This window comes from Phalangium opilio, unplaced genomic scaffold, assembly GCF_054372755.1.
Source record: "Phalangium opilio isolate 3A_F unplaced genomic scaffold, DU_Popi_V2 ptg000042l_1, whole genome shotgun sequence".
In the NCBI taxonomy this organism is placed as follows: Eukaryota; Metazoa; Arthropoda; class Arachnida; order Opiliones; family Phalangiidae; genus Phalangium; species Phalangium opilio.
Window position 1 is genome coordinate 9906756 of NW_028324166.1, and position 72089 is coordinate 9978844.

A 72089-nucleotide genomic window follows, 5' to 3' on the forward strand; every position below is an offset into this window, starting at 1 on the left:
GGGTTTGCAATTGGAGCCGTCCTTTGGGGGAAACTTTTGGAGAAGCACGATCAAGTGGTAACATTTCTAAACGCCGCTAAGCGCGTGTCCTCGGAGGTCGACGAGATTGTTAAACAACAACTGACCAAGTACATAAAGGATGCCTGCAACGGTTGTATCATATCCCACGGATCTCAGCTACAACACGAGTGCATGACTATGGACTGGATTGAACGCGTGAATTTACATTACGAAAATGCTGTTAATAATTTAGATATCAATGTAATTATCCAATTGTTTAATAATTCAACATTTTTAAGTATGGAATTTTGTAAAAGAATTGCTTCAAATGTAATATGTTATTCAAAACTTGCTTTATGAATAAAACTTGAAAAATATTGAAGTCTTATCATTTATAATGAATAATTAAATAGGTTAGTTTAAATTAGGCCTAATTTTTTGGTGAATTAGAAGGTTCGCATCCTCGAAATGACTAAAAATCTAAATTTCGCACATTTTATTAATGTTTTACGGGGTCCATCTCCACATGCTATAATTATATCGCGGACTTTCTATAACTACGTCTGACCTCCATTGTCTAAACGTGCAAGATTTATATCAATATAATATGGTTGAAAATGTATTTAAGACGAGTTGTATCTTTAAAACCATTCCGGAGGAGAATTAAAATGCTAAGACTGGTTTACACGTGGTGGTGGTTTGAAATATCTAGATACGTGAATAGACACGTTGCCGGCGATAAACAAGAACCGATAAGAAATATGGAATCTTCTATCGATAAGATATGTTTCCACGTGGTAGGAAAATTTCCAGATAGTAAACCAGAACCTAAACTAGAACCATTTATCGATAAGATATCTTTCCACGTCGCGGGGGTAAACTAGAACTGTTTATCAATATATTTCCACATGGCGGGGGTAAACGAGAACCGATAACCGATATCACTCACGCTATTTCCAAACTTATCGGGCTTATCGATGTCTTCATCGAAACTAGAAATCTTATCGGGTTTATCGATGTTTTCATTGAGACTAGAAATCTTATCGGGCTTATCAAAGGTCTCCGGTTTATCATTTATAAAAACTCCTGCACGTGGCGATAAGATCATTTTACGGCTAACCCAGCTCTCTCCAGCAACTAAAGTACCACAGCAGCGGATTTCAGCAACTATAGTCCCGCAGGAAACTCTACGTTATAATGTAAGTACACTCTCTGGAATCTAAATTTCTTAGTTTGTAATTATATACATATAGTGCATGACCATAGTAATTTAAATTACTTAAATTAATATATATTAAATTATATATAACTAAATTTGTTCCTAAATCATCTTTAATGTAAGTATGATTTTTTTTTTATGTTAAACCTGATATTTACGTATAACCTCTATTTTTTTCGATATTATATTTTGTTCTCTGAGTATACTATATACTAGATCTTTCTCTCTCAATATTTTATTTTGTTCTCTGGGTATTTTATATACGATATCTTTCTCTCGATTTCAACAGGGATGCACTCAAGGAAGAGTTGGAGAAATTGGGATTCGGCACTGTACCCGTTAGTGGAGAATTGGAGTGCCCCTATTGCGAGGGCGAGTTAAAGGAGTCCCCCGATTGCGGAAAACTTAACCACTATTGTATTTCACCGGAATGTGAAAGATTTCGGAGGGTCGTCCTTGTCCAGAGGAAAACCATCCTGAGGATTCCAACCACCGCCGAGTCTCGGCACTTATTGGACGCCCGGAACCATTGCGCTGAATGCGGGCAGTATAAGCGCGTCATTAAAAGTATTTGTCCATGTCGGGAGTGGGTAAAGGAAAACGAATGATGTATTTCAATTGTTTTGATTAAAAAAGAATATTTTGCACCGTCCTTAATGTGTATGCATACATTTTTTTTTAAACTATTTTAAATCTGATGTTTTCATTGTTATTTACAAACATTCCATATCTACAGCTTAACACAGCACAGCCGCATTTATCACGATGTCAGAGATTAGGCGTATTTAAAAAACATTTACTCTTGACTTCTATTTCAAAGCCCAATAACCTAAATTTCTATAAGATGTTATGGTGCAATCCCTAAGGCTTGACAATGAATTCCTAGAAGAGACGCCTTACTCTTAACCGAGATACATTAAAAACCTGTAAATTTCTGATTTTACAATGTTTTTGTTTGGTGCGATGTAGACTATAGATAAATCCATCAACCCACTTTAAAGGTTTAGGAAAAACGAATGTTCAAGGTGGCAGGTGCAGGGTGTAAAACGGATGATTTGAATGCTCAAGCTAAATAACACAAAATCGTTGAAACACCATACGTTTAACATTAATTTCCAGTTTTATATTATCGCAGTTTGGTTTCCAATTAATTTATGGGGATTTGTGTAAGAGACCACGTTGTCAATTGACTGAAATGCGATTGATTTAGTTCTTAAGAAACTTAAAAGCGATTGAAACTGACATGAAATGACTACAGCTCAATTAAGAGTATCAGCAAAACTCTTAAAAACTACGTTCAAGCTTCTTTAAATGTATTTATGTTTAATGACTAGTGGTACAGTAAAAAAGTGTTGCTATCCTACTTAAATGTTGTTAAAACGATGTCAAATAAACAAATTTCAATAAAACGTGGAATGACTAACAATGCAGATGAAATTTTCGCTATTCATTCTACTTAAAATTTACCAATGTTTCACATATTCTTCTAAACAAAATGGAATATCAAACCATTAATGACTGATATGCCATAACCCTGGCACGCTTGGGAGATACAGAACCTTATTCACAGTGTATTTGGAATAGAACAGGTTAGGTTTGGTTTTCAATGGGGTTAATTTTCCGAAAACCCAAGAAATGCCACTGCTCATGGATAAAAAGGTCAAGTCTCTAAACCTCAAGGCTAGGGGGGCCGCCTAATAAAACACGCACCGGCGAATAACAAAAACACGCGTGCGGCGGCCCTCCCAGCCTTGAGGTTTAGAGACTTGACCTTTTTATCCATGAGCAGTGGCATTTCTTGGGTTTTCGGAAAATTAACCCCATTGAAAACCAAACCTAACCTGTTCTATTCCAAATACACTGTGAATAAGGTTCTGTATCTCCCAAGCGTGCCAGGGTTATGGCATATCAGTCATTAATGGTTTGATATTCCATTTTGTTTAGAAGAATATGTGAAACATTGGTAAATTTTAAGTAGAATGAATAGCGAAAATTTCATCTGCATTGTTAGTCATTCCACGTTTTATTGAAATTTGTTTATTTGACATCGTTTTAACAACATTTAAGTAGGATAGCAACACTTTTTTACTGTACCACTAGTCATTAAACATAAATACATTTAAAGAAGCTTGAACGTAGTTTTTAAGAGTTTTGCTGATACTCTTAATTGAGCTGTAGTCATTTCATGTCAGTTTCAATCGCTTTTAAGTTTCTTAAGAACTAAATCAATCGCATTTCAGTCAATTGACAACGTGGTCTCTTACACAAATCCCCATAAATTAATTGGAAACCAAACTGCGATAATATAAAACTGGAAATTAATGTTAAACGTATGGTGTTTCAACGATTTTGTGTTATTTAGCTTGAGCATTCAAATCATCCGTTTTACACCCTGCACCTGCCACCTTGAACATTCGTTTTTCCTAAACCTTTAAAGTGGGTTGATGGATTTATCTATAGTCTACATCGCACCAAACAAAAACATTGTAAAATCAGAAATTTACAGGTTTTTAATGTATCTCGGTTAAGAGTAAGGCGTCTCTTCTAGGAATTCATTGTCAAGCCTTAGGGATTGCACCATAACATCTTATAGAAATTTAGGTTATTGGGCTTTGAAATAGAAGTCAAGAGTAAATGTTTTTTAAATACGCCTAATCTCTGACATCGTGATAAATGCGGCTGTGCTGTGTTAAGCTGTAGATATGGAATGTTTGTAAATAACAATGAAAACATCAGATTTAAAATAGTTTAAAAAAAAATGTATGCATACACATTAAGGACGGTGCAAAATATTCTTTTTTAATCAAAACAATTGAAATACATCATTCGTTTTCCTTTACCCACTCCCGACATGGACAAATACTTTTAATGACGCGCTTATACTGCCCGCATTCAGCGCAATGGTTCCGGGCGTCCAATAAGTGCCGAGACTCGGCGGTGGTTGGAATCCTCAGGATGGTTTTCCTCTGGACAAGGACGACCCTCCGAAATCTTTCACATTCCGGTGAAATACAATAGTGGTTAAGTTTTCCGCAATCGGGGGACTCCTTTAACTCGCCCTCGCAATAGGGGCACTCCAATTCTCCACTAACGGGTACAGTGCCGAATCCCAATTTCTCCAACTCTTCCTTGAGTGCATCCCTGTTGAAATCGAGAGAAAGATATCGTATATAAAATACCCAGAGAACAAAATAAAATATTGAGAGAGAAAGATCTAGTATATAGTATACTCAGAGAACAAAATATAATATCGAAAAAAATAGAGGTTATACGTAAATATCAGGTTTAACATAAAAAAAAATCATACTTACATTAAAGATGATTTAGGAACAAATTTAGTTATATATAATTTAATATATATTAATTTAAGTAATTTAAATTACTATGGTCATGCACTATATGTATATAATTACAAACTAAGAAATTTAGATTCCAAATTAATTTAAGTAATTTAAATTACTATGGTCATGCACTATATGTATATAATTACAAACTAAGAAATTTAGATTCCAGAGAGTGTACTTACATTATAACGTAGAGTTTCCTGCGGGACTATAGTTGCTGAAATCCGCTGCTGTGGTACTTTAGTTGCTGGAGAGAGCTGGGTTAGCCGTAAAATGATCTTATCGCCACGTGCAGGAGTTTTTATAAATGATAAACCGGAGACCTTTGATAAGCCCGATAAGATTTCTAGTCTCAATGAAAACATCGATAAACCCGATAAGATTTCTAGTTTCGATGAAGACATCGATAAGCCCGATAAGTTTGGAAATAGCGTGAGTGATATCGGTTATCGGTTCTCGTTTACCCCCGCCATGTGGAAATATATTGATAAACAGTTCTAGTTTACCCCCGCGACGTGGAAAGATATCTTATCGATAAATGGTTCTAGTTTAGGTTCTGGTTTACTATCTGGAAATTTTCCTACCACGTGGAAACATATCTTATCGATAGAAGATTCCATATTTCTTATCGGTTCTTGTTTATCGCCGGCAACGTGTCTATTCACGTATCTAGATATTTCAAACCACCACCACGTGTAAACCAGTCTTAGCATTTTAATTCTCCTCCGGAATGGTTTTAAAGATACAACTCGTCTTAAATACATTTTCAACCATATTATATTGATATAAATCTTGCACGTTTAGACAATGGAGGTCAGACGTAGTTATAGAAAGTCCGCGATATAATTATAGCATGTGGAGATGGACCCCGTAAAACATTAATAAAATGTGCGAAATTTAGATTTTTAGTCATTTCGAGGATGCGAACCTTCTAATTCACCAAAAAAATTAGGCCTAATTTAAACTAACCTATTTAATTATTCATTATAAATGATAAGACTTCAATATTTTTCAAGTTTTATTCATAAAGCAAGTTTTGAATAACATATTACATTTGAAGCAATTCTTTTACAAAATTCCATACTTAAAAATGTTGAATTATTAAACAATTGGATAATTACATTGATATCTAAATTATTAACAGCATTTTCGTAATGTAAATTCACGCGTTCAATCCAGTCCATAGTCATGCACTCGTGTTGTAGCTGAGATCCGTGGGATATGATACAACCGTTGCAGGCATCCTTTATGTACTTGGTCAGTTGTTGTTTAACAATCTCGTCGACCTCCGAGGACACGCGCTTAGCGGCGTTTAGAAATGTTACCACTTGATCGTGCTTCTCCAAAAGTTTCCCCCAAAGGACGGCTCCAATTGCAAACCCAATCCTGGTCGGGTAGAGTGTTCCGTAGTTTACACCACTTCCCGCCCTCATCTCACGAATGTTGAGTACTTTCCAATCCTGGTACATATTCAGTTCGATACGTTTCAGGTTCGACCCATCAAAGAACGAAGACGACGGTGTAGCACCGTCATTCAGGAAATAGTTGGTTACTTGTTCCCGCATTCCGTAGAGTTGATAATATTCAGCCTCCGTCAACGTGATGCCGGTTGAACCGTCCGTTAAGCCTAGTCTAACTTTACAGTCAGGAGTAACCGAGACGGACTTCGTGGATGATATTTCGAAGATATTGGTGGTGTCCCTAATTAGAGAAAAACAAATTAATTAAAATCCACACACACATAATTTAAACCTATCTCTAGAAATATTCTAAATGTCTAAGTCATGTTCTATATATATTTAATTAAGGATAGAATTTTAGACTCCGGAGAGTGTACTTACATTAGCGTAGAGTTTCCTGCGGTGAGAGAGAGAGTCCTGCTGGTACTTTAGTTGCTGGAGAGAGTTGGGTTAGCCGTAGAATGATCTTATCATCGTGTACCTGAGTTTTTATGCCCCATAAACTCAAAGACCTTTGATAAGTCTGATAACACTCGATGAAGACATCAAAAAGCTTGGAAATAGCACGATATCGGTTCTGGTTTTTCCCCACCACGTGGAAAGATATCGATAAACAGTTCTTGTTTCCGTTATCGGTTCTGGTTTACCCCCACCACGTGGAAATATATCTTATCGATAAATAGTTCTAGTTTCGGTTCTGGTTTACTATACTATCTGGAAATTTTCCTACCACGTAGAAACATATCTTATCGCCACGTGCAGGAGTTTTTATACTTGAGAAACCTTTGATAAGCCCGATAAGATCTCCAAGACATCGATAAGTTTGGAAATAGCACGATATCGGTTCTGGTTTACCCATGCCATGTGGAAATATATCGATAAACAGTTCTTGTTTCAGTTATCGGTTCTGGTTTACCCCCCACCACGTGGAAAGATATCGATAAACAGTTCTAGTTTCGGTTCTGGTTTCCGTCGCCACGTGGAAAGATATCTTATCGATAAATAGTTCTAGTTTCGGTTCTAGTTTACTATCTGGAAATTTTCCTACCACGTGGAAACATATCTTATCGATAGAAGATTCCATACTTCTTATCGGTTCTTTTTTATCGCCGGCAACGTGTCCATTCACATATCTAGATATTTCAAACCACCACCACATGTAAACCAGTCTAAACATTTTAATTCTCCTCCGGAATGGTTTTAAATGGTGAGTTGAATTTATTTTATAGGTGAAATATTGCATATCTACTACCATATACTGTAAACAGAGATGCGAGGCTTAATATTCAGCTTATAACTTATATTTACAAACAGTTCTTACCAAGTTTTCTTATTATTTGTATGTTTTGTTTCGGAGACAAGCAACACCCACTTAAATAAATAGTCATTTAACGAAGTTTCCATTAATGTATTAGTAATTTAACGACACTTTCAACCACATTTTAGTCATTTATCAACAAGTTCAACCATCTTTTTCTCAACCCTTTCAACGACTTTTTATTCATTTAACAGCACTTTCACGCACGATTTAGTCATTTAACAACACTTTCAACCAAATTTTACCCATTTAACAACACCTCCAACCGCTTTTTAGTAATTTAACGACATTTTCTATCATGTATTAGTCATTTAACGACTCTTTCAACCACATTTTAGTCATTTAACGACACTTTCAACCACATTTCAGTCATTTAACGACACTTTCAACCACATTTTAGTCATTTAACGACACTTTCAACCACATTTTAGTCATTTAACGACACTTTCAACCACATTTCAGTCATTTAACGACACTTTCAACCACATTTTAGTCATTTATCAGCAAGTTCAACCATCTTTTTCTCAACCCTTTCAACAACTTTTTATTCATTTAACAGCACTTTCACGTACGATTTAGTCATTTAACAACACTTTCAACCAAATTCTACCCATTTAACAACACCTCCAACCGCTTTTCAGTAATTTAACGACATTTTCTATCATGTATTAGTCATTTAACGGCACTTTCAACCACTTTTTAGTCATTTATAAGCGAATTCAACCATCTTTTTCTCAACCATTTCAACGACTTTTTATTAATTTAACAACACTTTCAACGACTTTTCATTCATTTAACAACACTTTCAAGCACAATAGAATAGGTTAGGTTTGGTTTGGTTTTATACCCGAGATTAAAATTACCCACGCAAAGGCTTAGCAATTTCAAATTTCGTGTCAAAGTTTTGAAGTGTTTTGAATTTCCAGTTTTTCTTAAATATTTAAATAAATGTAATTAATGTTAATTATTTTCTTCGACAATTATTTAAGTTAGCGTGCGTTGCACCCTGTTAAGTCAATAAAATTATTATTAATGGTATACATTAATTAATATTAAGGTTTGAATCAGAATGTATGCCGTCTGTCACCATTCCCAAAATATCTTAGTATATAAGACGTTCAGCTTATAATAACTTATATTTACAAACAGTTCTTACCAAGTTTTCTTATTATTCGTATGTTTTGTTTCGGAGACAAGCAACACCCACTTAAATAAATGCTTAATTTAGAATATGGGGCTTATTTAAACAAAATATATATATAAATATATTAGTTAATTGGCTTCATCCCGAGTTCGACTAGAGTCTCTTAAACAAACATTTTGGACAGACAGCAGGAATTCCGATCCCATTTCCGCTTTGGCGCGAGATTTGAAAATATCAACTTAGGGATCAAGTGTAGAGATTTCAATAGAGTATTCGCAGTGCTATAGGCTTAGAATAGGTTAGGTTTGGTTTGGTTTTATACCCGAGATTTAAATTACCCACGCAAAGGCTTAACACTTTCAAATTTCGTGTCAAAGTTTTGAAGTGTTTTGAATTTCCAGTTTTTCTTAAATATTTAAATAAATGTAATTAATATTAATTATTTTCTTCGACAATTATTTAAGTTAGCGTGCGTTGCACCCTGTTAAGTCATGAAATTATTATTAATGGTATACATTAATTAATATTAAGGTTTGAATCAGAATGTATGCCGTCTGTCACCATTCCCAAAATATCTTAGTATATAAGACGTTCAGTTCCTAATATATTATAACTGTAGTATGACATCCTAATCTTTGCTTGCCTTATCAGCATACTCAGGATTTTGAAAATCACAATGAACTTTGGTCTTGATTGAAGTCCGATAAGGCTTAACATTTTCAAATTTCCCGCCCAAATAAAAACAAAATGGCGCCGAGAAGAAACGATGACGTCAGAGCCCAAATAAAAACAAAATGGCGCCGAGAAGAAAATACCACCGAGAAGAAAAAAATGGCGCCGAGAATGACGTCAGAGAAAAACAAGATGGCGCCGAGAAAAAAAATACCACAGAGAAAAAAATGGCGTCGATACCATCGTGATACCGTTGATACCATCGATACCATTGAATACCATCGATACCATTGAATACCAAGTGAATTTGAACTCTCATTTTCTACCTACTTGGTTCTCTCCGAAATGTATGGCGCACCATAGAAATGCGCCACATCAACCAAACTTTCGTGCAGACTTAAGTTGAAACTGACACCACGAATCACTCACTAATCTAGATTGAATTCTCTCTTCACTTCCTGGCATTTGTGAACCATAGTGGAACAGAATGCCGCACCCGTAGCCATATCTTCACCCTAGGAATATTTGAAGTATCTTTCCACAATTGTTGACTTATACATTTGTGCAATATTAAAGGGTATAAGAATATGGCTCAATACATTGATTCTGTGGTGGACGTGCACTCAGAACATTACAATTAACATCACTGCCCCTTTACTGGAATGCCATTCGGTTATTTGGACGAGCTATGTTCAACTGTTCACCTTCTCTTTAAAATCATCCTAATGATTCAAAAACCCCCTATTTGGCAGTTGGAAATGGGAAGTGGCGAGTGTAAAAACAAGAGGGCCCAAGGGCTCGTAATAGTAGCCACATCGTACGAGTGAATCGCCCCTATATACCCTACCCTAATGAGTGTATAAATTTACTTATGCTGTAATTCTAATATTCCGGCGAATCGAAGAACAGATAGTTTTAGTGATAATCCCCTACAACATAGACTTATGCCGATGCGCACTTATCGCATCTTATCGATCTTATAAATTTCTAACAAGGACTTATGCCCAGAAACTTTTGAAAGAGAAAGTTTAGTTATAGTGATTACCCATTTTAGTGATTATCCCCTCGAATTACCTTTAGCAATGCTAAAATGATCAAACGCATAACGCTCATTTAACAATATGTTAGCTCTATCAAAACCCACATTTGAATTGACCGCAAACGTTCCAGTCAAACATAACATAGATGGCGATAGCTACCGAACGAGAACGAAACACATGAGAAGCGCGGTAGGAAACGAGGAAAATCGTTATCTATTTAATTAGCACATAAATTAAAAGGAAATAAATATAATAACCCCAAACATACAAATTCATATGTATCCGACCCCACAGATAAAAATTCAAAAGTATCCGACCCCACAGATTAAGAGGTACCCCACCCCACGTCACTCCGACATTTTAGAGATAAAAATAAATGATATAAAACTCGGGGTTTCTATCAAGTCTCTATGGCTACTACGATGTGGCTAAAAACGCTTAGTAAAAACTATATTGAAGCAACAATATAAGATGTTGAAACAAGACGTCGCAAGAGAGAAAGTTTTTAATTGCGGCGACTGTACAACAGTTCGCCTAATGCGCTTTACCGAGGCAAACATTATCTTTTACTACCGATGTAGTTTCTGCGAATGGTTTCTTTAATCATATCGTTTATTAGATTGAGCTGATGAAGTTGAAGGACAACAGAATGAAAATGATGAGCGAAATCTTGAACGGAATCCGCGTCTTGAAGTTCTACGCTTGGGAGAGATCATTCCAGAGAATCGTTCTTGAAATCAGGAAAAAAGAATTGGCGCTAATGAAGAAACAAGCTCTATTCCAAGGAATAAATAGTTTTATAACTCCTCTCATCCCGGTTTTGGTACGAACCTAAAACTTTTACAAGAAGTGGATTATTATTATCGATAATATGGAAACATAGAGATTCAGCTCCGTGTAAGTTTCTTCTCCTAGCGTACTCACTGGGCTCAAAAAGGGAGACGGCCCTGAAATCTCTATGCTTTCTCCAGACTCAACACAGGCCATAACGCCACATTGCAACGATGTTAGCACATTTAGAACGCAGGTTGAAGCTGGTTTTACTGTTGTTCTCTGTTAAACTATTCATTTTCAGGCCTTGCATACTCTTTTACCTCCATATTGATTTTAGGCTTTTTTAGATATAGTTTCTTAATATTCAGATTACTTCACCGTGTTTCGCCATGTACGTATTAATTGACGACGACAACGTTCTCACATCGAGGAAAGCTTTCGTCTCCTGGCAGTTGGTTCGATTATTAGCGATGTCAATGCAGACGTTCGCGGATGTAATAAATACCCTAGTTTTGGTAAGAACGGTGGCAGGGAAGGTTAAAGATAAATCTGGAATTTTCTTCTTCTACTAAATTTGTGGGTTGTTTCCCGAGGATCAAAGATTTGAAAGTCTGTTTACTTTTGGGAAATTTAAACTAATTGACCTTTTTTTGATACACATTATTGAATATTATCAAAAGAATATATGACATAGCGATACGTTTAGGTTTCCCACAATTGTGTGTGGTTGCCAGATTATTACCATAGAAAACTACACTGTTAAAAAATATTGTCCAAAATTGGATGTAAATGGATCCAAACGGCTGACTCTGAGACACTCAGTAGAGAGCTGCAGAGAACAAAATATCAGTGTCCGATCCGTTTCAATTCCGTAGCCATAAGATATTTTTTTCCTTTTTCCGTTCCATTTCCGAAACTCCTTCATTAGCTATTCCGTTTCCGTTCCGTTTCCACAAAATCGTTCATTAGCTTTTCCGTTTCCGTTCCGTTTCCATAAAAATCTTTCATTAGCTTTTCCGTTTCCGTTCCGTTTCCATAAAATCGTTCATTAGCTTTTCCGTTTCCGTTCCGTTTCCATAAAATCGTTCATTAGCTTTTCCGTTTCCGTTCCGTTTCCACAACTTCTTCATTAGCTCTTCCGTTTCCGTTCTGTTTCCGTTTTAATCCGGCGGAACGGAACGGACTCCGCGGAAAACGGAAAAAATTCCTTTCGGTGCAGCTCACTAGAGAACTACAGAGAACAAAAGATCTGTGTCCGATCCTATTCAATTCCTTAACCGTGTATAAAAAATGTGCGTGAGGAAATTTCTTTTCACGCTATAGGATAGGCAACTCCCTATCTCGAAGGACAGCTAATTCTGTGCAAATGCTGTTACAAGATCGGTTATCAGCACGCGCATTGCTAGGTCTCTATGTAACCTAGCTTTTTGCGTGCAGACAAGAGACGAAAAACCTCAGGCCTTAGATTCAAATACGTGCAGTAGGCTGTAGGCAATTTCACACGCATCGGAAACTAAGGCCTTGAGGTCCTTACACTCGCGCTAAAAAAACTCGCGGATACATTAAATCCTAAAGTTTTTCGTCTCGTGACATCACATACAAAGTTAGGTTACATAGAGACCTAGCTTTGCGCTTGCTGAAAACCGATGCTGTAATTGAGTATATACAGAATAAGCTGTCGTTCGAGATAGGGAGTTGCCTATCCTATAGAGTAAAAACTCCTCACGGGTATTCTTTATCCATGCCTTAACCATAACACATTTTTTTTTCTGTTTCGGTTCCGTTTTCATAAAATCGTTCATTAGCTCTTCCGTTTCCGTTCCGTTTCCACAAATCCTTCATTAGCTCTTCCGTTTCTGATCCGTTTCCACAAAATCGTTCATTAGCTTTTCCGCTTCCGTTCCGTTTCCATAAAATCGTTCATTAGCTTTTCCGTTTCCTTTCCGTTTCCACAACTCCTTCATAAGCTCTTCCGTTTCCGATCCGTTTCCGTTATATAGATCTTTCTTTCTGCCGATTCCGTTTTAAGCCGGCGGAACGGAACGGACTCCGCGGAAAACGGAAAAAATTCCGTTCTGTGCAGCTCTCTATGAGACAGCACAGTTTTTCGTCTATTTTTGGATAACGTAATTTGTGTCCAAAAAGGGACGGTCTAATGATAAGCCAGAATTGGAGTCTCATCCAAAATTGGATCCTAAATCATCTATTAAGGGATCAATTACAACCCAGAAATGGTCAGGATGTTATCCAATTTTTACGCAAGTGGGCAAAAATGGACTAGTATCAAGCCACTATTGGACTAATATCAAGCCAATATTGGACTAGTATCAAGCCACTATTGGACTAATATCAAGCCAATATTGGACTAATATCAAGCCATTATTGGACTTATATCGAGCCAATATTGGACTAATATCGAGCTCATATTGGACTAATATCGAGCCCATATTGGACTAATATCGAGCCCATATTGGACTAAAATCGAGCTCATATTGGACTAATATCGAGCCCATATTGGACTAATATCGAGCCCATATTGGACTAATATCGAGCCCATATTGGACTAATATCGAGCCCATATTGGACTAATATCGAGCCCATATTGGACTAATATCGAGCTCATATTGGACTTATATCGAGCCCATATTGGACTAATATCGAGCTCATATTGGACTTATATCGAGCTCATATTGGACTAATATCGAGCCCATATTGGACTAATATCGAGCCCATATTGGACTAATATCGAGCCCATATTGGACTAATATCGAGCCCATATTGGTGTAATACCTAACCTACATTGGACAAATGTCGAACAATATTGGGCTCATATGAAGCCGATATGGATGTTAGATTCTTTACTATGCTATGGAGAGGTTCTGTTCTCGACATATCCATCTTTCTGAATGTGTGTGTTTGTGCCTGTCTGTCTGTTGTTACACCCCACGGGATTGCTTTCGTAGTTTCCTAATCTGAACAAAAGTGTTCTCAATTTCCGGACCGTATTCACAGTTAACGGAATTGTGGAATATTGGATAACTGTACAACCGCAGATACACTGACCACTATTCTCTTTTCTGTCATACCCAATCTAACTACACCATTTTCTGATCTTTTAGACACTCGCGAAAGAGGCATATTCTAGGAGTCAAACGTCAATAATAGCTAGGTTCTAATGATAATAGGGAAAACCTCTCTTAAAACGATACAACTAAAAGTATGATAAGTAACTCTCGATAAAAATAAATAATATCAAATAGTTTTAATAAAATATTTGTGAAAAACCTATCTTAACCAAAACAGCTATAGTCTACGTTTATATAGGACGAGTAAGGAAGATTGGGTCACTGGATAAATTTCAAATTTTATATAAAGCGAGTAATTAAGACATGAAGTTCTTTCCAAAGTTAATGTATGACGAGTAATGATATCGTTAGTAAAAAAAAACAGAATAAAGAAGTCGTTTTGAGGTAAATGACCAAAAGATGTTTCTAGCGTGACTAACTGAAATATTGTAGGGGGAGTTAATTTTTACCTCTCTGGGGAGAGGCTTTGAATCTACGTGTCTGTGTTTTGTTTTAACTTCTGCAATTGCTTATCAATAAAGAGAATTGATTGATGAGAAATAGGTAAATATTTATGTAGGTGATCCTCAAATATCATTTCGCTCCCCATTTTTACCTTAACCTTTTTATATACCTTAACCCCTCTTTGTTCGAGTCTAGGGTGTTTATGTTGAGATATGGATGGGTTTCGCACCAAGAATTGGAGGCATGCATTTTTGGATTAAAGCTACCATTTTTGGACCCTTACATCACTTCCCATCCAAATTTGGATAGTTTTAGCACCAAGAATCGAAAGCATCCATTTTTGGACCCTTTCATCACTTGCCATCCAAATTTGGATTACTTTGTGCAAATTTTGACAGTCATTGGATTCATTTTTCTAACAGTGTATGCAAATACGCCCAAAATACAAAAAAAGTACTTACAGTAAATAGGCCTAGGCGTAGCTCTCAAGATTGAATACAATTTTCTCGACTCAAAGTATGAAGCTTGAAAAGGGAGTAGGAACTTGGGGACGCGGGTACGACCTATCACAATGAACTAGCACCCTTTCGTCTGCTGGATCGAGACTTACTATATACTTTTGATATTGCGCATCATTCGATTGTCATCGCGCTACTGTAAAAGAAAGTTTCGAATTTTTAGTTGGGCTTCAATAAATAACGGCAAATAATTTCATGTTTTAATACAAATCATTTTCCCACCAAAGAAATATTGTTTTTTTGACAGGATTGTCCCGTTGACCTTCCCTTTAGTTAAAACGTCTCAAATTCACACAAATTCCACAAAAAAGTTCTTTACAGACACACGTCTCGGTAAAAAGAATTGCTAACCTGTTGAGTCGTGGGGAAACAAAACATTGCGTGGAGAAGATGTCCATCGACCCCAAATACGGTATGTCAATTAATTATGGAATTTAAAAAACGAGATGGATCGCTTATTGTTTTCGGCAGCTTGTCCTACACAAGCAGACAAATATAAGTTCAAGATAATTGTGGTTAAAAGGTAGGAACTTGAGCGAGTAGAAAGATACCTATTGAAGGACCATTGGTATAGAAACAACATATCCTACTATAATCATCAGGTTAAATGCCATAGTAGGTTTATTTCGCTGATCAAAAGGAATTCTGGCTTAAGACAATAATCAAATATAGAAGGAAACCCCACTGATACTCCTTCTTCTTTGTAAAACAAGCCAATCAACATGTCGTTCTTAAAAGGGAAAGCCTGAAGTCGCTTTAAGATTGTTTGAAGATATTTTTGAACTCACAATTGGTCAATTTTTGCCAATGTAAACATCAGTTTATTTCTGTAAAAATTTCAGATATTGAGATTGAGATGGGAACGTTTCATTGGAATCTGGAAGATCCGTCAGCGGCGTCTCTTCAGGACATAAATTTGAAGGTGTCCCGCGGTTCGTTGGTGGCCGTGGTGGGTCCTGTGGGTTGTGGCAAGTCTTCCCTCTTGTCCGCTCTGGTATCCGAGATGCAGAAAGTGAAGGGGGAGGTGAGAGTAGCTGGGAGAGTGGGATACGTCACTCAACATCCCTGGATCCAGAACGCATCACTCCGACAGAATATACTCTTTGTCGACGACATGGACCAGGAAAGATACGACAGTGTCATACGCGCATGCGCCCTACAACCGGACCTTGAACAACTACCCGCTGACGACGAAACGGAGATCGGAGAAAGAGTATGTATTATTGATACCATCAAGATGACCCAAGGTCTACGCCATTACAGTACCCACATCGTTCTCTACTTAATTAGATTATCTAACGAGAAATGAAAATTCCACAAGTATATACTTTCCCCGTTCAAAATTAGCTTTTCCTCATTTAGTTTGGCCATATTCCGCTTGAATTCTTCGGAAAGGAATTGGATTTCCATAAAATTTCTAGTTCTCATCCTACTTCTGTTTTAATTCATAGTTCCATAGGTGGCTGCTTTCGTTAGTAATGTGGTCGTTTACTAATTTTCTATGATAGGGTATCAACTTGAGTGGTGGTCAGAAACAAAGGGTCAACGTGACCAGAGCAATTTATCGCGATGACGACGTTTATCTCTTCGATGACCCGTTGGGGGCGGTTGATTCGCACGTAGCCAAACATCTTTTCAACGAAGTCATCGGACCAAAGGGATTACTTCGAATGAAAGTAAATAACGATACACTTATATTTTCTATGAAAACGCTAAGCGATCATCAATGAAAGGTAGACATGTCGTTTCGTTTAAATTTCGGTAGTACTTGAATATATGGGCCCGGAAAGTGATCAGTTTCTCACTGTGAAATAAATTTCAGGTGTCATACAATGTCTGACAATTGTAACAAGCAAATTTAAGTATAAGCCTACTTTACTTTTTACATCAAAATATCCCTATGGCTGGTTTTCCCCCTAATCTACCTGGCTGGTTGAAACCCTCGCGCGCAAACCGCGATACTCGGGGATTTTAAGAAAAACCCCGAGTGAACTCGTTCAGTGGTCCTTTGGGACACACGTGACCTCAGGCGTGAAACAATTTTCGACACATGACGAGAAGAAAAAAATTATAAAGAACAGAGTTGGAAAGGAGAGCAAAGGAGAAGGTGGTCAAGCACTCTTACTCTGGAGGAACCGCGGAAATCTAAATTTAAATGTGCGGTCAAAAACTATTCCCCGCGTCTCCAACAAACTTGAGGACTTCCAAACTAATCTTCCTCGAAAGAAGGACATATGTGAAGCAACGAACTTAATCATCCTCAAAAGAATCTCAAAGGAAAGAAGAACAATGCTAGCACGCGTGTCGCGTAAACCGTGAGTCCCAAAAGTTAAATTTTTATAAGGGTTAACCAGCCAGAAACTATTATGTTATTATTATTTTAAACTCATCTTTCTAAAATCCATTTTAAATAAACAACACTAATTTATCTATTAACAAGGGTCGAACCTGGTCTCATTAGTTTTTAATTTTAATTTAATCAATAGCTTTTTAAGCACAATGCGAACATACTAACTTCATTAATTAATATAACCTTACCCTAGACAACTTAATTATCATCTTTAATTAAAACCCTTTAGTTTTAATTTCAGTATCAAGTAGTTAACTAAGAAGTAAAGAAAATATGTTCCATTTTGGGGGTCCTTGTCCGGTATCACAAAAAAGACTCTCCCAGAGATAAAATTAGTGTTAATTTTAATTATGGCCCATTTTTGATCAACTATGATCGGTTAAAATTTTTATTGTTCATTGTGGAAAATTTCCATGAAACTGAAATCTCAAGGTTACCATTGTAACCAAAATTTTAATATGAAATTAGTTTAAGTTAGAAATTTAAATTTCTCTCTCGATTAGCTACTGTAACACCTTGAATTTATGTGGTTACGTATTTCCTTTGGGTAAGGGTACGGCGGTGATTTTTCTAGCTTAATCGATGAGTTCTTTTGTTTTTCATGCCCAGAGGTCCTGGTTTCAAGAGTATAAATTTTGAGGGTCAAAGTTTAGCTTTTTGTTTGTCACTTATTTTTCACGTAAAAAGTTTTTTTTTCCTTTCTTTAAAAATCTTTTATTTGCGTGACAAATTTTATTTTTGAGGGAAATTCCATTCTGCGAGTTTTATTTTTAATCCCCTTTGTAAGGCCTATGCCTTTTCGTCCAGAACACGATATTTGCCAACCCCAGTATAGTAGGGAAACGAGTTGTAGCACGTGCTATAGATCGTGGAAAAATTTTGAGAGGGAAGAAAGAGTAAAGCGTCGTCACGGGAAAAATTATCTTGTCCCTGTTGTTAAGAGAAGCTTTAAGCTGAAATCTAAAATCCCAAAACTTCACGCCTTACAATGGCGTCAAATAATTTAACCCCTTCGAATAGTGTTATCAACCCCTTATCCCAAGCTAACCCTGTCTTACCTAGCTCTACCAGTTCTAGCCTTCAAGCAGGTTCGCAAACTCCCCCCACTTCAGGTGGTACTGCATGCAGTACCTCTTTGTTACATTTGGGAGTAAACACCCCTTTGCCCATTTCGACAATGCTGAATACTAGTAGCTTGCCCTTTAGTTCAAGCCAAAGTAGTTTGATAAATACGAGTGCGACCTTAACCGCTCCCACTACTATGGTATCTATGGTCAATAACCCCTTGTCAAGTAATCAGGTCACGCCACCTATGGCGAATTCCTCGAACACAACTTCGGTTAATGACCCAATGCTAGCAATTCAAGCCCAAATGCAAGCTTTAATGCAACATGTAGCTTTATTAACTAATCAAGTGGTTGCGATGCATCAATCTAATCAGTTGATATTACAAGCTCAAAATAATTTGCCCACACCACCTGTTATGACCTCAAACACACCTGTCTCAAGTACACCTGCAATCGCTATCTTACCGCCCACTCAAGGAATAGCAACTCCCGTAGTCTCTACAATTAGTACAGCTCCCTCGGTTAATGTTAATCCACTTTCACAATCAGTATTAGCGCCAATTAATCCTAATGTTGCAAATCCACTTATTCCTTTGTTACTAAGTAGTGCAAGTAGTGTTTTGGCGGGAAATCAAAATTTTGGTTTTAATCCGCAACTGAATTTAAACCCAACTCTCCCTGGCTCCATTGTTAGTGCAGCCCATTTAATACCACCGATTCCTTCATTGGGTAGTACAACCCCATCACATAATCAAACGGGGCTTCCAAATTCTTGGGTTCCCGCAGTCCAGTTACCAAATTTTTCAGGGTCCACTACAGGGTTAGGTGTTAAAGATTTCCTAACAAAAGCCCGCCAAATTTTCGTTAGTAGGGATTGCCCCGAGGATATTTTTATTAAAAGGTGGATTCCTAATATGCTCACGGGGTCTGCGTTTGAATGGTTTGAAAGTCAGGGTGCGTTTAGTAATTTCGCCGATTTTTCTAACGCTGTTATAGCTGAATTTCAGCAAGAAACTGACGATGACCATATTTATGATCAAATTGATAGTCGTTATCAAAGATCTGGCGAAAATCCAGCAGTTTATGGTGAAGAAATTTTAGCCCTAATTAGAAAATTGTCTGAAGCCCCGTCCAATAAGGAACAAGTGCGCTTAGTACGCAGAGGCTTAGAACCAGAAACCAAAAAACTCTTATCCACGAACTCATATAACCGTGTTAGGGAATTAATTAGCGATGCGGTAAAGGTTTCCAACGCATCTCAGGAACTACGTCCCAGTTCATCCCAAGTTAAAAATTCTGCAAGTTCAAAGAGGGCTGACGTAATTTGCATGAACTGTGGTCAAACTGGACATTACCAGTTTCATTGTAAAGTCCCAGTTCAAAGTACGGTTCCCTCACAGAACCAACCAGCTTCTACCCTTAATGCAGAAGCAGCCCCCTTTGTTCCTACCTGTTATAAGTGTGGTAAAGAGGGGCACGTTAAACCAAAATGCCCTGAATGGAAGAAAAACAGGGAGCACGGAAACGTACAACCGGGAGGGCGAAACACGGGCGCCCCTACCGGACACAACCAATAGGTCCCGTAGTTAACTACGTATTGGGAGAAGACTTTGATCTTCCCCAATTAGCTTGGATTGCTCTTTGTTTCGGGGATAGAGTATGTGACGCTTTAGTTGACCCAGGCTCTTCTGTTATGATAGTTTTCGACTTAAATGTAAGTTTCAAACACTTGAGAACGTCATCGCCTGGGGATTAAATTGGCCATTAAGGCTCGATTAACGTCTACTGTATCCGCAGTAACAATCTTTTTAACACCGACCAGGGAGCAATCTAACAAAATTTACTTCATTGAAATTTAATTTTTTCCGTAATTTAAAATCTTACTCAGAGCGAGATGCCGATAAGATTCAGGTACCACAGTCTGTCGAGAGTTATTCCGAGACTAATGTAATAGGTGAGGTGATATCACCAACCCCTGTCGTGCGTGATGCCGACTTCAAACCCGATAGTGCGTTAGCGTAGTTAGTAATGAGGTCCTCATTACTAACTACGCTAACGCACTATCGGGTTTGAGGAGCAATCAGATTAGTGATATTAACCACAATGAACAATTGCCCCCTAATGTACGTTGCCTTCGGCCACGTGACCCGATTACCGTTAGGGTTAAATGTTAAAAATTTTGTTTTGAAAGAATATCTTTCTCTGGGAGAGGGTCTCTCACGGACCTTTAGTGGTCGATATCTGACCATCGTGTCATGATACTTTAATTGCGCAATGTAAATATATGTTAGGATAAAATTTTCTTAAATCACTAGTTTTTGTAAATATGTGTTAATTTTAAAATTTTCTTAAATCACTAGTTTTTTTTTGTTGTAATTGTTAGTTAAATTTAATTGCTCTTGCATGCTTAGTTTTAGTGTTAGCCTAGAATTATTGTTTTAAAACTTTTCATTACGATTCACCACTAAAGTAATTTTTTTTTCATGGTGATCTCCTATAATTCAATTTTTTTGTTTGTTTATTTTTAACCACAAACGTAATTGTCTCTATTTGTGGTCATTATGTATCTTACCTTGTTAATCCCCTTAACGTAATGATTTTATTTTTTATTTGTTATTTGTTCTGATTTGAATTAGTTCTAACGTGTTTTCCAATGAGCCAGAGGCCTAGCTAACCTTAGTGTTTTATTGTATAACTCTTGTTAACGTAGTTCGAATGTCGATATGAAATCGTATCACTTTACATTTTTTTTTGTATCATTTTTTTTTTCTCAAAGTGTTGTTAATTGTTTTCAGTTTCACTCAAATGTTGTTTACCAATAGTGTTGTTGAGCGGGGACGCTCAAACTTAAGTCGGGAGGAGTGTAATTAGCAAATTCAAGTATAAGCCTACTTTACTTTTTACATCAAAATATCCCTATGGCTGGTTTTCCCCCTAATCTACCTGGCTGGTTGAAACCCTCGCGCGCAAACCGCGATACTCGGGGATTTTAAGAAAAACCCCGAGTGAACTCGTTCAGTGGTCCTTTGGGACACACGTGACCTCAGGCGTGAAACAATTTTCGACACATGACGAGAAGAAAAAAATTATAAAGAACAGAGTTGGAAAGGAGAGCAAAGGAGAAGGTGGTCAAGCACTCTTACTCTGGAGGAACCGCGGAAATCTAAATTTAAATGTGCGGTCAAAAACTATTCCACGCGTCTCCAACTAAATCTACACTTAAATGTGCGGTCAAAAACTATTCCCCGCGTCTCCAACAAACTTGAGGACTTCCAAACTAATCTTCCTCGAAAGAAGGACATATGTGAAGCAACGAACTTAATCATCCTCAAAAGAATCTCAAAGGAAAGAAGAACAATGCTAGCACGCGTGTCGCGTAAACCGTGAGTCCCAAAAGTTAAATTCTGAGAGAGCGGTAGCTCTCTTAGATAAGACTTCATACTGCTCTTAATGTATAAGGAGGGTTTTTGTTTGGATGTAGTTTTTTTTGTATTGCATGAACTGTTTTGAAAAAATTCCACAGAACTACAATTCCGGCCCTCAATATGTGGTTAAAATTTCAAAAAGATCCATTAATTAGTTAATTTTATAAAAAATAAAGTTGCTAAGGGTGGTTTTCATTTCCATAAAATTAATCACACCTTTTGATGCAAAACAGAAATTTTTCCCATAGAAATAACATGGGAAATTTTTCGAAAAATACAAATCGGTTATTCGTGATTTAGAAAAACTATACGTTGGTTAGTTTTGGGAACGGTCTTAAATGAAACTTTACACTATAATCTAGGATCATTTTTCTTGTTATTAAGAAAAATTAATTTTAAGTATGTTTAACTTAAATTTTAAAAACTACCCCAATCAGCGATATTTTAGCATTTATACACTGTTTTATTAGGAAATATCAGCGAGACCAATGTTGGCCTTTTTTAACGTATAGTTGCCTCATAATAATCCGATTGTTTCTTCTTAATGCCTTTTGGTTGGAATGGCCTATCGATAGTGAGATAAGACGGCTTTAATATTGCTGCAGTGACGTTGACGCGGCCGCTACAGCGACGCCTTCAAAACACACGGGTCTAAATTGTCGCTTTTCCCTGCTAATTATTCTGGATTACCAATAAAAGATAATTAAACTAGACTCCCAATTAAAGATAAATAAACTAGATTACGAATTTAATTAGTTAAAGTAGTTTACCAATTAAACGTTCTTAAAATAAATTATCAATTAGAGGTAATTAAACTAGACTACCAATTAGAGGTTATTAAACTAGATTACGAATTAAGGGTAAAAATTAAATTACCAATTAAGGGTAATTAATCTAGATTACCAATTAAGGGTAATTAATCTAGATTACCAAATAAGTGTAATTAATCTAGATTACCAAATAAGTGCAATTAATCTAGATTACCAATTAAGGGTAATTAAACCAGATTACCGACGATTGGTAATTAAGCTAGATTACCGACGGCTGGTAATTAAGCTAGATTACCGACGGCTGGTAATTAAGCTACATTACCGACGACTGGTAATTAAGCTACATTACCGACGACTGGTAATTAAGCTACATTACCGACGACTGGTAATTAAGCTACATTACCGACGACTGGTAATTAAGCTACATCACCGACGACTGGTAATTAAGCTACATTACCGACGATTGGTAATTAAGCTAGATTACCGACGACTGGTAATTAAGCTACATTACCGACGATTGGTAATTAAGCTAGATTACCGACGACTGGTAATTAAGCTAGATTACCGACGACTGGTAATTAAGCTAGATTACCGACGACTGGTAATTAAGCTAGATTACCGACGACTGGTAATTAAGCTAGATTACCGACGACTGGCAATTAAGCTAGATTACCGACGACTGGTAATTAAGCTAGATTACCGACGACTGGTAATTAAGCTAGATTACCGACGACTGGTAATTAAGCTAGATTACCGACGACTGGTAATTAAGCTAGATCACCGACGACTGGTAATTAAGCTAGATTACCGACGACTGGTAATTAAGCTAGATTACCGACGACTGGTAATTAAGCTAGATTACCGACGACTGGTAATTAAGCTAGATTACCGACGACTGGTAATTAAGCTAGATTACCGACGACTGGTAATTAAGCTAGATTACCGACGACTGGTAATTAAGCTAGATTACCGACGACTGGTAATTAAGCTAGATTACCGACGACTGGTAATTAAGCTACATTACCGACGACTGGTAATTAAGCTAGATTACCGACGACTGGTAATTAAGCTACATTACCGACGACCGGTAATTAAGCTAGATTACCGACGACCGGTAATTATGCTAGATTACTGACGACCGGTTATTAAGCTAGATTACCGACGACCGGTAATTAAGCTAGATTACCGACGACCGGTAATTAAGCTAGATTACCGACGACCGGTAATTAAGCTAGATTACCGACGACCGGTAATTAAGCTAGATTACCGACGACCGGTAGTTAAGCTAGATTACCGACGACCGGTAATTAAGCTAGACTACCGACGACCGGTAATTAAACTAGACTACCGACGACCGGTAATTAAACTAGATTACCGACGACCGGTAATTAAGCTAGATTACCGACGACTGGTAATTAAGCCGCATTACCGACGACTGGTAATTAAGCCGCATTACCGACGACTGCTAATTAAGCCGCATTACCGACGACTGGTAATTTAGCCGCATTACCGACGACTGATAATTTTGTCGCATTACCGACGACTGGTAATTTAGTCGCATTACCGACGACTAGTAATTTAGCCGTATTACCGACGGCTGGTAATTAAGCTAGATTACCGATGGACGCGCAACGCCCTAAGACTTTTTCTCCCATATTTTGTAAACAATTTTAATTAATATGAAGACTGAAGTGACAGATATTAATAAAAACTGTCATTGTAGACAAAGGCTGGAAAGTGTAAAAGATAAGGTTTGAAAATGAACTGCCTGAAGTAACAGATATTAAAATTTTCACTTTTGAAGACATCATTATAAAACATCAATTATTTTAAAAAATTCTTATCTTACTTTTTTTCACCAAAATATTTTTCAGCAATATTTACCCAAGTATTTTGTCCTCAATAGTAGTTGTCTTCTAGAAGGGTTTAAGGGATACTAGCTTGGTACTGGTTTTACTTTCAACTAACATTTGATTCTAGGAGATTCAAATGCTTGGATATCTTAAAAGATTTCTCTTGAAGAGTTTAAATTTTTATATTTTAAAATTGAAAATATTGCAAAGCGGAAAATAATATAGGACTTTTTATTGTGATTTAGTTATTAGTGACGAAAAGATCTGTAGATTGATCGTGATCTTTCACAGCAACACAGCACGTTAATATTTAATAATACTTTGAAAGCTTTACAATTTAAGAATAAGTTTTGTAAAGCTTTAATTTTATAAGCTCTCAACGATTTTCTCTCGTTATAGGGTCGAATTTTGTACCTAATTTTAAATTTTTGATAAAAAATAAAATGTAAAGCCGTAGTATTTTTAAAATAACGCGCATGTTCCTTTTTAAAATACTTTCCCGAAGTAATTTTGGTGAAAAAAAGTAGGATAAGAATTTTTTAAAATAATTGATGTTTTATAATGATGTCTTCAAAAGTGAAAATTTTAATATCTGTTACTTCAGGCAGTTCATTTTCAAACCTTATCTTTTACACTTTCCAGTCTTTGTCTACAATGACAGTTTTTATTAATTTTTATAAGGGTTAACCAGCCAGAAACTATTATGTTATTATTATTTTAAACTCATCTTTCTAAAATCCATTTTAAATAAACAACACTAATTTATCTATTAACAAGGGTCGAACCTGGTCTCATTAGTTTTTAATTTTAATTTAATCAATAGCTTTTTAAGCACAATGCGAACATACTAACTTCATTAATTAATATAACCTTACCCTAGACAACTTAATTATCATCTTTAATTAAAACCCTTTAGTTTTAATTTCAGTATCAAGTAGTTAACTAAGAAGTAAAGAAAATATGTTCCACAATATTTAATTAAGCTACTCAAATTTTGGTATAATTACGTCCATTTTCAATAATAGCAGCTCGAAAAGCATTATGAGATCCCAACTAGGCCAAAAAGCTGGTCACCAAATAGCTTTGGTCCCATTGAACCGAATTCCCATTCGACAGAAGGAAGTTTTTTTTTGGGGTCCCATTCGACCGAACGTAGCCAAAGGTGCGATTTTATTATAGTCCCATTGGACCGAAATTCTATTGAACTGGAAGAAGACATACTGTGTGGTTTTGCATTAAATATATTTTTAATTTCCCAACTTATTATTGTTAAAATAAATGTGAGTTGAAAATGTATTACTGCACTTATTTTAACTACGTTTTAATTACGGCGAACCTCACCTACCCTAACCTAACCTAACCTAAACAAACGTAACCTAACCTAACCCAACCCAACCTTGTTTGGAGGTAAAAAGATTATTTATATGAGTATTAAAAGCCCGCCTCTTACCACGAAAAGTTTATTAGCAATAATAGAAATATTTTGGAAAAGGTGGCAGCTAATTAATAGGAGAATATTTTGGAAAAGGTGGCAGCTAATTAATAGGAAAATCTTTTGGAAAAGGTGGCAGCTAATTAATAGGGGAATATTTTAGAAAAGGTGGTAGCTAATTAAAAGGAGAATATTTTGGAAAATGTGGCAGCTAATTAGTAGGAGAATGTTTTGGAAAAGGTTGCAGCTAATTAATAGAGAATATTTTGGAAAAGGTGGCAGCTAATTAATAGGAGAATGTTTTGGAAAAGGTGGTAGCTAATTAAAAGGAGAGTATTTTGGAAAAGGTGGTAGCTAATTAAAAGGAGAATATTTTGGAAAAGGTGGTAGCTAGTTAAAAGGAGAATATTTTGGAAAATGTGGTAGCTAATTAGTAGGAGAATGTTTTGGAAAAGGTTGCAGCTCATTAATAGGAGAATATTTTGGAAAAGGTGGCAGCTAATTAATAGGAAAATCTTTTGGAAAAGGTGGCAGCTAATTAATAGGAGAATGTTTTGGAAAAGGTGGTAGCTATTTAAAGGGAAAATATTTTGGAAAAGGTGGTAGCTAATTAAAAGGAGCATATTTTGGAAAAGGTGTCAACGAATTATTGAAACCGAACCAAACCAAACCTAACCTAACCTAACCTAACCTGACCTGACCTGACCTGACCTAACCTAACCTAACCTAACCTAACCTAACCTGACCTGACCTGACCTAACCTAACCTAACCTAACCTAACCTAACCCACCCGAAACCAAAATATTAAAATTTTAATTTAAAATTTAAAGACATTGATGGAACTACCATTAAGACTGTACTTCATTTTAAGCACAATTTGTTTATTAATTCTATATATCCCTTGCCTTGAAAGGAATGAAAGTGAGCGTTTTAATAAGTATCACGAAAGATTTACTTTTAATATTATTAACTTACCTTTCGGAGATTCGAACCAACAACCTTTCGGAGATTCGAACCAACAACCTATCGCTTCGCAGTCCAACATCGTATCCACTACACCACCGAATCGCTGACGGCTACTGTGTTTCAAGTTATATTCATGTATTTTTTAGGGGCATATTCGGACGATTGGGATTTCGGTCCATCGGGAATATAGCCATTGGGCTGGAAATCTAAAATCATTGCGGGATATTCGGTCGAATGGGATTTCGGTCCATTGGGAATTCGGTTGAAAGGAACGATACCACCAAATAAGCCTTCAAATTGATTCCGAAGTAGTTATGTCAAAAATAAATAGGGAAAGTGTCGGACTCTCTCCTTCGTCTGTGACATGCATTTGGAGGGGTGAATGCATACTGTTTCATCCCCCTCGCCTATTCACCATGTACCTAAGATAATTTGTGATATTGCGCGTGAAGAAATAGTGCGGTTTTATTTTACATTAGTTGCTTTTGACTGAGGCTAACCGTGGCCACAATTTAATTTGATGATGTACATGATTGTATTAATTTAGTTTGCTAATATTGATGTTATTTACTAATATTAAAACCATTTAGCTTAATGACAACCCAGGGCCTAAGTTTGAACGAAATTCTGAAGGATTTTACCCATGAGTGTTTTGAAATAAATGATGATTTGCGGCATTTTTAATTTATTTTCGGCGTGCTAACGTTTTAAACAAATTTTAACCTCGTTCAAACGCGAAAATAACACTAAAGAAAATAGAACAGAGCGCTGAGGTCCGAGGTTGTCGAGCGCGGAGGTTGTGACTCTTCCTTGAGATACGCCTATGCCAAATTCTCCCGTTTGGTGGCGTACGAGCGTTATTTTCGGGAAGAATGACATCATCAACTTCAAATTTGATTGGCTAAACACCTCTCGCGCGCTTGAGCGTCTCGAAATGCATGTCAAGCTAAGGCAAAGGCAGGAAAATATGGCAGTCCGACACTTTCCCCTATTTATTTTTGGTTATGTCACGTGGCGAAAAGGAACTATATCTCTTCCGAGAATCCTGAGTGGTGCGTTTGAAATTTAACTTATGCGCAGATACGAATTTCCCTATACGTTGGAGGGGGGGAGGGGTTACAAGTAATTTTTCTTTCTCGTCAACGTGCGACTAAGCCAAATGCCTTGTTTTTCGTGAAAGTTGGGAATTCACAATGCTGTAAGTGACTAGCAAATAAACCGTTTGGAGTCTTTCGCTTTGAAAGCTGCTTCTGTTTGGAACTTCTTTGCTCGCTCGGCAAATAGAACTTTAATCCCTTACAGACGAGAGTTTTGGTGACACACAACTTGAGCTTTATCCGAGAAGTGGACGAAATTTTCTTCATGAATAACGGACGAATCATCGAGAGGGGAACCTATGACGAAATCATGAGTCGTCAGGGAATTGCTAGAGATTATTTCAGTCAACACATGAGTGTCATGAGCGACCAGAATAAAAAAGAGCCGTCGTGAGTAATTTTGTGTCTACATCCAGTACGTAGGTGAAAAGAGAAAAAGGTTTAAGTTATAACAATTAACTGTACAAAATAACATCAAGAACGGATCCGTTCTTGATAGCATCAATTTGCCTGCACTATTTTTTGAGATAGCCTTTAAAGTTATTGAATTGTTTCATTCAAGTTGAACACGCCTCGCTAATTTATGAATTATGGTAACGCAATTTTTGTAGCACTTTAAATATCGAAGCTGAGAGATTTCATCTTGCATCCCAAGGAAAAGTCTCACATGAAGATGACGCAAAACTAATGACTAAAGAGATGCTCAAAGAAGGAAATGTATGTGCTCTTAAATATACTAGAAGAGTTTGGACGTTTCTTGGCTTCTTGAGAACACATTTTTCCTCGTGATAACGTTATTGCGCATTTGCAGATATCCGTATCACAATACATGCAATATTTTAAAGCCTACGGTACAACATGGTATGTTATTTTGGAAGCAATGATCACCAGTGCTGTAGCCCTTAATCTCGCGTCAGTGTACTGGCTGTCTCTGTGGTGCGCGGACTTCAAGGAAGATTTTCAAGCGAACCCAAACTTAAAGGCAACCCGTATAGCAGTCATTGTCGCTCTTGGTCTAAGCCAAGCCATTCAAACATTTTTGAACGTTATCATCAACGTCTTTCGCAGTCTACGAGCGGCAAACTGTTTGCATGAGAAAATGCTCGATAGCGTATTTCGCTCTCCCATGTCCTTCTTCGACACTACCCCCGTTGGAAGGATACTCAATCGTTTCTCCCAAGATATCGACGCACTCGACCAACAATTACCTGGAATGTTAAGAATAGCCAATGTCGGATTGATATTTTTTGTTGTTTACACCTTAGCAATTGCAATATATTTACCGTTATTTGTAATTCCCTGCATTGTTGTTGTCGTTGGATACCTTTTACTTCAGGTAGGAATTTGATTTCAGTTTCCTGCCATAAGTAATTATTCAGCATCACTCTCAACAGTTAATTTTCGTGGTTAGGCACGGAATTCGTATCGAGTGAGAGATAGCCACTTTTGATCCTTATATCTGGGTGTTGGTTGTATTGGAGCTCTTCAATTGAGGCTATGGAAAAATAGGAAAACATACCATTAAACATTAAAAATAGGAAATTATTGTTTTCGACATTTCCTAATGTTAGCAGGCATTTTGTAAAAAAATTTTGAAAATTATATTAAGCATAAAAATGTCCTACATGCGACGAGGAAGTGGGCTTAAAACAAATATAATTCCTTGAATAATTGAATCTCTTGAAGTGGTTTGGCACTGATGTATTTTATTGCAACATGTTGTTAACCGCGGAGTGCTCGCGCCCACTTCTGCAATGAATTACTTCAGAAAAAAAACGTATTTAAACTGAAGATTTTTCAATATCTTTGGCAGCGTTTCTTGATGTCGAGCAGTCGTCAGTTCAAGCGGATAACAAGCTTGAGAAATTCCTTCTTGTTTTCGCACGTGGGCGGGTCAGTGGCTGGCAGCACTGTCATCAGGGCGTGTGACGCCGGACCGAAATTCGAAGGACACTTCTTGAAACTGATCGACGAATGCACCGCCGCTAACTACATGATGAACATGGCGCAAAGGTAATATTGTATAATTGCGTCAATAAAGCCTGGTTTCAGTTGAGTCTTTTTCGCTTTGGGGCGTCAGCCATTTCTGCAACTAAACTACATTTTTCTTTTGGGTTGAAACCTTTATGTGGATTGTGGATGCAAAGCAATTCGGACATTCAGTAATATGCAATTTCTTTCCAGATGGCTGGCAGTACGAAACAATATCTTGAGCAATTTCTTGATGTTTTGCACCGCAATTTTTATAATTTTGAGTAAAGGGACTCTATCATCTGATTTTGTAGGATTGGTCATGGCTAATGCCGATAGGGTAAGCGCTACCAACGAAGACGAATCTATAGTAAATCAAAATCTCCGCTGATTATTCTTTTAACTCTTGGTACTTAATTAACAAAAAGTATCTCGAGATTAATATAGCGAGGCAAAGCAAAATGTCACAGTAATCTAGTTTTAGCTATAGTTTGACTTACATTAGGTTACGCTTTCAAGAAAGCGTTTAATTGTCATTGAATTACATGGTATTGACTAGCTTTTTCACCTCTGTGAGTGACGATGACGTCACGGAGAGGTATTACACTGCATGTGTAATGCCTCCTGGAAAGGGTGTAGAATATTTGGGAAACGGGCATGACCTACCTTGTTTCAATTTATGAACTTTTGGTGATAATCATTATCCTACTTTAAAGTCGTTGTCAGATCCTAGCTATGAAAGATATTATATTTTTTAATTTGTCTAATGATAATTTCCTTTGAATTAAAAAAATATTCAGGCTTTTCTGTCCCGTGGATCAATTATTCATTTTCTACAATTTAAGTACTAATTTAATACTATGATCTAACAGCTTGTGCAATACCTGAAAATGTTCATCTCTGGCTCTACGGGTTTGGAATCAAATGTCGTCTCCATAGAAAGAGTTGACGAATACTGTCGTTTGGAGTCCGAGGCCGAGTGGGAGAAAACAGAATGTCAACCACCAGCTGACTGGCCTCAACGAGGACAAATCATTTTCCAGGACTACAGCACCAGATACCGAGCAGGATTGGATTTGGTTTTGAAGGACATAGATGTCAGGATCGAAGCCGGAGAGAAGGTGGGCGTGGTTGGACGGACAGGCGCGGGAAAATCGTCGCTGACGCTTGCGCTTTTCCGTCTCATCGAGAGGGTGCGCGGTCAGATCGTCATAGACGGAGTGGAAGTCGAGGGATTGGGCTTGTCCGATTTGAGATCGCGGCTGACCATCATCCCCCAAGAGCCTGTTCTCTTTTCGGGCACGCTCAGACTCAACCTGGATCCCTTCGGTCAACAGGACGACCAGCGACTGTGGTCCGCCCTCGAACAATCGCACCTGAAGTCCTTCGTTGCTTCACTCGAGCAGGGACTGGATCACCCCGTGGCCGAAGGAGGGCAGAATCTTAGCGTCGGGCAGCGTCAGTTGGTCTGCTTGACTCGCGCCTTGTTGAGGAACACCAAGATCCTTATCTTGGACGAAGCGACGGCCTCGGTCGACATGGACACCGACGATCTCATTCAAGAGACCATCAAGAAGGAATTCGACAACTCTACCATGATCACCATCGCGCACAGAATAAACACCATCTTGGACTACGACAAGTCAGTTTACCTACCTATTAAACCGGCTTAAAATGACTGGCTAATTAGATATGACTTAACTCTTCATAGGGTGATGATTCTCGATCAAGGCCGAGTTATAGAATTCGACTCTCCAGATGCCCTCTTGAAGAATGAGCAGTCAATGTTCTACTATTTGGCCAAAGATTCCAAAATAAACTAGATGACTGTCTATGCCTTACGTTTACTATTGTCTACAGTTCATTACGATTCTAACGAACTACCTTCAGCATTTACTTTATTGCAAATTGACTAATGTTTATTAATTATTAATAAAATTATATAATTTTAGATTTGTTTCATACTCCCTTTAACGTAATGAAACTGCCCAAGAACGACTGACTTACTTAATACTCTCTTTAAGGTTATGAAGCCTTGGCCTTAAAAATTACTTCAATTTGCTTAATATATTAACCTTTCCAACATAATTCAATCGTAATTAAATTCCCAAAAGTCCCTGCTAATGCTGTGAAATTGAAATTCTCTAACCATTTCTTCAATCAACCTTAGCAGAGGTAAACGAAAATGTAAAGTAAAGTACAACAAAGCAGAGGTGTAAAGCGTTTGTCCCTTTCGCTTCTATGCGCGAACCCCTGGTGGATAGTACTTTATAATATCCACAATTTTAAGAAACTATTCCATTTTCCCTTTATCAAAAGTTTTATCTTCTACATTTGATATCATTGAATCTTATCGCCATATAATTAATCTTAAATATTAACACTTGCAAAAATATTGACGATTTGTCAAGAATTAACGCTTGGCGCGCTACAGTTGTAAAATAGTTTGATGACGTGCAGTATCTAAACCCTCCTCATTCCCGATTGGCTGCCAAAGAAAGGGGATGACATTTTTCTGCACAGATTACACGGCGTGTACAGCTAAAGCTAAGGAAGGCCCCAGCTTGTAGACTTCTTATTGTTATCTATGTGCTTCTGGTATCATCAATCATTTGAATTTCTTATACAATTTTGAAAAACTCCAAGATTTTGTACCAAGTTTTGTTGATAAAGAATACAAGCTAGAAGCTGAAACCATTCTTAAAACCACTTTACCGAATGACTTTAAAATGGAATTTAACCATTTTCTAGATGTTAATTTTTTCTTTTAAGACTAAAAACAAGAATAACAAAAAACCAGCCTGTCAATAACAGTGTCAAGTTTTTTTACGCTTTTATGAGCCTATATGTTTATTAAGTATACTTTACATTGTTGTTTTGTTTTACATGTTGTTAGCCTAGTTTTATTTGATATTAAAAACAGTATGATGTTGACCGAATTTCATATGCACTTTGGCTCTTGGATTAATTGCAATCCATTTCACGATCGTTAAACGTGTTACAAAGATATGAATTTAACCAGACTGTTGCTAACCTAAATGTACTCGCAAAGATTTAACACGTTGTCCAATAAAATTGCGAGGAGTTTGGGAAATTTGGAGTTGACAAGGACTGTGTAGGTTAGTGATTTCATAGTAAAAGCAGTTTTTTTCTTGGTGATTTTTTAATAGCTTCGAAATTTGTTAAATCAAAAACGTTAACTCTTTTATACTATAAGTAGACTACTACCCACAAACACGAAAACAGTAGAGCCCCTAATAGTTGCTTAAATAATATCAGCTAAAATTAAAAAGGCTTCGAAAAACCATGCACTTTCAACAACGTCATCGCTCAGAAACAAACTATGATTAAGAAATATGGGAAATTTATACAAGCATGAGAAGCTCAAATACTTATGCTAAATTATGTGTTAACTGATGACTAAAATTACAGGCAATCGAAGGCAATCAATGCAGAATATTCATTGGAATTCTGATTACAAATTATTATCTGAAGATGAAGTTTCACATTGAAGCGGAGCCTCCGGGATGAACTAGGCCCATGCATGTCAAATTTTATGTGGGGAAATATCCAGTTTGTTAGGAAAAATATTTTCACCATAGATGGAGCTTATTTTTCCGTTGTGACAGGGGTCTTCCTTAAATTATCGTTGATATTTTAGGGGTCAGTTATAAAATTTTTATGATAGAGAAAAGTTTCATCCTAAAATTAACGTAAATGTTTTTGGGTCTCTTCACTTTTTACTGAATCTTTCGGTTAGATTAGATTGTATGAAACCATGATTCTTTAAATAAAATTAGATGTTAAATTGTTTCAATTAAAATAATTCAGTAAGAGTAATAAAACCGTATACTTACAATCCGCGACCTTGGCCCAAATACTTAAGCAGTCGACAGGGTCACGGGGTTGAACTTTGTTTATTTTACGGTCGTGTCAGCGTCCCCAAGCGGGAAAACACGGCGAACTAAATTAGTTAAAAAAATATTCTCGCTTCGCCACACGCATGGGCCTAGTTCATCCCGGAGGCTCCGTGAAAATATTAAGTGGTCTTCAATCGGAGCCTCCGGGATGAACTAGGCCCATGCGTGTGGTGAAGCGAGAATATTTTTTTAAAGGGATAGAATCGATCTTTTGACTACTAATGAAAAGCTTTCATTTTTTTAAATCAGATAGAACCTAAAATTACGTTTTCAAAAATATATAGATATTGATAGTTTTAATAACTTAACTATTTTTAATTAATTTTTAAAAGTATTAGTTTTCGACGCCGCTCCGATCACTGCCCCCTCTACAGTCGTTTGCAAAAACACGAGCGAAAAAACTAAATTACTCCCGCGACACTCATCTCGCTCGGAGGTACAGTAGATTTACTCCTAAAAGTAGTTTTCATACTATTCTGCAATTTCGCCAAATTAATATAACTCATTTCGATACGGATGCTTTGAGAGTTATAAAGGAAGGTAAATAGTTTCACTGTAATTTTGGTGTTCAAAGTAATCGTTTTACTATGTTTAATTACAATTAAAAATATGTTAAAGCCTAGATTAGGGCCATTAGGCTAAAATAAAGTCATACCATTATTATACATGGAAGCTAAGCCTTTGCCAAAATAGCGCAAAAATGTGGTGTTTTGGACATTACCTGTAACAATTTTGATAAATCTCTATCATCCTTACTCTACAACGTAACCGAGAGTTAAGAGAACAAAGGATAATAAACATGAAAAATCAGAATTATGTTTACAAGAGTCTTCTCAATAATGCGCCGCTTAATCACTGGCGAAGCGGGTGAGTGATTCCCAGTGAAGGTGAAAAGCTACCATACAGTGGTCTAGAGCTCCCTACATTCTCCTATTTCCAAACAACCAATGAATCAAGAGACATTAGCAACGTCACTGTGTGAAAAACAAGTTGGGCGGTATTTCGCGGCTAGTTTGAATTTCAAAATATCTAACGTACTTTTCTTAATTTTAAACGTTTTAATTCGATTTTTTTTATGTCACACATAATTTTAGGCACATTTTTTTACCTAAAACTGCCCTCATCTTGTACTAGTCGGAAAACCCTGATTCTATCCCTTTAACTAATTTAGTTCGCCGTGTTTTCCCGCTTGGGGGCGCTGACACGACCGTAAAATAAACAAAGTTCAACCCCGTGACCCTGTCGACTGCTTAAGTATTTGGGCCAAGGTCGCGGATTGTAAGTATACGGTTTTATTACTCTTACTGAATTATTTTAATTGAAACAATTTAACATCTAATTTTATTTAAAGAATCATGGTTTCATACAATCTAATCTAACCGAAAGATTCAGTAAAAAGTGAAGAGACCCAAAAACATTTACGTTAATTTTAGGATGAAACTTTTCTCTATCATAAAAATTTTATAACTGACCCCTAAAATATCAACGATAATTGGCCATATGTCTAATCAGCGCCACTAGCGGATGGTCTGAAAACTACTCCCATAGAGTCTAGGTATATTTAAGCGGGTTTGCAGAATTTCCGTCAGATGGCGCGGCATTCGAGCCACCTGGCGGAAAATCTGCAAACCCTCTTAAATATACCTAGTCTCTATGGGAGTAGTTCTCAGACCATCCGCTAGTGGCGCTGATTAGACATATGGCCAATTTAAGGAAGACCCCTGTCACAACGGAAAAATAAGCTCCATCTATGGTGAAAATATTTTTCCTAACAAACTGGATATTTCCCCACATAAAATTTGACATGCATGGGCCTAGTTCATCCCGGAGGCTCCGATTTTCAATTAGGAACTTCATTTGTTTATGTGGATGCGATTTCGTACATAGAGTCTATAAATTCGTTGTAGATACTTTTAGTAAAATTTTGCGCTTAATGAGGCTTGGTTTGCACCAAAGTTTCTCTTAAAAAATGGGTTTTGAGTTGAAATTTTGGTATAAAACAAGCCTCAAAAGGTTTATAACCGATATTATACTAAGGTCAAAAATATCTGCTTAGGAAAAGTCTGAATCGGCAAATAAGTTAATCCTTAATAAGACTGAGGCATGCAGAAGTTTAACAGTAAAGGAGTATGCCAATCTGTCGGACAACGTAAGTACAAAGCAAGAAATAAATTTAAAAATAAATTTAAATTAGCGAATCGAAAATTCTACTTTTTTCCGAAGTTTTCTATTTAAAGTGTATACAATTTTTGTGCAGATTTTGCACATTGACAGAAGAGCTCTTGCTTTTGGCAGAGTTGTGGAAAACCCCATTACGAAAACTCGAATAAGTGAGCCAATTTTCTTCGATTATGAGGAAGCCATCATTATTTCTAATCCACTCATAAAAGAGACCCCAAGTCTGCAGTTCTTAATGATAGACTGGAAAGTTAGAAAATTTTACATTTTTTCTCTAATTAGTTAACTGTAGACATGGCCTATACCAGGCTTAACCCGATACCGATCGATACCGGTGCAAACATGAACCGATACCGATATTTACTCACTATGATCCAAAACCCGATACCGATATTTTTGCAGTACAGTGCCATTTACATATGTATTAAAAATACTAGGAAATAATTTAAACAGTCATTTCATGAATTATAGTACTAAGTACAATGTTTAGAGGTACTTTCAAAATAATATCACGGCTTGTCTATTTTAACTAGTATACACTCTAAGAAATGGAAGTGTTAAAAACGTGTTATAAGGGTGTAATTTAAGAAAACACTTTTTTTACACGGTAAAAACACCCAAAAGAGAGTTTTATTTTTTGTGGCCAATTTAAAGTGTAAATTCGGTGTAAAATAGAACTTTTAAAACACCCCTTTAAAATTAAAAATGGAAAATTATAGTACACTCTTAAAATCAAAGGTGTGATTCAGGACCTTTTGTCTTAATTCTGACGGGTCCAAAAACAGCACCTTTAATGTGGTTAAATAACGCCTCTGAAAGTTTTAAATGGCCCATTTTCAACACTTGCGTCTTAAAAATATTTTCTCCCGACACATTTATTACACCTTATAAAGATTTATCTTACACCTTTTAAGAACCATATATTTAAAATGTGTTCTTAAAGTGTCTGTATGTTCTTCTAATATTCTTCAAAAGGCGTCAATTTTGGCTTGAAGTGTGAAATAGTGCAGAAATGGAATATTACACTCTTAAAAGGTGTGATTTAGCACCTTTCGTCTTAATTTAAAGTTGTTAAACAACACCTCTGAGAGTGTTAATTGGACAATTTTTAACACTGCATCTTAAAAATATTTCCCACTGACACATTTATTACGCCTCATTGAGCTATTTCTTACACCTTTTAAAAAACAATATTTTTAAAAGGTGTTCTTTAAGTGTTTGTATGTTCTTCCAATATTCTTCAAATCGCGTGAATTTGAATTATTGAAGTGGGAAATAGTGCAGAAAAGGCGTGAAATATTGTAGGAAGCCTGTATTACACAGCGTGATTTTAATACAGTTTGACACCTTTACCACATCGTGCTACTCTCAATAAAGGTGCTATATATAATTTTCACTGTACACACACAAATATTTAGTGATGTTTAACACCCTTAAAAGTAGTTTTAAGGGTCCACATTTCACACAGACCGAAACCATAATTGGGAGATCCCATTCGACCAAACTCCCGCAATTTAGGCGGTTTTCGAAAAGTGGTAATTAGCCTCAAAAGACTACACTTAACGAAAGTATTCATTGCCAAAATTGCTCTGATAATAACAGAGTTGCAAGGTGATACATTGTGTAACGATTTGAAGGCTTATCTAAATATAAGGGAAAGATGAAATAAGCCATAATCCATAACATATCCTTTGTTATTATTGTAACATGATGCTTAAAAAGATAAATTTATATTTAAATTGTGGTAAATAAACATGTTCCAGTAAATTGTTGAGATATTTATGGATTTTTAATGAAAGGTTTGTCTGTAGTTCAACTTTACATCAGCAGAATCACGAAGTTTTAGTGCAGAAGAAATTTTGTTATTATATGGGTATTCTAAACTATTAATTCAACCGATAACCAATACTTTGGACCGTATACGCAGAATGTGGGCGTCGTGAGCTTAACGATAAATTAACCTTGTTTGATTGTATTAAAAATGTTAAACCCGGGACGCAATGCGTCAAAACAATGATTATAGAACTTTATGGGTAATGTCAAATAAGGTGGACTTCGAAACTGTTCATTAGATATTAAGCTGAAAGGATTTAAACACACTTATTTGAACAATATTTTGTCGAAAATAAGAATGGAAATTGTTCAACAGAGGTGCAGTTTAACACCTTATCAACCCGTCTTTCGTACTAAAAGATAATTGTTACTCTTTTATGTGTGTTGTGCAATTCCTTACAGGGTGCGTCTCAGCACCTTTGCGAGCTTAAAATAACACTTTTAAGCTTGTCGCATTACAACTTTAAGAGTGTCGCGTAACGCCTTTAAGAGTGTCGCGTAACGCTTTTAAGAATGCTGCGTAACGCTTTTAAAAGTGTCACATAACACATTTAGCAGGTTTTATTAAGCTACCATACCACCTGATCACCAATTCCTTAGCTACGTTTTACTCAGGGATAAAAATATTTTCTTAAGAAAATATCATCTTTAAAAAATGCTGTTATATTTAATTTAATAAGAACAATTAAGTATTTTTCCTTGACTTAATAATCTTTGGATTGACGTCAAAATTAAAACATATACTGGAGACCTCATTTAAGAAACAAGTTACTGATTTTCTATCCCGCAGTATTATTATTTAATTTCCATGTTTAATTTCAAACGGTGTTTTAAAGGTTTTTATTACCGAAATTGTCCGGAAAAACTAAAGGCGACGAAAGCCTATTTTGGATGTTTTTAATTTGTAAAAAAAGTATTTTCTTAAATTACACTCTTTTGAAACTCCATTTCGCTAAATATTAATTATCCACTAAACTATTTCATATTAATATTAATCATAAATCAATGAAAAAACGCGAAATTGTTCTCTCGCCGCTCTCGCGTTAATGTATGAGACAGTTTAACAATATATAGCAATTTAAAATTTACAGAATTGTGCTTAAAATGCAAGTTTATAAAATTTAAAGTCTGAGATCTACCCTTATAACACCCTTTCCGAAAAAAGGAGTAATTCCAGAAAGATTTTACACCTTTATTAACTAAGCTTTTTGTCGTAGATAATGGTCACCTTTAGAGTACTAAACGGATATATTTTTTTAATATTGTAGACTAGATTAGGTCCAACGCGTTTCTGGTGCTCGAAAAACTCTTCGTGAAAAGAGATTATTAAATTTAACGAGTGCGTCAATATCTACTGCTGGGATATTATGGCCTCCAAAACCAATTTAATACCCGATGAATTTGTACTAAATTAAAACTTTCTGCCATTTGAGAAGTTATTTATTCAGTGAAAATGACCAACTTATCATGCAGTTTCACGCTGGATTTTAAGTCGATCAAGTGGCCAAGTTTTTACGCAGTTTCACATTGCATGCGAGAACTACCCTTGCTTAAAGGGGTATAGCTATGCATGTAAGAACTGTCCTCTTAAGTTCTCCCTACGTGGAACCTTGCTATGAATATAGCGCTATTTGCTAATAAATCAAACACTCTTAAAGGTGTCATGCGACACTCTGAAAGGTGTCATACGACTCTAGGAAAGGTGTCATACGACTCTAGGAAAGGTGTCATGTGACTCTAGGAAAGGTGTCAAGCGACACTCTGTTAGATGTTATGCGACACTCTTAAAAGCGTTATTTAAACTTGGAAAGGTGCTATGCCACACCTTTTAAGGAATTGCACAACACTCATATGAGAGTAAAAAATTAACTTTTAGTTCGATGTAAGAGTTAAAAAGGTGTTAAACTACACCTCTCTTGCACCATTTTATTCTTATCTTTTCACCAATTGCTCAAATAAGTGTTATTAAACCCTTTCAGGGGTGTAAATGAACACCTGTAACCGTGTCAAATTTGGACCCATATAAACTACTTTTAAAGGTGTTAAAGCACACCCCATTTTCTTAGAGTGTATGCTGTGAGGCCCTTTAATTCTTGTACTTCTAGTAATTGCTAGTCATTTATTATTGAATTATTGGAGCAAAAAGGTAAACTAATTCAAAACTTGGAAAATAATTGGGAAACTAACTTTTAGCTTTCTTGTCATTTCAAAATATGGTGATATAAAATATTATATTTTATTTTTATCAACAATTTTATAGATATTTTCACTTACTACTTACTAGATAAACTAAATTCAGGTACTTTTTATATAAACGAGAAATCATCACGATTGACATTCGTAGAAATTAGAGGTGTGCGGTTAACCGTTTCAATCGAATAACTCGATCGAATACCGAACCGAATAACTCGATTCGGTATTCGATAAGCCCATTATCACTATTCGACTCGAATATCGAATACCGAACTGAATATTCGGTTAAAGTTCGACTACCATAAATTTAGGTCCTTGGCACTAGAGCGACCCACCTTATTTAAAAAATACCATGCCAATTTTTTTTTGTCTCCCATCAAAAACTACCAGCAAGTGCATAGGAAAATTTTAAGGAATACTTGACCACCAATGAGGAAAGGTATTTTGAAATTTAGGAGCTTCTAAATGTTCTTCTCCTTGCTTTGTATTGACTATTGGCGAATATTAGGGTTACTACCCGATTAACCGCGAATAGTTGGCCTAATATTCGCGAATATTAGGGTTAAATATTCGCGGTTACTAGGCTTAACTATTCGCGAATAATCGGGAAGGAAAAAAATACCAAGGCCCAAATATTCGGTATTCGATGAGGAATAAACTATTCGATTCGGTATTTGATAAGGAAAATTTTTGGGTATTCGATAACCGGTTCGATACCCAAAAAGTGGTATTCGCACACCCCTAATAGAAATGAGATATTTTTACCATCAATACGTTACTGAAATACCTAAAAATGTAGCGACATAAAACGCTATGGTATCGGTACCGGTACATCCCTAGTTAAATGTAAACAAGTTGGCAAAACCAAAATATTACCTCTCCGAGTCAAGAGGTCTACTACTACAAAGTTATTTACCTAGATATGGAATTATTTCTCTTTTTTGAAGTAAAAATTTACGAAATATTGAAGCAGTATTCCAAGCATAGCGAATATACAGTAAAGCAGACGACATTTTACATCCAATAAGGATAAATCTTGGACACATGGAAATCAGTTAACGGCAAAAAGAACAGGAAATGAAGTCTACGCTTCAGCTGTTTACCCTATATTCTGATAGCTACATTCACAACTGGTTAGCAGTGTAAACACTATCGTCTCGTCTCACCTCAACAATATTCTTAGTTTGCCAACATGAGTGTTAACGTTAAATAATACCAAAGCTAAATTGTAGCTAGACGCACTGATAGTCAATGCGCACCATAAAGAGAATAAAAACTCTGTAGCTTAACCCTACAAATCTAATTGCCACCATGATCTTTTCTTCTATTATAAAATCTTAACCTGATTATTTAAGAGTGTATTTAACTTTCGGCTCACTCTGAACCGTTGATGTCTCTTCATTTCAGACACGAAAATCAAAACCCAAAGTTTACTTCACCTCTGGCCTCAATTATTTACTCCATATTTCACTAAGCTTATTGCAAGTAATACTTGATATACCCGCCGGAGTCTAGATCTTAGCTTTCATCATGAAATTACTAAACCAAGGATTATTCTATATACAGATGTAGTATAGCTTAAGTAATATATAAACAGCCATTTCAAATAATAATATTAAAAAAAATCTTTGGAATATCAAAATGAAACAGAGCTTTAAAGCTACAAAAGCACTAAATGCAACATAATTACGAAACATATTTCATCATATTCACTTCATATTAAGGATAAAGGGAATATTATGGTTCTGTAGGATTTCTTTACACATCAAAACAAAACGAACTTCTAACGCAGCGCACTGCGGCACTAGTGTAATAACGGACGGACACACACAGACAATAACATAGACTGCTTTTTAACTCTTTCCGTATTAATTTTGAATTGAGAAACAAGATTATCTTAAATATTAAAATAAATATAATTAATATTTAATATTTTCTTCGTTAGTTATTCGCCTTATTGAACGTTATATCGTTTTAAAAAAGAACAATTAATCATTCTTGAGAGACTTGACTAATATTGGCGTTTGAAATGAAGCATACGCCGGTTGCTTCGCCTTACTAAAATAGTTAGTATATAAGGGTTTCGAATCGCAGCTATGGATAAGAACAGCGCAATTGCGTGAACCTTTGGTGGAAGCCCCACCTTAGGGAGGCCGGACGTTTCTCGTAACCCTGGCCGATCGCCGCGTATGTCTTAACCTTAAGGATGATGATGGAGTAGAAGCCAGGTGTGCAGACTGGTGTCCATGTGGGATGGACAAAAACAATGACCAGAAGATGGTGGTGTGTAGAAACCAGTGTGTACAGACTGGTGTCCAAGTGGGATGGACAAAGACTAGAAAATGGTGGTGTGTAGAAGCCAGTGTGTACAGACTGGTGTCCATGTGGCATGGAAAAAGAGCCAAAATGATGGTGGACTATAGAAGCCAGTGGGTAAAGACTGGTGTCCATATGAGATGGACAAATGGCCAGAGGATGGTGGTGTTAGACAGGTAATGGATAATAGCTATGGTAAGTGGAATACAATTTTCCAAATTTCCGGGAACTGTAAATGCGGTCCGCAATTTGGGAAAACGTTTGCTCCGATTTGAAAACTGCGAACGCGGTCCCCTGTGGTGTAAGTCAATAACAACAGACAGACACACACACAGACAGACAGACACGTCGAAATTAGAACCTCTCCGTGACATACGTCACTCGGAGAGGTGAAAATATTGAAGGTAATGCTTTAAAAATGATGGTAACGATTAGTATAAATTCTACGTATCATGGATTCCCCACTACGCCAAAAAGGTCGCAACCAAATATGCGTTACACTTGCAGATGTTAGATACTTCTAAATTAAGTCGGAAGGAGCTGGGTCTCGAAGGAAAAGGACCTATAGCTCTGCAGAGAATACAATTATAATTAATGTAACCATAAGCATATCAAACCACCCGTAAGCGTGAATTCACAATAAGACCACGGGTAATCACCATTGTACAAGGACGCCAGAGAGAAATTTGAGGTTCTACGCCGCCTAGAGGAATAACGAAGCAATTCTCTCCTTCCCCATTCCCATTACCACCTTATAACCCGGAAATCTAAGCAGTCGTCTGCTTCTGCAATAAATCGGGTAATCGGTTTAGTACGGACTTTTAAGATTTAAAATGTTACTTTAAGATTAGGAACAGTATATAATCTCGAATTTTTAAAGAAAATGGGAAAGACTCCTAGTGATAATGGTACACACTACAACTGGATTCTTATGAATAGGATAAGTACAAAAGAGAAAAGTGTAGGTTGCCGCATGCTTTTATTACGCGAACTTCAAAATCCACGTTTTAGACCCCACTAGCAGACGACAATGTTTGTTGTGATTACAAGTATTAATAGAGGTAGAGCTTATAATAGGTAAGTTTAAGTTATATATTAATCCTTGTATTTATTAACAAGTTGGGAAAACCAAAATATTACCTCTCCGAGTCAAGAGGTCTACTACTACAAAGTTTTTTTACCTAGATATGGAATTATTTCTCTTTTTTGAAGTAAAAATTTACGAAATATTGAAGCAGTATTCCAAGCATAGCGAATATACAGTAAAGCAGACGACATTTTACTTCCAATAAGGATAAATCTTGGACACATGGAAATCAGTTAATGGCAAAAAGAACAGGAAATGAAGTCTACGCTTCAGCTGTTTACCCTATAATCTGATAGCTACATTCACAACTGGTTAGCAGTGTAAACACCATCGTCTCGTCTCACCTCAACAATATTCTTAGTTTGCCAACATGAGTGTTAACGTTAAATAATACCAAAGCTAAATTGTAGCTAGACGCACTGATAGTCAATGCGCACCATAAAGAGAATAAAACTCTGTAGCTTAGCCCTACTAATCTAATTGCCACCATCATCTTTTCTTCTATTATAAAATCTTAACCTGATTAATTAAGAGTGTATTTAACTTTCGGCTCACTCTGAACCGTTGATGTCTCTTCATTTCAGACACGAAAATCAAAACCCAAAGCTTACTTCACCTCAGGCCTCAATTATTTACTCTACATTTCACTAAGCTTATTGCAAGTAATACTAGATATGACCGCCGGAGTCTAGATCTTAGCTTTATTCATGAAATTACTAAACCAAGGATTATTCTATATACAGATGTAGTATAGCTTAAGTAATATATAAACAGCCATTTCAAATAATAATATTAAAAAAACTCTTTGGAATATCAAAATGAAACAGAGCTTTAAAGCTACAAAAGCACTAAATGCATCGTAATTACGAAAAATATTTCATCATATTCACTTTATATTAAGGATAAAGGGAATATTATGGTTCTGTAGGATTTCTTTACACATCAAAGCAAAACGAACTTCTAACGCAGCGCACTGCGGCACTAGTGTAATAACGGACGGACACACACAGACAATAACATAGACTGCTTTTTAACTCTTTCCGTATTAATTTTGAATTGAGAAACAAGATTATCTTAAATATTAAAATAAATATAATTAATATTTAATATTTTCTTCGTTAGTTATTCGCCTTATTGAACGTTACATCGCTTTAAAAAAGAACAATTAAACATTCTTGAGAGACTTGACTAATATTGGCGTTTGAAATGAAGCATACGCCGGTTGCTTCGCCTTACTAAAATAGGTAGTATATAAAGGATTCGAACCGCAGCTGTAGATAAGAACATCGCAATTGCGTGAACCTTGGAGGAAGACCCCTCCATTGGAAGGCTAGACGTTTCTCGTAACCCTAGCCGATCGCCGCGTATGTCTTAACCTTAAGGATGATGGTGGTGTTAGAAGCCAGGTGTACAGACTGGTGTCCATGTGGGACGGACAAAAACAAAGACCAGAAGATGGTGGTGTTAGAAGCCAGGTGTACAGACTGGTGTCCATGTGGGATGGACAAAAACAAAGACCAGAAGATGGTGGTGTTAGAAGCCAGGTGTACAGACTGGTGTCCATGTGGAATGGACAAAGACGAGAAGGTGGTGGTGTTTAGAAGCCAGTAAGTAGAAACTGGTGTCCATGTGGAATGGGCGAAAGACTAGAAGAGGGTGGTGTTTAGAAGCTAGTAAGTTCAGACTGGTGTCCATGTGGGGTGGACAAATGAACAGAGTTGTTAGACAGGCAATGGAGTAATAACCTGTAAGTGGAATACAATTTCCGGGACTGTAAATGCGGTCTGGAAATTGAATACACGTTTGCTCCGATTTGCAAACTGCGAACGCGGTCACGTGGGTGTAACAACGGACAGACGGACAGACAGACGGACAGACAGACAGACAGACAGACAGACACGTCGAAATTAGAACCTCTCCGTGACATACGTCACTCGGAGAGGTAATAAAAACTGTCTTTGTAGACAAAGATGGGAAAAAGTAAGAGATAAGTGTAGTAAATTAAATGCCTGAAGTTCCAGATATTCAATTTTCACTTTTGAACACATGATTATAAAACATCAATTATTTGAAAAAATTCTTATCTTAGTTTTTTTCACCAAAATTACTTTTAGTAAAAATATTTTAATAGGACACTTATATATCATTTTAAAAATAATACGCGTTTTCCATTTTTTCTCTCAAATATTTACAATTAGGTTGAGCCCTACAAGGGGAATACAATGGACAGAAAAACGTTAATAGCTGATAAAGTATAAACCGTATCAAAACAAGAAGTGTTCGTTAATTCGAAGATTCAAAAATTGACTTAATGTATAGCTCTCTAAAGATCACGGTCAATCTACAGATCTTTTCGACACTAATATCAACATCAAAATCAAACTGCCTATGTTACTTTCCGCTTCGCAATATTTCTCATTGAAAAATATAAAAATTAAACTCATAAATCTCAATTTTTTTCAGATATGCAAGTAATGGAACCTTCTTAAAGACCATGTCAGTCGAAAGTAAAACCAGGGAGGAGAGATTTCAGTCTCAAGTCTCTCCTCCCTGGTAAAACGTAGTGTCAAGCTAGTATCCCTTAAAAAATTCTTGAAGAAGCCTTTTTCTAGAGCTAATATTGGAAGCTAAATACAAGGGGAAATAATGTTGAAAAATATTTTTCGTATATGAAATTTTGGTGAAAAAAACTAAGATAAGAATTTTTTCAAATAATTGATGTTTTATAATCATGTGTTCAAAAGAGAAAATTGAATATCTGGGACTTCAGGCATTTAATTTTCTACACTTATCTCTTACTTTTTCCCGTCTTTGTCTACAAAGACAGTTTTTATTAATATCTGTTACTTCAGTCTTAATATTAATTAAAATAGTTTAGAAACCTTACACTGTAAAAAAGTGAGATTCATCTTTGAATGCTTTGACGTGCATAGCCCCAACACTGGGGTGGTACGCTTTAACGTTCAAATTTGAATAGTTTCTTTGCGTTCAAATTTACTATTGTTCAAAATTAAACGCTCACGCATTCAAATTTGAACGGTGCGTAAAAGGTTAGTATATCGTGTAAATTTAAGCACGAAACCGTTCAAATTTAAATTGAAAATTAAACGTTTAATAATGTATGTTTTTGCAATCATTATTGAGCAACATCGGAGAGTTTCATCGAGCATTCATATTCAATTGCTTACGTTCAAAATTGAGCAGTTCACCATTTAACAATACATGGTGGACAAGCGTTTGAAGAAGCATCGAAACTTAACAGTTGTAGCGTTCAATTTTGAATAGAGAAGTTCGATTTCAAATTTCATTATTGAATTCCTTATGGTAGGCCAAACTATATTAAATGTAGGCACTGATAAGGAAGAAATCTAATGTGTTTAAAGCTAGTACATCTTCTCACGGCGGGTGGACTTGAAACACATACATTAATCGTTGTGTTGAATAATAATTCAATTATATGAAGAGAGACTCCACTCTTAAGGGACGTGTTCAAGTTCCCCTCAATTATAAAGGAGTATGTTTTACGTTATCAACCGATTTGAAGGCCTATGTAAATATAAGGGATTGGTGAAATACACCATAATCCGTAACCTTTACTTTGATATTATTATATAATGATGTTTATACAGACAAATATATATTTAATTCAGGGTAAATAAGCAAGTCACAGTAAATTGTTGAGATATTATTGGATTATTATTGAAAGTTTTGTTTTGATACCAAAGATCTTGGATGATACTGCACACTTTTCCTGACTGAACGCCTGACATTTCCAAACTGTTCAATAATGAACAATTGCGCTCACTTTTGAATAGGACTGTTCACGAGCCGAGCTGAGCGAGCTTTTTAAAAGTTCGGCTCGGCTTGAGTCAAAAAACCGGCTTGGCTCGACTCGAGTCGAGCTGGGTCTTGGCTCGGCTCTAGCTCGGCTCGGCTCGAAAATGATCGAGCCGAGCCAAGCTGGCTCGATTAATATATACATTTTTAAAAAAATTGCTACTACCAACGTCAAACTTGAGAACGACTATAAATGCCATCTCATGTTTAGGAATGTAGAGGTTCAGTAAAACTCGCTCTTTAAAATATGCTCAAGGTTAGAGACGAGAGATTTTTTCCACGCTATATTTCGTGTAAAAATACATCGGAAAGCTATTGGGGGAGATAATAAAGACTAAAAGGAAAGCACTATATCAGTGACTAAGCTCGAGTAGTGGCTCGATGCCTGTCGGCTCGGCTCGGCTCGACCATAAAAAAGCTCGCTCGTTAATTAAACGAGCCGCCAAAGTGGCGGCTCGGCTCGAACTCGGCTCGCTCGTCACGAACCCGAGCTGGCTCGAGCTCGTGAACAATCCTACTTTTGAATACCCATTGAACGCTGTTTTTCATATAGTGTTGTTTTCTAGCCAAAAACACTCGTTTAATCCCCAAAAACACTCTCGTGTGAACGCCCATAACGCTCTCGTTTGAACGCCTATATCACACTCGTTTGAACGCCTATATCACACTCGTTTGAACGCCCATAACGCTCTCGTTTGAACGCCCATAACGCTCTCGTTTGAACGCCCATAACGCTCTCGTTTGAACGCCTATATCACACTCGTTTGAACGCCCATAACGCTCTCGTTTGAACGCCTTTATCACACTCGTTTGAACGCCTTTATCACACTCGTTTGAACGCCCATGACGCTCTCATTTGAGCGTCAAAAACCATCTCGTTGGAACGCCATAAACATCCTCGTCTGAATGCGCAAAAATTTGTTATTTGAACGTCTAAAACGCTCTTCTTTTAATACTTATATAGCCTATAGAACACCATAACTACCATAACTGAACGCTTCATTAGCGCAAGGTGGTTATCAAAATTGAATGGGATAAAGATTCATTTTTGAATGGTAATACATAAGTTATTCAAAAATGAATGCTATAGTTAAGTTCTAATCAATATGACGGTAGTTTGTTCAAAAACGAATGCTAATGGTTAGTTTTGAACGCGTAAAACACTCCTCGTTCAAAATTGAATATCTCTGGTTAAATCTGAATGCGTCAATAGAGGCTTGTTCAAAATTGAACGGTCGCTACCATTTTTGAATGCCAAAAGCACGCTCATTTTTTACAGTGTAGGAGAGAAAACGTTTTAGGGCGTTGCACTTTTATTAGTTAAAGCTTTTGAACTGACCAAGCATCTATTACATAACTTCAATCATCACTGCTTGACTTGACAATCAACGTCCAGTCAAACTCAAATTGCTTTCCCTTCATTTTCACAAGCAAATTACAGAGCAAGCGGTAGTTATACCACAAAAAATTAAGTAGGCCTGAGCATAAAAAGATTCCATAGATCTGAGCACCAACAGATGTCATAGAATTGTGCACGCCACCGGTAATCTAGCTTAATTACCCGCCACCGATAATCTAGCTTAATTACCCGCCACCGATAATCTAGCTTAATTACCCGCCACCGATAATCTAGCTTAATTACCCGCCACCGGTAATCTAGCTTAATTACCCGTCATCGGTAATCTAGCTTAATTACCCGCCATCGATAATCTAGCTTAATTACCCGCCATCGGTAATCTAGCTTAATTACCCGCCACCGGTAATCTAGCTTAATTACCCGCCACAGGTAATCTAGCTTAATTACCCGCCATCGGTAATCTAGCTTAATTACCCGCCATCGGTAATCTAGCTTAATTACCCACCATCGGTAATCTAGCTTAATTACCCGCCATCGGTAATCTAGCTTAATTACCCGCCATCGGTAATCTAGCTTAATTACCCGCCATCGGTAATCTAGCTTAATTACCCGCCATCGGTAATCTAGCTTAATTACCCGCCATCGGTAATCTAGCTTAATTTCCCGCCATGGGTAATCTAGCTTAATTACCCGCCACCGGTAATCTAGCTTAATTACCCGCCACCGGTAACCTAGCTTAATTACCCGCCACCGGTAACCTAGCTTAATTACCCGCCATCGTTAATCTAGCTTAATTACCCGCCATCGGTAATCTAGCTTAATTACCAGACATCGGTAAGCTAGCTTAATTACCCGCCATCGGTAATCTAGCTTAATTACCCGCCATCGGTAATCTAGCTTAATTACCCGCCATCGGTAATCTAGCTTAATTACCCGCCATCGGTAATCTAGCTCGACTTAAACTTAATTTTTCGCAAAAACCTAAAATTTGTTCTTAGAAAAAGGTTTATATTTTGATATAAAACCGTTCCCAAACGTAACAAACGAATATTTCATTTCAAAAGGGTGGCCACAAAATGGCTAAATTTGAGAAAAACTCCATGTTATTTCTATGGGAAAATTTAACTTTTTCACAAAAAGGGCTGATTAATTGTATGGAAATGAAAACCACCCTTAGCAACTTTATTTTTTTATAAAATAAACTAATGGATGGATCTTTTTGAAATTTTAACCACATATTGAGGGCCCAAATTGTAGTTCTGTGGATTTTTTTTCGAATCAATTAATACAATACGAAAAACGTTACATCCAAACAAAAAACCCTCCTTATACATTAAGAGCAGTATGAAGTCTTATCTAAGAGAGCTATCGCTCTCCTAGAATTCCCAAGCTGACGGTAGCATCCCTTGCGCGATTTGAATAAAGTTTCCCATTTGTGCCACCAGGAAGACTTGTCTCCCGAGTTTTACCTAGACAATGCCTGTGGCTAATTTCCCGCCGATTCACGCTTACGGGTAGTTTGATATGCTTATGATGTAACGTAATACTTTTTCATCAAAAAATACCAAATCCGCTAGAAAAATGCGGTGAATAAAACTTCTAACGACGAATTGGAGTATCCCCATGGAGCCTGTATCCTTATGATCCATGGTGTCCCCAATTATCAAAACTTTGTTACGAAAATGATGTTTTTGGAAAGCACACAAAATAGCGAATCTATACTTTGTTTTTCATTTCAGTTATATAAGCTAATACATAAATAGCTTTACAGAAATGTCGTCCTTTTCAAATAACATTCCAATTGAAATCTCTCAGTTGGGGTGGTGCTAAAGTTCGCGAGATAATTTGGAGGGTTGAATGCGAGAGGATAGCTGGAATCCACCAATTTGGCTGCCAACTGCGGCAAGATTTAAGAGGGGGTGACGTTCCACTTAGCCAATTTTAAGTTCCCCATTTACGTTTGAAATTTCACTATTAAAAGGTATCGTTATTTTTTTGAGACACACTGAAAGAAGATACACCAAAAACAGGGTGAGCCGTTCTACCGTGGAAATGTATAAATACTAACGACTTATGGATTCCCATCTCTCACTTTCCTCAAGTCATTTCGCTTAGGCACCCGGTCAGCAGAGAAATAAATTGGGCTTATAACCCCCCAAACCTTGTGAAGAAGAGATAAATTCGTATTTTCTCTCTTTGGGCATTGGTGAAATTTTAAACATTATCACTTATTCAGTCGTACTATGGATAAATAAAAATTGTTTTAAAACGTAACACAGTTACCGATATTTATTCCGCATTTCACAAAATACCGACTCGTTCAATGCTTTTCTGGTTTAACGTTATAACATTTCAGATTGAATTGTGAAGAAAGTACTGTACAGGGTTTTATTAGGGGCTTTATTGTCCAGTCTGTATTGGTCTCCCAAATTATTCAGAACAATTAATGTTGGTCTATTTACTAATATATTTTATCACGTGCCTCTACAAAATAAACGCGCATTTCTCATTAATTGTTTCTTCAAAGTTTACTCATTTGGGGATTTCCACACTAAGCCTGTGGCTTGTTACAGGTGGGTCTCTTTACTTCTGAAATACAATATATATATATAGATTTTCAATTATTCTGGATTCTGGGCTCGAAATGGAGAGGCATTTCATGAATTTTCATGAAAATAGCAATATTAGGAACTATTTTGTCTCTTGGTAACTGCGAAGTGATTCGGAAATGGCGTAGAACGTTAACTAAAAATAGTTTCAATTCAATCGTGGCGAAAGCTTGTCCTGAAAAACAGTTGAAATTAATTTGTAGAAATGAAGTTATTAATTATTGAAAGAAAGGTGTTGCCGAACCGATGCAATTGCGGGGACCGGCTGCAAATGGGATGTAGGCAAATGGGTGTCTTCCTTCGCCGTTCTCCGGGTTGAATCTGTCGGGGTCGAATATTTCCGAATTGGGGAAATACCGGGGGTCGTGATGAACGCCTTGTATCAAAATCACGCACTCCACACCCTTTTTAAGTATTTTATCGCCTAGAAATTTGCAATAGAATTATTTTATACTAATGTACCGAAATAGAAAATGTTGAATATTTTTCGAAAACTAAACGATAGTGGATTTAGACTTCGGAAGATATATTGGAAGAGGTTTTGCAAATGGAATAGTAGGGATCATTTTCATAAAAATTAATTATACTATTTACATTTAGAAATACGAAAGTATTAATTACAAAATGCACTTCCAATGGAGTAATTACGAATAATAAGCGGAAAACGAACCTAAATGTAAATCTTCAGTAACCTGGCGACCAACTAATGGAGCTGGAGGACACTGCCTTAGTGATTCCTGCAAATTGTATCGTTGGCTTTCACTTAATATTGGAAAATTTGAGGTACAGTTGCTTTAATCAAAAGTATACAGAAACAAAAACAAAAAGTACACTTCGTTGAAACTTGCTGGCGCCGTGAAATATGAGAAGTTCTCCATTATGCCAGAATAGTGTCGACCCCGCCCCGAGCTGCGTATGATTACCTTTCCGACCGTGGCACAGGGAACAAGCTGTGAATAGGGTCATAAAGTGGCAGATGCAAGTTCCTTATTACCAAAAATTAACGTTTGGATCAACAGCTTCATGTACTACTTTCTATAAACCTCTGATGTCTAGAAGCTCTTCCTTGATTGGTTAGTTCCTGTAGTGGGTTGAGGGGAGGGTAGTTTTACTCCTCAGTTAAAATGTTATCTACAGCCAACGGCAGGGAATTGTTAATGAAGTATACTTGTTGTTTTTATTTCTATATACTTTTGCTTTAACTATTTAACAAAAATTAACCTTTATGACTTTTTCGAGATAGGTCAAATGTTTCAGGTCGTTGTATTCAATGTCTCTTTCGATGTCCGTTCCACAGACGGAAGTCAACTCTTGGTACACCTTTTCTTGAATATCCGGGTAAAGACCGAGCATGTATAGGGTAAATGTTGTAACAAAAGAGGAGCTGTCGAAACCCTGCGAAAAAGTCATTTTATAAGCTTTCTTATTTTAAAGCGCGCTTGGTCTATTACCCCTCCAATGATAGTCAGGAATTCGTCTCGAAGTTGTTTATCGCTCATTAATTCCGGATTTTTCTCGAGCATTTGTAAAATGATATCCGCGAAGTTCACCTTTCGAACGTATTCATCGGGTCCTTTCTTATTCGCCTTCTTTCTCAATGTCTCCGTCTGCGAATGGACTCGCAATTTTATTCGGAATGTTTCGAGTTCGAATTTCCAAAATTGTCTACTTACTTGGAATGTCTCATTAATTACTTTAACCGCATTTGCGACTTCTTTTCCCTTGGGTGTCATTTTGAATATGTTATCCGATATCAACCATGGTCGAACTAAACGGTAACCGAAGCTTTCTGCGCATCTAATGTTAATGAATATTTTCAGATAATTATTAGGCGTGCATTTCTTTGGTAGAGACTTGAAACATTAATATTTTATGGAATTTCTTCGACTTTGAAAATAATTTCCGATAACCCAACATTGTAACCATCGCTTATCTTCACAAAACGTTTTGAAAACAAAAAAATTAAAGCTGAGGAGTCGAAGTACAAAATATTAGTTCACTTTGGACGGAAATATCTCACTGAATAGGGTTATGTTTCTGCCATATTCTGATATTTGGCAGTAGAATTCTGTAGAAAGGATTTTCACTGTTTTTACCTTAGTATAGCTTTGAAAGTTATATCAATGCAAAAATTTTCATTTTCATTTTCATATTCGTAGCCAGTAACTGCGTCTATAAAAGAAAACGAAATTTAAGTTGAATTCTATTTAAGCCTTACAGATGTATAACTGTAAGTACACCAACATGTTGAGGGCTTTTCCGCAAAATTCAAACTTACCACAATCTAAGCCTAGCCAAACATAAAATTAACCTAACCTAAACTAAAACCGCTTTTATAACTGCGCATTGCGCTTTTGGCTAGTTAACAATAACATAAGTTCATATCTTATGAATTTACGCGATATCACAGAGCAGATTTGTAGCTAACATCTGCATTAGAGATTCTCAATTTACCCGCGATTATGTAGAATGCGCACTTCGTGATGGACTCAGTTATGTCTAAAATATTGGAGTCTGATTTTGAAATGTCTTCTTGAAATTGAGAGATCATCCTTTTGACGTGTTTGTTCATCATGGGAACGAACTCCTTGATACTCCCGAGACGAAACATCGGATTAAGCAATTTCCTCTGTTTCCTCCAAAGATCTCCATCGCTGGAAATTCGGCAATTACATTGCTTTTATAGAAATTTGCCTAATGGTTTTTTTATTCTTACCTCGCTATTAAGCCATTTCCTACAACTATGTGGAATAACTTGTAAAATTCGGCTTTTCTGATTTCTTTGTTACTTGTTAGCACAACCTTGAAATAAGTGGTCAAATCGGCGGGAGTTAGCGGGGTCAATCCCAAATTTGTTGCCGCACTTTGAAAGGACCCTTACCTTTATTAGCTCTGGGTCAACTAAAATAACCTTTTTCTGATTGCAAATGTTAAAATGAAAAAGTCCTTCTTGACGAAATATCGTAGCCATTCCCAATACGGTTTCCAGGAAATCTAAAATTAGCAGAATCCATTATCAGGGCTGCTCAGATTCAAAACGACCAAAAGTCACAAACGTATTGGCTGTGAAATATGGGAGGTCCGATAGTAAATGCCATGTTTCATTAGTTTTTCAATTGCAAATTTATTCTACAGGGCCGATCCCTCCATATTATTGTCAGTTCTTAATCAGTTTGGAACAATATCCAAATTATCAGTCTCTGTGCTCACGACACTATACTGTCATTTCGTAAGATTTTAAGTTTTTAGCCACATCGTATGATGTACATCTACGATTAGGCTCTTAGTTTGACCTGCCCTGTTGTTGCAGTAGTAGTAGTAGTAGTAGGGATGTCACAGTCCTGCCTTTGGCAGTATCAAATTTTTCGTTCGTCATTTTTGAACGTCGAGAGAAAATATTTTTCATTTTAGTTAACAGGCGGATTTTTTAACGTGACCAAGGGAGAACTTTATTTTGAATTCTTCCTCACGGAGAATCGAACCGTGGACTTTTCGCTCGAAAACCCAGTACTAAGTCATGATCTTATCCGAGCCCTAGAGATACTAATAAAAACTGTCTTTGTAGACAAAGACGGAAAAAGTAAGAGATAAGTGTGGAAAATTAATTGCCTGAAGTACAGCCTCAATTTTCACTTTTGAACACATGATTAACAACATTAATTATTTTAAATAATTCTTATCTTGGTTTTTTCACCAAAATTACGTACAAAATAATACGCGTTTTCCATTAATTTTCTCTCAAATATTTACAATTTGGTTGAGCCCTATAAGGAGAATAAAATGGACAGCTGATAAATAAAAAACCGTATCAAAACAAAAAGTGTTCGTTCATTTTTAAGCTTTCAAAGTTTCAAAAATTGACGTAATGTATAGCTCTCAAAAGATCACGATCAATCTTCAGATCTTTTCGACACTAACATCAACATCACAATCATACTGCCTATGTTACTTTCCGCTTCGAAATATTTCCCTTTTAAAAATAAAAAAAATTAAACTCTTAAATCTCATTTTCTTCTGATATGCAAATATTTGAACCTTCGTAAAGACCATGTCAGTCGAAAGAAAAACGTAGTATCAAGCTAGTATCCCTTAAAAGGTTCTTGAAGAAGCCTTTTTCTAGAGCTAATATCGAGAGAAAAATACAAGGGTAAATAATGTTGAAAAATATTTTTCGCAAATAAAATTTTGGTGAAAAAAACTAAGATAAGAATTTTTTAAAATAATTAATGTTTTATAATCATGTGTTCAAAAGAGAAAAATGAATATCTGTTACTTCAGGCAATTTTCTACACTTATCTCTTACTTTTTCCGTCTTTGTCTACAAAGACAGTTTTTACCTCTCCGAGTGACGTATGTCACGGAGAGGCTCTATTTTCGACGTGTCTGTCTGTCTGTCTGTGTGTCTGTGTGCCTGTGTGTCTGTCTGTTGTTATTGACTTACACCCCAGGGGACTGCGTTCGCAGTTTTCAAATCGGAGCAAACGTTTTCCCAAATTCCGGAACGCATTTACAGTTCCCAGAAATTTGGAAAATTGTATTCCACTTACCATAGCTATTATCCATTACCTGTCTAACACCACCATCCTCTGACCATTTGTGCATCTCATATGGACACCAGTCTTTACCCACTGGCTTCTATAGTCCACCATCATTTTGGCTCTTTTTCCATGCCACATGGACACCAGTCTGTACACACTGGCTTCTACACACCACCATTTTCTGGTCTTTGTCCATCCCACTTGGACACCAGTCTGTACACACTGGCTTCTACACACCACTATCTTCTAGTCTTTGTCCATCCCACATGGACACCAGTCTGTACACACTGGCTTCTACTCCATCATCATCCTTAAGGTTAAGACATACGCGGCGATCGGCCAGGGTTACGAGAAACGTCCGGCCTCCCTAAGGTGAGGCTTCCAGCAAAGGTTCACGCAATTGCGCTGTTCTTATCCATAGCTGCGATTCGAAACCTTTATATACTACCTATTTTAGTAAGGCGAAGCAACCGGCGTATGCTTCATTTCAAACGCCAATATTAGTCAAGTCTCTCAAGAATGTTTAATTGTTCTTTTTTAAAACGATGTAACGTTCAATAAGGCGAATAACTAACGAAGAAAATATCAAATATTAGTTATATCTATTTTAATATTTAAGATAATCTCTTTTCTCAATTCAAAATTAATACGGAAAGAGTTAAAAAGCAGTCTATGTTACTGTCTGTGTGTGTCCGTCCGTTATTACACTAGTGCCGCAGTGCGCTGCGTTAGAAGTTCGTTTTGTTTTGATGTGTAAAGAAATCCTACAAAACCATAATATTCCCTTTATCCTTAATATAAAGTGAATATGATGAAATATTTTTCGTAATTATGATGCATTTAGTGCTTTTGTAGCTTTAAAGCTCTGTTTCATTTTGATATTCCAAAGATTTTTTTAATATTATTATTTGAAATGGTTGTTTATACCATACTTAAGCTATACTACATCTGTATATAGAATAATCCTTGGTTTAGTAATTTCATGAAGAAAGCTAAGATCTAGACTCCGGCGGGTATATCTAGTATTACTTGCAATAAGCTTAGTGAAATATAGAGTAAATAATTGAGGCCTGAGGTGAAGTAAACTTTGGGTTTTGATTTTCGTGTCTGAAATGAAGAGACATCAACGGTTCAGAGTGAGCCGAAAGTTAAATACACTCTTAAATAATCAGGTTAAGATTTTATAATAGAAGAAACGATCATGGTGGCAATTTGATTAGTAGGGCTAAGCTACAGAGTTTTTATTCTTTTTATGGTGCGCATTGACTATCAGTGCGTCTAGCTACAATTTAGCTTTGGTATTATTTAACGTTAACACTCATGTTGGCAAACTAAGAATATTGTTGAGGTGAGACGAGACGATAGTGTTTACACTGCTAACCAGTTGTGAATGTAGCTATCAGAATATAGGGTAAACAGCTGAAGCGTAGACTTCATTTCCGGTTCTTTTTGCCATTAACTGATTTCCATGTGTCCAAGATTTATCCTTATTGGATGTAAAATGTCGTCTGCTTTACTGTATATTCGCTATGCTTGGAATACTGCTTCAATATTTCGTAAATTTTTACTTAAAAAAAAAAAGAGAAATAATTCCATATCTAGGTAAATAACTTTGTAGTAGTAGACCTCTTGACTCGGAGAGGTAATATTTTAGTTTTCCCAAGTTGTTATTTTTTTATGTCGTTAAATATGACACTTTTCATAGCAGAAATGCTCAATTTCTAAAGGAAGATTTGTTGCCTTGTTATATGTATACACAGTTTTTTACCACTCCGAGTGACGTATGTCACGGAGAGGTTCTAATTTCGACGTGTCTGTGTGTGTGTGTCTGTCTGTTGTTATTGACTTACACCCCAGGGGACCGCGTTCGCAGTTTGAAAATCGGAGCAAACGTGTTCTCAATTTCCGGAAATTTCGAAAATTGTATTACACTTACAGGCTATTACTCCATTGCCTGTCTAACACCAACAGCCTCTGGTCTATGCCCATCCCACATGGACACCAGTCTATACACACTGGCTTCTAATCACCACCCTCTTATGGTCTTTGTCCATCCTACATGGACACCAGTCTGTACACACTGGCTTCTATTCACCACCGTCATCTGCTCTATGTCCATCCCACATGGACACCAGTCTGTACACACTGGCTTCTAACACCACCATCTTCTGGTCTTTGTTTTTGTCCATCCCACATGGACACCAGTCTGTACACCTGGCTTCTAACCACCGTCATCTGCTCTATGTCCATCCCACATGGACACCAGTCTGTACTTACTGGCTTCTAACACCACCATCTTCTGGTCTTTGTTTTTGTCCATCCCACATGGACACCAGTCTGTACACCTGGCTTTTACTCTATCATCATTCTTAAGGTTAAGACATACGCGGCGATCGGCCAGGGTTACGAGAAACGTCTGGCCTCCCAATGGTGGGGCTTCCACCAAAGGTTCACGCAATTGCGCTGTTCTTATCCATAGCTGCGATTCGAAACCCTTATATACTACCTATTTGAGTAAAGCGAAGCAACCGGCGTATGCTTCATTTCAAACGCCAATATTAGTCAAGTCTCTCAAGAATGTTTAATTGTTCTTTTTCAAAACGATGTAACGCTCAATAAGGCGAACAACTAACGAAGAAAATAATTAATATTAATTATATTTATTTTAATATTTAAGATAATCTTGTTTCTCAACTAGAATAACTTCGCGGCAGGAGAGGCAAAATATTTATTTTTTATCGACCGACCAGAAAATTTTCCTTCGCTCCTGTCGGGAGGCAAACTACGGAGAGAGACATTAGTTCTTTGGTATAGGCTGACATAAATATATGAAGATGTTAACATCAGGTAAATGTTTCTCTCGCAGTTCTTCGGTATAGGCTAACATAAGTATATCCATATTTCTGGTATATCGTATAAATTTTAACCGACCGGGCAGAAGTTTTTCCAATTCATCTTGATGTTCTAATTTTCGTACGCTACGATCATACGATGTGGCTTATATTTTTGTCTTAATAAACTTGTTTGAATTCAAATGTCTCTATTTTCATAAAATCGTAGATTTTTTCATATTTCTAATTTTCATTGAAAATAAAAATAACTTTTTTTTTGCGAAGGAAAAATCCTTATTAAACTGAGGGAAAACTAATCATTCTCTTATCTCTCTAATCAAACTCTTATATAATTGGCTAGGAAAGAATCTATGAATTTGCTTTTCATCGGTCGAAAAATTCAACCCGTCAACATTGGTTAGTTGTAAAGCTGAATATCTTTCATTACTCTATAAAAATTTGTAAGCTTGAAAGTCGCAACCAATAAACCTCAAATTTTATTCACACTGTAGTATTTTTACTCAATCTGTAAAACTAGTTATTTAATTTTGTCAAACTCACATGTTGTAGTGGTGATGTCTTTAACGGGCGGAAAGAGCTTTAGAAATCTGGCGTGTCCAAAGGCGAAGGCCGATTTGAAACCGTAATTTGGGTACGAATCCCAAATTCGCGGTAATGGAATACTTTTAAGCAGAGACGATGCAAATAACACCAATTTATGAATCACTTCAAACGCGAAAAGCAATATTTTCGGCAACATGATTGTTGTTTGTTGGAAAGACCAATTGTGCAGCGATCAACACTTCGTTCTTGCGGTGTTTATACGCAGGATTTAGTCAATAAGCTTTTTACCCGGAAAATCAAATTCAGAGCAAGTTTCTGGTTTACGAGGGAACCCGCTATTTAAATTACATAAAATTGAGCTGCACAGGGTGTTTCTGATAAGCATGTCATAAATTAAAGGGTGTGTTCTTTGGGTCAAACTGAGTGAAAAGTGTCAAAGAACATGGGGTCTACAACGCTTAGTTTCGGAGGTATGGGCCCCCAAACATTGACCCCCAAAACGTGAAAAATGTCACAAATGTTGAAATGTGGAGTAAGACATATCAGCTTGCTCATCTTGTCTAAGCAATTCCAATACCCTCCCATCTTAGAATTCTTTGATTGTCACTTTGAACCAACTTTTATTGACCAGTCCTTGCACACTTCTACCTTTAATAATACGCTTCTTCTAGAAAATGGCTCATTAGAATTCTAAGATGGGAGGGTATTGGAATTGTCTAGACAAGATGAGCAAGCTGATATGTCATACTCCACATTTGTGACATTTTTCACGTTTTGGGGTCAATGTTTGAGGGCTCGTACCTCCGAAACTAAGCGTTGTAGACCCCATGTTCTTTGACACTTTTTACTCAGTTTGACCCAAAGAACACACCTTTTAATTTATGGCATGCTTATCAGAAACACCCTGTATATGACAATCATGTTTTAGTTCCACTTTCTTTTAGAAAATTGGTCAAAACTTTTAATATCAATTAGTTTTTCATAATTAATTATAGTTTACATGTTTTCCTCAATATGCATATGAAAGTCTAGACTGACAAAGTGGTCATTAAGAAGAAGGACACACCCAAACCAGTTTTTTATTTCAAGCGGAAATATTATAAGGGCATTGCTTTCTTACTAACTTTCTTAATATAAGAAATTAGATTAAGACCTTTGTAATATTCTGGTACGGTTACTATTTATCTTTTTTTTATTTTTCAATTAGAAATTAAATTCTAAAATCCTTGGTTTTTTCAAGTTTCACCCAAGGCTCTTTCATTAAATAATGTGTCAATAACTAATAAGCATATTTAATAAGGTATATGGTCTCGGTACATTTCTACCGCCATAGGCAGTATGCGTCTACTAAAGTTACATGTGGACAAATGGTAATAATTTGAGAGCCGTACATAGTGGAACTATTCACTCATGTTTTCTAACAGTTATATTAGAAGTGAAAATAGTTTTAAGTAAGGATATTTTCACAAGAAATAAATCGGTCGAAATATGATTTTTTTATATATTATAGGAGCGGAAATTAAACTGCTTTAATATGGGTTTCGACCATCTTGTTCCTGTTAATTTTGTTTTGTGGAAGTATTCCAGAAATCATGTTACATTCGTTAATAAAAGGCCGTCAAGGATAACGAAAGGGGATGTAGCACTTGAAATCGGAACAGGACAATTTGGTCTCACCATTTTGGTCTCGCCAATTTGGTCGCAGGACTAATTGGTCTCACCGATTTGGTCTCGGGACTATTTGGTATCGTGATTATTTGGTCTCGGGACTATTTGGTATCGTGATTATTTGGTCTCGGGACTATTTGGTATCGTGTTTATTTGGTCTCGGGACTATTTGGTATCGTGATTATTTGGTCTCGGGACTACTTGCTATCGTGATTATTTTAGTGGTCGGCGTTTGGACAAGATAATCCACAGAATTTTGGTTAATCAGTTATTCATGGATAATAATCAGATAATTATTCGTGATTACATTGCATTAATCATAGACTTCCCGTGGATAATTTCAAATTATGAATAAAGATAAAACAAACAGATATTATCCTATCCAAATGCCGACCACTAGATTATTTGGTCTCGTGATTATATGGTCTCGGCACTATTTGGTATCGTGATTAATTGGTCTCGGGACTATTTGGTGTCGGGACTATTTGGTGTCGGGACTATTTGGTCTCGGGACTGTTTGGTCTCGGGACTGTTTGGTCTCGGGACTATTTGGTCTCGGGACAGTTTGGTATCGGGACTGTTTGGTATCGGGACTATTTAGTCTCGGGACTGTTTGGTCTCGGGACTGTTTGGTATCGTGATTATTTGGTCCCTGGACGGTTTGGTCTCGCGATTATTTGGTCACCTAATTAGTTGCCTCCTTTTCCAAAGCAATGGTCCCAATAATTCGTTGCCACCTTTTCCAAAACAATGGTTCTGATAATTCGTTGCCACCTTTTCCAAAACAATGGTTCTGATAATTCGTTGCCACCTTTTCCAAAACAATGGTTCTGATAATTCGTTGCCACCTTTTCCTAAACAAAGCTTCTGATAATTCGTTGCCACCTTTTCCAAAATATTCTCCTACTAATTAATTGTCACCTTTTCCTAAATATTCTCCTATTAATTAGCTGCCACCTTTTCCAGAATATTCTCCAATATCGCTTCTCTGCTCTCTCAGCCTGGTACTTGATTACATAATCAACAAGAACCTATACTCCTGGTTTCAGCCTAATATACCCGAATGTCAGCACGGATTTGTTAAAGGCAGAACTGTCGAAACTAACCTCTTAGCCTTCCATAACTACATCAAGCCTGAGGTTGCAAATAAAGGCCAAGTTGACGTCACTTACGTAGACTTGTCGAAAGCCTTCGATCGCGTATCCCATCCAATTCTCCTGAAGAAACTCAAGTACTATGGCTTGTCTGGATCCTTTTATAAGTGGTTTCAAAATTATCTCCAAGGAAGGAAAACATTATTAAATGTAACAACAACATCACCAACATTCAATATCCCGTAAACTGCGGGGTTCCACAGGGCTCCTCCATAGGACCTCTATTATTTAATATATACACCTCTGATCTACCTAACTGCATAAAACATTCTAAAATATTTCTCTTCGCCGATGATAATAAGTTAGCCATAGTAATAAAAACCGTCCAGGATTGTGATCTATTACAAGCCGACAAAGTCGCTTTGGATTCCTGGTGCAATAAGAATAACCTACAGATAAACAGATCAAAAACAGTGTTGGTGACATATACCAAAAAGAAAACTCCTATTGTCTACAACTACGAAATTGACAAAGAAATACTAGTACGCAATTCTGATGTTAAGGATTTGGGCGTCATCTTTGAAAAAGCCCTTCTTTTCAATAAACACGTCAGCAAGACTGTTCAAGACTGCAAAAGAACTTTATACTGCTCACTAAAAATAGCTACAACTCTCAATTCTCCCGCCTGTTTCTTGGCGTTATACAAATCTCTAGTAAAACCTAAACTTCTCTACGGATGTCTAAACTACAACGATGCATGTAAAACCACCCTTGCTACCCTTGAAAATGTACAAAAGAAATTTGCCAACCTATATTTTATAAACTTTAAACGTGAGGATAACTACCACTATGCCATTTCTAGCCTAAAATTAACACCAATCAATCAAGTACTACAGAGAAGCGACATAATATTTCTTAATAAAATTTTAATAGGCAAATTACTATGCCAAATACTTTTAGATAACATAAAATACTATCCAGTAAATGTTAACCTAAGAAAGACCCGTACGTTTTGTGTAACGAATATAAGTAATTCCCCGATAGATCGAATTCTAGACAATTTGAATAAAATAGATTTTAAAGTCACATTTCCTAACCTGGAGCTAAATCTTAAAACTTTTAGCTCCCAAACAATACCCTCCCCAATAACTTAATAACCCCCCATGACTGTGTTTGTCCATGTTGGACTCTCTTGTAAGATTCTGTTGAGAAGCACAATAAATATTTTCAATTCTATTCTATTAATTTCTGACACCTTTTAAAAAATATTCTCCTATTAATTATCTGCCACCTTTTCCAAAATATTCTGCTATTAATTAGTTGCCACCTTTTCCAAAATATTCTCCTATTAATTAGCTGCCACCTTTTCATAAATATTCTGCTATTAATTAGTTGCCACCTTTTCCAAAATATTCTCCTATTAGTTACTGACACCTTTCCCAAAATATTCTCCCATTATTTAGCTGCCACCTTTTCCAAAATATTCTCCTATTAATTAGCTGCCACCTTTTCCAAAACATTTACCTACTAATTAGTTGTCACCTTTTCCAAAACATTTACCTACTAATTAGTTGTCACCTTTTCCAGAATTTTCTCCTATTAATTAGCTGCCACCTATTCCAAAATATTCTCCTATTAATTAGCTGCCACCTTTTCCAAAACATTCTCCTACTAATTAGCTGCCACATTTTCCAAAATATTCTCCTATTAATTACGGACACCTTTTCCAAAATATTCTCCTATTAATTTCTGACACCATTTCCGAAATATTTCTATTATTGCTAATAAATTGTTCGTGGTAAGAGGCGGGCTTTTAATACTCATATAAATAATCTTCTTACATCCAAACAAGGTTCGGTTGGGTTAGGTCCCGAGACCCAATTATCCTGAGACCCATTTGTCCCGAGACCCAATTATCCTGAGACCCATTTGTCCCGAGACCCAATTATCTCGAAACCCATTTGTCCCGAGACCCCTTTGTCCCGAGACCCAATTGTCCCGAGACCCATTTGTCCCGAGACCCATTTGTCCCGAGACCCAATTATCTTGAGACCCATTTGTCCCGAGACCTATTTGTCCCGAGACCCAATAGTCCCGAGACTCATTTGTCCCGAGAGCAAAACGGCGAGACCAGTTCGGCAAGACAAAACGGCGAGACCAAATTGTCGCGGACCGCTTGAAATAGATTAATTGTGAAGGTCATGGCATTTGATGAGGTTATATCTCGAGTTACGGCAGTTGACTGACGAAATCAAATTTGTCTCAACCTAATTTCCGTTTTACAGTTTCTTTGGAACCGTATAATCATCAGTCGTACTATGGATATTTTACGAAGCTAATTTGATAGAGTTCTAGAATAGGTTTAGATTTTAAATTCTCAATTACCAGCCAATATTTTCCTGATAAAGCAATTTTGTTATAAAATTAGTGTCAAACGAAGACCAATATAATTACTAGCCACATAAATATAGTCTTAAAAGCTTCAATCACTAAAAGGGGCTTCCGCCGTAGGGTAGTTAATATTTTAACCCATAGTGGGGTTCCAATTGTATTGCCGCTTTCATTGTTTGCAAAAAGCAATTTTTGACTTGGAACATATAAAATGGACCTTGCTCAGCAAGAAATTAATTGTTGACAAGTTTCTAGGGCCGTATTATGGGAGCGAGAGGGGGAGGAATTTTATCCTCCCCAAAGTGTGGTTTTTATTTTCTATCAAAATAACTACTTAAGATAGAAACATAAACTCAACGGCAATATGATTTGAAGGATTAGAGAAAATGCCTGAAATATGTTCAAGAATGCAGTGGCGTTAGTTGGGGGAAGGCAGCAATTTGTTTCCGCCACCACGTCTTACCATATTCATAAATAGTCAATCATTGCTAATTTTTTCTTTATGTTTTCCGTTTGCAAATTAAAATAATATAAATTAAACCTGGGTTATATTAGAAATATTTATTTTTACCCGCTTGTAACAATAATAAACGTTTGACGCCAGGTTTTGTCCACCCTCACCTAACCATAAGTAATTGCCATATTAAAAGAAATCACTTTGTAGGTGAAAATTTTCGTTTAAAAATTGTATGAAAAACCGTAAAAAAGCTAAAAAATAGATGAAAATTAGCAAAACGTAATATTTATTTATCGTTCGAATCAGTGTGCAACTATATCACGAACGTTTTCGGGAGATTGGTGCACTCTTGGGCACAAATACAGGCGTCGGGGCACGCTAATCCATTTTTGCGGCAAGAACAATTTCCCTTGCTTCCGCTCTCACAGCCACAACTTACTAAATCCAGGATGGCTTCTGGGGCTGGAAGTTCAAAGCATGTAATTGCTTTGAAGGTGTTAGTTATTGTGTCTTTTTTCCACCCGAACTCTTGTGGGCACGGAATTTCAGGTTTACTATATCTTGCACATTGCCAAATAAAGGTCATGTAATGGCCCGCAAGATGTGGGGTTTCATTGCGCCTCTTGTGGGAGGATGGTCTTCCCCTTGCAATCCGCGCGATGAGTAGAGTTTCCAGCGGACATCTTCAAGACCCTTCTCTTCCTTCTTAGAATTTTGACTTTTCATGACGTCAAAATTCTCAGTTTCATCATTCTTCAATATTTCACGTTTTGCTTTTGTAAGGCAGGATAAGTAATATTTTAAATCAAATGTTACTGCTGCAAGAGGGTCCTCTGAAGACGTAAGGCAACTAAGTCTGGATCTAATTCCATCATCTGTGATGTTTAGCGCGATAAGCTTCAACTGCGAGCCCATGTTGGCTGTAGTTACTTCATGTACTAGTTCCTTTTCTTCTTTTTGACATAAAATACAAAGTTCTTTATTAAATCCTTCGATTCTATTTGCACATTTTGTTGTCGATTTTGATGTACCAGTTTGCCCTATAGAAAATAACTCCGCTTGTACTACATGAACCCGAGAAAAACGAAGTCATTCTGAAAATTTAGATAAAAGGTCTTACCTTTTTGAACTGCTGAATCGTTGATCGCTTTGGCATCTTCGTATTTCTTTAGAACTCTTAAGATCTTCTGTTTGGTTGTTAGCTCTTGATAACAATTATATACAAAAAGGACTTGGTTTGCCCAAGCCTAAAAAACAAAACGATAAGAGTTTTTTCCAGTTGACTGAAGCTCGGATATTTGATTTTTCTATATAATTTTAAAGACAATCCGTATTTTAATTCAATCTCCTGATTTTACAGGTAATGGATTTATTTCCTATAAATTAATTGAAATAAAAAATTACTTATCTCAGATTTTTCATTGTTTCAATTAATTTATAGGAAATAAATCCATTACCAGTAAAATCAGGAGATTGAATTAAATTCTAAAGAGTAGTAAAATACGGATTGTCTTTAAAATTAAATAGAACAAGTTGGGAAAACAAAAATATTACCTCTCCGAGTCAAGAGGTCTACTACTACAAACTTATTTACCTAGATATGGAATTATTTCTCTTTTTTGAAGTTAAAATTTACGAAATATTGAAGCAGTATTCCAAGCATAGCGAATAATACAGTAAAGCAGACGGCATTTTACATCCAATAAGGATAAATCTTGGACACATGGAAATCAGTCAATGGGGAAAAGATTGGTAAATGAAGTCTACGCTTCAGCTGTTTCCCGTTATTCTGATAGCTACATTCACAACTGGTTTGCAGTGTAAACACTATCGTCTCGTCTAGAGGTGAGCGGGCCCTACAATACCCGTCGCCAAACAGCAGGCCTACCCGATTAGACGCAGGCGTATGTTTGCTAAGCAACGTCATTTAGTAGAGCAAAAGGCTTAAATCCCTATCAGAAATAATACGTCAGAGCAGGGGAAGGTAAACTGCTTAAGGTGTGAAACCAATGTTGGCATGCGTTATCGCGCCCGCGGGCAAAATATGAAACGATACCACAGCCTGCTATCGTTCGTGGATAGTGCGTTGCCTATGTGGCGGGCACATTTGGGCGGGTTCAATTATGAACTCGTTGCGTATGTTGTACTTAGGATTAAAAAGGATAAAGCCAACAGTCATGGGCAATAGTATCATGTTAAGTGCAGCAGCGTTAAACAATTTTGCCTTAGGATTTTGCTTTGAGTATATTTATTAGAGTTCAAGAGGAGTTTCATGAAATTTTATTATATGGCAGCCTGGTATCCTTTTAAATATTACTACGTGGTGGCCCATTTCTAGCAGCTAATAGAAAACAGTGTTAAATAAAACATCTCTTTCACACGTTATATACCTCGATTAGAAAATGCTTTTTCATTGGTTTTTAATAACTGGGATGTCGATATCTACCTTTAGAGACTATCAATTTACCTTTGTGAGTCACGTACAAAGAGTTAGCAGGACGTCGTCTAAACATATTAACAGAAACTAGTAACGATATCTGGTTATGAATGCGGGATACTAATAGTTAATATTTACGTGGCAGAGGGAGTGAAAACAATCTATAGGGAGCCAGTTATTTCGCTAATAAACTTCGTGTTGTTGAAATTATTGAAATATAATAACTCTGCATTTGGGTCGTGTTTGCAAAATGTTGTCACGCATGAACTTCTATGCGTTTACTACATAGCCACAGCAACTACACGAACTTTATGTACTACTTACTCTATGGAAATATAAAAATGCTAATTGAGTAACGTTTGTAAAACTGGACTGCCATTTAAAAACGAAAACGTTATCTAATCGTCTAAAGTCCACATTCGTACATTCTGTTTTATATAACCCTAGATTCTTGCCTAATTTGATATGGCATATTTTTTAAATCTATTAGATCCAATCTTGCTATATTCTACTTTTAAATCATCTACTATCTGCGTATACCATTCGACCTGGTATACAGACTAAATACCCCCAAGTCAAAAGACCCCCGGTCATAATCCCCCCATTTTTAAAAACGTACAAAATCCCCCCTCTCTCAAGACAAAATCCCCCGGTCATTTTCCCCCCATCCAAGTTAAGAGTACAAAATCCCCCCACTATCAAGACAAAATCCCCCCACTCTGTAGACAAAATCCCCCTACTCTGTAGACAAAATCCCCCTACTTTCTAGTCAAAATTCCCCGGTCATAATCCCCGGTTATGTTATGTTAGGTTAGGTTAAGTTAGGTTAGGTTTGGTTGCGTTTGATTGCGTTTGGTTAGGTTAGGTTGCGTTTGGTTAGGTTAGGTTGCGTTTGGTTAGGTTTGGTTAGGTTAGGTTAGGTTTAGGTTAGGTTAGGTTAGGTTAGGTTAGGTTAGGTTAGGTTAGGTTTGGTTAGGTTAGGTTGCGTTTGGTTAGGTTAGGTTAGGTTGCGTTTGGTTAGGTTAGGTTAGGTTAGGTTTGGTTTGGTTTGGTTAGGTTAGGTTGCGTTTGGTTAGGCTAGGTTGCGTTTGGTTGGGTTGGGTTGGGTTGACATTGAACAGTTCTTGAACTGTATCGGAAATATTTTGGCTTGGAATTAAGAAAATCTAATTTCAATATTAAAGAATATAATTATTAAACGCATGAATTGAAGTTCTTTTCCTTAAAAATCTTCATATAAATTGAAATCGTTCTTTAGGGTATTTTGTCGTAAACACAGTTTGTGGGGAATTTGTCCTGTGGCTGGGGGTTTTTTGTCTTTGGCATCCATTCGGGGGAAATTGTCCGGGGGATTTTGTCTCCTACCTGAGGGGATTATGTCCTTTTCTTCTCAAATGGGGGGGGATCATGTCCGGGGGATTATGTCCTACATTCAGTAGACCTAGTTAATATTTGTAAATAAAAATGCCTAATCTCTATAAAATTTCTTTGGAAATAATTACAAAACGGAGCTTCTTTCATGCATTACTAGTCTTAAACCATCACGACAAAGCCAATATCCTTGCACAGATGCTTACGCATCACGGTATTGTTTCAAAAAATAGTGTCCTTTTATCGTGGGCGGAAGCCTGGCGATTTTAGTTGTCTCTTTCACGTAGTGTAACAATACACGCAAAGTCTAACGAACGCCTGTATATAAGTTTATGTTCGACGATAGGCCTGCGCATAAGTTTTTGTTCAATGAGAGGCCTGCAAAGTCAAAAATCTAGAGATTAACAACTAAAACGTCATCAAGCCTGTTCAATGTAATCTTCAGGCGCCATTGTGGAACTGTACATTGTATATCATGTAGTTACGGGACAATGCCCGCCTGCAACAGCGGGCACACATCGGTAACCAACAAACCTCGTGAAACTTAAATTCAGCCCTCGGAATAACGGTCGTAGCCCTTAGGGACACTGCCCGCGGTCGCTTGAGCCCGCTATATCTGGCATGCCCACTCACCTCTAGTCTCGTCTCACCTCAACAATATTCTTAATTTGCCAACATGAATGTTAACGTTAAATAACACCAAAGCTAAATTGTAGCTAGATGCACTAATAGTCAATGCGCACCATAAAGAGATTAAAAAGTCTGTAGCTACTACCCGTTTACCATTAGCCCTTTACTATTCTAATTGCCACCATGATCTTTTCTTCTATTATAAAATCTTAACCTGATTATTTAATAGTGTATTTAACTTTCGGCTCACTCTGAACCGTTGATGTCTCTTCATTTCAGACACTAAAATCAAAGCCCACAGTTTACTTCACCTCAGGCCTCAATTATTTACTCTTTGTTTCACTAAGCCTATTGCGGATGATACTTTATATACCCGCCAGAGTTTAGGTCGTAGTTTTCTTCATGAAATCTCTAAACCAAGGATTATTCTATATACAGATGTAGTATAGCTTAAGTAATATATAAACAGCCATTTCAAATAACAATATTAAAAACAATCTTTGGAATATCAAAATGAAACAGAGCTTTAAAGCTACAAAAGTACTAAATGCATCATAATTACGAAAAATACTTCCACATATTCACTTTATATTATGGAAAAAGGGAATATTAAGGTTCTGTATGATTTCTTAACACATCAACACAAGGCTAACTGCTAACGCGACGCACTAGTGTAACAATGGACGGACACACACAGTCAAAAACATAGACTGCTTTTTAAATCTTTCGGTATTAATTTTGAGTGGAGAAACAAGATTATCTTTAATATTTAAATAAATATAATTATTTTTAATTATTTTAATCTTCAATAATTAACATTAATAATAGTTAAATCGTTTAAAATAAAGTTATACCTATTATCATCTCAAACTTTGCTAATATTGACGTTTAGAGTGAAGGGTACCCCTCTTGCCCGCTTTCTTCAAATTTTGGGGTATATATACGATTCGTTTCCATTATAATAGTAAGGAAAAAGCGCAATTGCGAAAACCTTCGGTGGCGATCCCACCGTAGGGAGGCTAGACGTTTCTCGTAACCCTAGCTGATCGCCGCGTATATCCTAAAACCATACGATGATAATGGAGTAGAAGCCAATGAGACAGATTGGTGTCTATGTGGAATAGACGGAAGACCAGTAGATGGTGGTGTTTAGAAGCCAGAATGTACAGACTGGTGTCCAAGTGGGATGGACAAAGACCAGAAGATGGTGGTGATTAGAAGCCAGTATGTACAGACTGGTGTCCATGTGGGATGGACGAAAATCAAAAGATGGTGGTGATTAGAAGCCAGTAAGTACAGACTGGTGTCCGTGTGGGATGGGCAAAGACCAAAAGATGGTGGTGTGAGAACTCAAGTAGAGGTGCCATTTCCGTGACTGTGAAAGCAGTTCGGAAATGGCGAACACGTTTGCTCCGATTTGGAAACTGCGAACGCGGTCACGTGGGTGCAACAACAGACACACAGACAGACAGACAGACAGACACACACACAGACACACACGATCGTTACAGAACCTCTCCGTGACATACGTCACTCGGAGAGGTAAAAATAAAATATCCGAGCTTCAGTCAACTAGAAAAAACTCTTATCGTTTTGTTTTTTAGGCTTGGGCAAACCAAGTCCTTTTTATCTCTCCGAGTGACGTATGTCACGGAGAGGTTCTAATTTCGACGTGTCTGTGTGTCTTTCTGTGTGTCTCTGTGTCTGTCTGTCTGTGTGTCTGTCTGTCCGTTGTTACACCCACGTGACCGCGTTCGCTTGTTGCAAATCGGAGCAAACGTGTATTCAATTTCCAGACCGCATTTACAGTCCCGGAAATTGTATTCGACTTAAAGGCTATTACTCCATTGCCTGTTTAACAACTCTGTTCATTTGTCCACCCGACATGGACACCAGTCTGAACTTATTGTCTTCTAAACACCACCATCTTCTAGTTATTCGCCCATTCCACATGGACACCAGTCTGTACTTACTGGCTTCTAAACACCACCACCTTCTCGTCTTTGTCCATTCCACATGGACACCAGTCTGTACTTACTGGCTTCCAAACACCACCATCTTCTATTCTTTGTCCATCCCTCATGGACACCAGTCTGCACACCTGGCTTCTAACACCACCATCATCCTTAAGGTTAAGACATACGCGGCGATCGGCTAGGGTTACGAGAAACGTCTAGCCTTCCATTGACGGGGCCTTCCGCCAAGGTTCACGCAATTGCGATGTTCTTATCCATAGCTGCGATTCGAAACCCTTATATACTACCTATTTTAGTAAGGCGAAGCAGCAGTCATATCCTTCAATTCAAACGCCAATATTAGTCAAGTCTCTCAAGAATGTTTAATTATTCTTTTTCAAAACGATGTAACGCTCAATAAGGCGAACAACTATCGAAGAAAATATTTAATATTAATTATATTTATTTTAATATTTAAGATAATCATGTCTCTAAACTCAAAATTAATACGGAAAGGGTAAAACAGCAGTCTATGTGTTTGTCTATATGTGTCCGTCCGTTGTTACACTAGTGCGCTGCGTTGGAAGTTCGTTTTTGTTTTTATGTGTAAAGAAATCCTTCAGAACCTTAATATTCCCGTTTTGCATAATATAAAATGAATATGTAGCTTTAAAGCTCTATTTCATTTTGATATTCCAATGATTTTTTTTAATATTATTATTTAAAATGGATGTTTATATATTACTTAAGCTATACTACATCTGTTTATAGCATAATCCTTCCCAGAGTGAATACAAGCGCAACGCTACAATGTTGGTCAAATGAACTGTTATTTGTCAATAGGCCTAGTGAACCAAAAATTAAACGCTTGGG

The 72089-nt window shown here is 36.8% G+C and overlaps 6 protein-coding genes across 6 annotated transcripts; 4 read left to right on the plus strand and 2 right to left on the minus strand.

The window, feature by feature from the left end:
- Positions 1 to 1161: 1161 nt before the first annotated feature.
- Positions 1162 to 2196, plus strand: LOC149679060 (uncharacterized). The gene is made up of 2 exons (XM_089836893.1): positions 1162 to 1199; positions 1509 to 2196. Coding segments are annotated over exons 1-2 (321 nt in total). The 5' UTR covers positions 1162 to 1197; the 3' UTR covers positions 1828 to 2196.
- A 1476-nt stretch (positions 2197 to 3672) lies between these two features.
- On the minus strand, positions 3673 to 4783 carry LOC149679061 (uncharacterized). The gene is made up of 2 exons (XM_089836892.1): positions 4746 to 4783; positions 3673 to 4360 (listed from the first exon to the last, which is right to left on the minus strand). Coding segments are annotated over exons 1-2 (321 nt in total). The 5' UTR covers positions 4748 to 4783; the 3' UTR covers positions 3673 to 4041.
- A 785-nt stretch (positions 4784 to 5568) lies between these two features.
- LOC149679062 (uncharacterized) lies at positions 5569 to 6499 on the minus strand. Its single transcript, XM_089836888.1, has 2 exons — positions 6405 to 6499; positions 5569 to 6264 (listed from the first exon to the last, which is right to left on the minus strand). Coding segments are annotated over exons 1-2 (681 nt in total). The 5' UTR covers positions 6407 to 6499; the 3' UTR covers positions 5569 to 5585.
- A 3320-nt stretch (positions 6500 to 9819) lies between these two features.
- Positions 9820 to 31773, plus strand: LOC149679063 (ATP-binding cassette sub-family C member 1-like). The gene is made up of 13 exons (XM_089836965.1): positions 9820 to 9957; positions 10817 to 11020; positions 11340 to 11486; positions 15293 to 15431; positions 15862 to 16232; positions 16528 to 16695; positions 28185 to 28369; positions 28591 to 28696; positions 28791 to 29315; positions 29793 to 29992; positions 30164 to 30290; positions 30823 to 31592; positions 31662 to 31773. The coding sequence occupies exons 1-13, from the start codon at positions 9820 to 9822 to the stop codon at positions 31771 to 31773; spliced, it is 3192 nt and encodes a 1063-aa protein (XP_089693091.1).
- Positions 18344 to 20714, plus strand: LOC149679064 (uncharacterized). The gene is made up of 2 exons (XM_089836870.1): positions 18344 to 20469; positions 20511 to 20714. The coding sequence occupies exon 1, from the start codon at positions 18358 to 18360 to the stop codon at positions 20011 to 20013; it is 1656 nt and encodes a 551-aa protein (XP_089692996.1). The 5' UTR covers positions 18344 to 18357; the 3' UTR covers positions 20014 to 20469; positions 20511 to 20714.
- Positions 27197 to 31773, plus strand: LOC149679065 (ATP-binding cassette sub-family C member 2-like). Its single transcript, XM_089836967.1, has 9 exons — positions 27197 to 27220; positions 28063 to 28080; positions 28185 to 28369; positions 28591 to 28696; positions 28791 to 29315; positions 29793 to 29992; positions 30164 to 30290; positions 30823 to 31592; positions 31662 to 31773. The coding sequence occupies exons 1-9, from the start codon at positions 27197 to 27199 to the stop codon at positions 31771 to 31773; spliced, it is 2067 nt and encodes a 688-aa protein (XP_089693093.1).
- Positions 31774 to 72089: the final 40316 nt, after the last annotated feature.

Coding starts and splice junctions, on each gene's coding strand:
- LOC149679063 (XM_089836965.1), top strand. CDS start 9,820: ATGCCATTCGGTTATTTGGACGAGCTATGTTCAACTGTTCACCTTCTC. Junction 16,233..16,527: donor AAACGGAGATCGGAGAAAGA/GTATGTATTATT, acceptor TTTCTATGATAG/GGTATCAACTTGAGTGGTGG. Junction 16,696..28,184: donor AGGGATTACTTCGAATGAAA/GTAAATAACGAT, acceptor AATCCCTTACAG/ACGAGAGTTTTGGTGACACA.
- LOC149679064 (XM_089836870.1), top strand. CDS start 18,358: ATGGCGTCAAATAATTTAACCCCTTCGAATAGTGTTATCAACCCCTTA.
- LOC149679065 (XM_089836967.1), top strand. CDS start 27,197: ATGTCAAAAATAAATAGGGAAAGT. Junction 28,370..28,590: donor CAGAATAAAAAAGAGCCGTC/GTGAGTAATTTT, acceptor CAATTTTTGTAG/CACTTTAAATATCGAAGCTG. Junction 28,697..28,790: donor AGATGCTCAAAGAAGGAAAT/GTATGTGCTCTT, acceptor GCGCATTTGCAG/ATATCCGTATCACAATACAT.